A 72089-nucleotide genomic window follows, 5' to 3' on the forward strand; every position below is an offset into this window, starting at 1 on the left:
TATTCATATATATGTATTGACCCCCTTCTTCAAATTAGATATATCGGATGCGGAATGAACTCCTACCAGCAGATCGTATGCGAGGAATTCAAGAGGAATTGGCGGCATTCTTTCTTGACCACGTGATCGCTGAAGACGGAGAATACCATGTGAACCGTAATTAGTTGAATTTTAATTAGGAGATTATATTGTAAGAGATAATTATATTGCATATATGTAGCGAGTAGCGTAGGATAGATATACGAGAACTTGTTGTTCGACCAATCTCTCAGAGAAGGAGAGGTGGTCGATATCACTTCTCTTTGTATGCATATGTTCATGACGATCTTCTGTTTCCTTCATTTGCTTAGTAGCTAGCGTGTCTAGTCCTCTCTATACGTATAGTATGTAGCGTCGACCAAGCACGGAGATAAGAGAGCACACTTCTCTCTATTCATTAGCTAGCTAACACAATATATGAAACACCTAAATTAACCCCCCAAAACCCCCTACCCCCCCCTTTCAAAAAAAACGCAGCACCTGAAATGCTGACGCGTGGATGCCTTTTGGTCCCGGTTGGTGTCACCAACCGGGACTAAAGGCCCCCCCCTGCGTGGGCTCACCGCACCGGCCACGTGGAGGCCCATCTGTCCCGGTTCGTGTAAGAACCGGGACTAAAGGTCAAGGGCATTAGTAACGACCTTTTAGTCTCGGTTCCGAAACCGGGACAGAAGGCCCTTACGAACCGGGACAAAAGACCCTTTTTCTACTAGTGAGTTCCTTGGGTCATCTGCAAAGTCCGGCCACTCCCTCTCAAATTTTCTCCACTGCGACCCATCTGCGAGGTGTCTCAATTGTTTCCCGTCTTTCTTACGCTCGTCTTTGTGCCATCGCATCAACTTGGCATGCTCATTGTTTCTGAACAGACGTTTCAACCGTGGTATTATAGGAGCATACCACATAACCTTAGCAGGAACCTTCTTCCTAGGGGGCTCGTCATCGCCCTCAACATCACCAGGGTCATCCTATGTAAAACATTTAAAATACATAAAGTTCTCTCACAAAACAACATAAAACTATGAAAACATTTAAATGCAACAACAAATGCGATCAAAATCGCAACTAAGGTAACAATTGACCCAATAGCATAATGATACCAAGCCTCTTTATCTATGGCATATTTTCTAATATTCCTAATCTTCAAGCGTATTTCATCCATCTTCAACCACATTGCATCCATCTTCATCTTGCGATCATCGACGACATCGTCAACATGCAACTCCAGTTCCATATTCTTCTCCTCAATTATTTTTACTTTTTTCTTCAAGTAATTGTATTATTTTTCAACCAAATTTAACTTCTCGACTAGAATTTCTATGTGAATTGGAATTTCCGGTTCACATACCTCCTAGATTAAAAAATATATGTCATGTTGGTCGTCATAATTGTCGTAAACACTAAATAAAACAAATAGTTATAAAAGATAATATATACCACATCCGAATCATAGACAGTACGAGGACCGACGGAGGCGGATACCAAAACCATCGCACTATATAATAACAAAAAATAATGAAAGTAAGTAATAAATACAAGTATCTATCTAAATCATACAAGTAAGTTTTTTTAAAAAGAAGACAAGAACAAGAGGCTCACCATGGTGGTGCTCGCAACGAGATCGGCGCGGGGGATCGACAAAGGTGAGGACGGGCACGTGACACTTGTGTAGTTGGTGCACGACCAAACCTAGACAAATATTGAGGAAAATGGAGCTTGAAGGTCCAGCTTGAAGAGGAGAAAACTTAAGTAGTGTGGCTCGGGCATTTCATCGAACACCTCTTATGCATGAACTAGAAGGGTGGCAAGAGCATGGCATGCACACCTCAACAGCCAAAAAACAGTGGAGAGGGTGGCAGGGGCGAGGGTATATATAGGCAACACTTTAGTCCCGGTTTTAAACAAAAACCGTAACTAATAGCCTACCATTTTGTCCCGGTTCTGACCAAAAACCGGGACTAATGCTTCACGGCACGCCACGTGGCAGTCGATGGATCTTTAGTCCCAGTTTTTACACCGAACCGGGACTAATGAGATGAATCGAACCGGGACCAATGCCCTGACAAACTGAACCGGGAGCAATGTCTGGCATTGGTCCTGATTTTAGTTTGAACCAGGGCTAATGTGGTTTTCGGCTTCGCTCGGAAAACCCATTTTCTACTAGTGACTTGATTCAAAGGAACGGGCACCAGCCCAACTTACAATAATAGAATGACACTATGAAATATTCCTTTTTCCTCCTCCCTTTTCATTGGTTGCAGGAGCACCTCGCAGCAGCACTCATGTCTAGCAAAATGAGATTAATTTTCGAAGTTTTAATAAGTATACCTTTCTATTCTCTTAAGATTTACCACGCTTGAACGTGTTGTCATTGGGTTTTAGATCCATGACCACGTCGATGGAACGGGAAAGAGGATAAGCGACAACACATGTGAGATGTATGTTAAAACAAAGAATATACACCTATTTGGTACGGGTCTTGAACCATACTTGTGACACTGAGTCCATATGATATATTAATCTTCTTTTGTTGTAAAGTACGAACATGTTTGCTAGTTTATCATAATATTGGAAATACAATTGTTTGGCAAAACTTAAATACGGTACAGGGTGTTTGAAAGGGAAAGAGCAACTTTCAGTATTACCGGAAAACCCATTGCGCAGACTCGCAGTCGGCTCATGCACTATGTGACGAAAACCTGGTAATGTTTTTTGTATGTACACTAGTAAAAGGCCCGTGCGTTGCAACGGATGAACAACAAAAACTCATAAAAATTATAAAGTCCAACATAAAACAATTAAAGTTCATCAAATTGCATTAATATCATGTAAATACTACAATCAAATCAACAATTAAGGAGTAACTTGTGCAAGAAAGAGGAACCCGAGGTTTATAAAAAGATGAACTTCGCGCACCATCATGCTTGAATGCACACTCGATCTGGCGCTGCTAGTGGCCACCACTGTGTCTCCTTGTGTCCTCATGGAAACATGGGCAGGCGTGGTGAAAGAGCAGATCGTGAGATCAAGGAGACCATGGTGGAGACCAGCCGCTCAATGAAAAGAACCATTCAAAAACATATAATATTGGTACACAAGATGCTACAATCTTTAGAATGCAGGTCATTCCGACATTTTATTGATAGATAAGTCAAACTACTAATAACAACACTTAGGTGCCCGTGCCCCCGTGAAATTCAGATCATGTGTAGAAGCTAGCACTTTGTAGAAAGGTACAACCTTTGAGGTTCACTCTTAAGTAAAATTCAGAGCGATAATCCTACACCTACGGATAATTAACGGAAGGTTACGGACCTCCCTTCTCTTCTAACTAAACTTCCGCGGTGGGCCCGTGCCCCCAAAACAATGAAAAAATGCCTCATCACCATGTTAACCTTTCTTCCCCGTAATACCCTATAGATGTAGCATTGCTCAATTCAGAATGTGTAAACAGACCTGGCAATACAACTCAATAGCATCTGTTTTGTATGGTTCTCATCCCATGGCAAAGGTGGAATGGGAACATGTTTGTTAGTTAGGTCCAGCATGAAAGAACATCAAGTAAAATTTATATTGTTTCTTTTTTTCGTGATGAAAAGTAGCTACTCATTCCTTTACATACTATCATCCGGGTAGAGCAAAAGAACAGAGCACACCCAGCAAATCCAGCTCGGCTCCTCCAGTTAGTTCATGATATGCAATGCACGTATAACCTTAAACCAAAATTTTATTGCTCATCAAGTTAGGACGGGCATATATTTAAATGAATCAACTAATTCTTCCCTTCAGTCTAACCATCGCTCACGTATCGACCAAAATTTAGAAAATTCAATACAACATATAATTCATAATTGAGCATATACATAGCTGGTCTATTTACATATTTTCTGAAATTAATATATATATTTACCAAAATCTCCTAACTTATAGTGCAACGTCGTATGCATTTGTTTCTAATCTAATGCTGGAAGCAATCAATACTCTTGCATGTCAACCATCGCTTGTAGGTCGCTGACCATCCATGTCATTGTCGTTGATGGCAGCTTGTCCTTCGGCACACCCTACAAACTATGGAAATGATGAAGGCGATGAGAAGTTTCACGGCACAGAAGCGCATGTCTACAATAAGACCTGCATAACTGCATAACTTAAAAGCATGTGGTACTTATCAGGACTTGAGGTGTGTTGTCACCTTTTCCGTTCTCTTCTACAGAAGTTCACGAATCATAAAGCAGAGCATGTAGTACTATGATACTTTTCATATGGTATTCTCGACAATGAGAAAAAGCATGAGACTATGTGAGAGAGCAAGTGTATGAGTATGACAAATCAAACTGGGGATCAAACTTAAATAAATTGCTTAAAGATCTCTAAACGTATCTAGTGGAGCTAGCGAGCACAAGTCTGAATTTTAATGTTTTCTATTTTTCACGTCATTTGGTTGATGGAAATCAAAAGGTAGAGATTAAAGAAGCGTTAATCATCTTGCTAGCCAACGGAAATACAGCGAGGCATAGGAGAAATAAGAGAAACAAGAGATGCATTTTGTTTCAGGCAGATAAGTTCTATGATACATCCAACCCACTACAACTACAAGGGCACAAACACATACAGCAAAGACATCTCCTTAACAAAAAGGGAGTCTGGAACCAACCACCAGCAGTTTCTAAAAGAAACACCAACAAATCTTCATTTTACAATGCAAGCTAGGTTAATTAGCTTGTGCAGTACAGTAGTAGATATGTACAATCATCAGGTGATTGGGCATCCTTGTGTTTCAGGTGCATTTGAGCATGTCCAGCTGGTGTTTAACCTGTAGGTTAACCCTGAACGACATCAGAAAACACATATCTTTCATGCAATGCAATGACTGAATCATTAATAAGATGTACATGTGGATGGATGGGGAACACTGACCAAAATGGCATTGAACTCCTCTAGCAGAGGCTGTACAATGGAGCCCAATATCATGACATCTCCTCCAAAATCCTCAGGATCCTGGCAGCTCCCCATCAACAACTGAATAAAGATCTCTCTTTCTGGAATGAGACCCAATGCTACCTGACAATTTGCAACTATGCTCAACAGATTAGGTCAGTGGAAACAACTCAAATCAACTGATGACTGCAACCCAACAAGTTAATCTGCGCGCACGATCGATGAGCTACTACTAATATCGATTTTTTTGAAACATACTACTAATATCGATCACTGGGAGAGAAGCTAGATGATCCGCTGATAGACGCACGCGAGAAGGAAGTCCAAATCAACGAGAAGCAAGCCCAAAGAAGGAAATTTAAGAAGCTTTGCCTTGCACTCCTAGCTGCTGCAGTGATTTGGTTCATACTCCCTGGATCAGCAGCAACATTTCCTTCTTGTGGGAGCCATTGCACTGATGATGTTCTTAGTGTAGGCAATTAGCTAGAGAGAAGCTACTGTGTTCTTAGTAATATATACCCTAGATCAGCAGCAACAGTTCTTACTGTGCAACATTATATTTGATATGTATCCTAGATTAGTTTTTGAATCATATATGTTATGAAAATATATGTCCAAATGAAGTTTGTATGCAATCAGTTGAAAAAAAAGAGCAAAAGAATTTAGATGAATACTCCCCCGGTAAAGTAATATAAGAACGTTTAGATGAATAGCTTTATCCTTGAAACATATATCATGATGCTATCACCTAGCTCCTGCTTTCAGTAATAATGTATGATCCTGACCAGCTTCATGCGTGCTCTTGTAAAATTAAGTATGGCTTTCTGGTAAAAATAAACATAAGTATAGCTTGTCGGCTTTCTGAAGACACACCGCGTTTCGAAAGAAAACAAAAGACTTCTTCTCCATCTAGTTGCTTTTTCCAACAAGGTTTCAGCACCATGTGTGTTCTCAAAAATCAACACGAAACACCTACCATCTGTAGGCAGGAACACCTCAGCTCTTACTACATGATGTCTGGCTGCTCGCCTTATGCTGGTGATGGAAAACAATGGGCAAGTGCAGGGTCAACGCCATACTTTTCTACCCTTGGTTCAGTTTGACTGCAGACAAATACTGACAGACATGTTTGGTTCAGCAGTTTAACTGAAGACAGAGGGTGGGTTAGTTACCTTCTCCAGGCAGGGGCGGGCGTCCTTGAAGTCGAGGACTATGAGCGCGAGGGCGGCGGTAATGGCGCTCGAGGACATGTTGAGGCCGAGCAGCAGCGCGACGAGCATGCCCAAGGTGATGGCATAGACGCACGTCTTCCACAGCCTGTTCTTCCACTTCTCGTCCATGGCCGCCTCCTTCTCCTCCGCCGAGTTGAAGCAGCAGTACTCCTCCTCCTTGGTCGTCACTCTGGCGGCGGAGCCCCTCCTCTGGTTGATCCCGACGCCGTCCAGCGCCTCTTCCTTGGCGGCTTCACCGTTGGGCTTGACCGGCGGCTCACAGCAGTGCGCCTCGCAGCCGGCCGCGTCAGGAGTCCATTGCGTCGCTGCGTCACCGAGGTGGCTTCAAGACTTGGAATCCGGCTCCAACTCGGGCTCCTCGTGGATCGGGGACAGCGACCGGCGGGAGGAGCGGGGCGGCGGCGCGGGGAGCAGATCGGAACCAGCGTGGATCGGGGCCGGCGACCGGCGGAAGGAGCGGGGAGGCGGCGCGGGGAGCAGATCGGATCCGGCGTGGATCGGGGCCGGCGACCGGAGCAGATCAGGGGCTGCTCGTGGGTGCGCGATGCCGCCTAGCGCGCCGGCGCCGCCGCGGCCGCCAACATGGCCCCCGTCGGGTACATGACTCTCAGCTCCGACGAGCTCTTGCCTAGGTTGCCGCTGTTGGAATTATGCCCTAGAGGCAATAATAAACGTATAGTTATTATTATAATTCCTGTATCAAGATAATAGTTTATTATCCATGCTATAATTGTATTGAATGAAGAATCATTTACATGTGTGGATACACAGACAAAACACCGTCCCTAGCATGCCTCTAGTTGGCTAGCCAGTTGATCGATGATAGTCAGTGTCTTCTGATTATGAACAAGGTGTTGTTGCTTGATAACTGGATCACGTCATTGGGAGAATCACGTGATGGACTAGACCCAAACTAATAGACGTAGCATGTTGATCGTGTCATTTTGTTGCTACTGTTTTCTGCGTGTCAAGTATTTATTCCTATGACCATGAGATCATATAACTCACTGACACCGGAGGAATGCTTTGTGTGTATCAAACGTCGCAACGTAACTGGGTGACTATAAAGATGCTCTACAGGTATCTCCGAAGGTGTTAGTTGAGTTAGTATGGATCAAGACTGGGATTTGTCACTCCGTGTGACGGAGAGGTATCTCGGGGCCCACTCGGTAATACAACATCACAACACAAGCCTTGCAAGCAATGTAACTTAGTGTAAGTTGCGGGATCTTGTATTACGGAACGAGTAAAGAGACTTGCTGGTAAACGAGATTGAAATAGGTATGCGGATACAGACGATCGAATCTCGGGCAAGTAACATACCGAAGGACAAAGGGAATGACATACGGGATTATACGAATCCTTGGCACTGAGGTTCAAACGATAAAGATCTTCATAGAATATGTAGGATCCAATATGGGCATCCAGGTCCCGCTGTTGGATATTGACCGAGGAGTCTCTCGGGTCATGTCTACATAGTTCTCGAACCCGCAGGGTCTGGACACTTAAGGTTCGACGTTGTTTTATGCGTATTTGAGTTATATGGTTGGTTACCGAATGTTGTTCGGAGTCCCGGATGAGATCACGGACGTCACGAGGGTTTCCGGAATGGTCCGGAAACGAAGATTGATATATAGGATGACCTCATTTGATTACCGGAAGGTTTTTCGGAGTTACCGGGAATGTACCGGGAATGACGAATGGGTTCCGGGAGTTCACCGGAGGGGGGCAACCCACTCCGGGGAAACCCATAGGTATTTGGGGGGTCACACCAGTCCTTAGTGGGCTGGTGGGACAGCCCACCAATCCCCTATGCGCCAAGAAAGAAAAAATCAAAGGAAAGAAAAAAAAAGGAAGAAGTGGGAAGGGGGAAGGACTCCCTCCCACCAAACCAAGTAGGACTCGGTTTGGGGGGGGAGAGTCCTCCCCCCTGGCTCGGCTGACCCCTTGGGGATCCCTTGGACCCCAAGGCAAGGTCCCCCTCCCTCCTCCTATATATATGGGGCTTTTAGGGCAGATTTGAGACAACTTTCTCACGGCTGCCCGACCACATACCTCCATAGTTTTTCCTCTAGATCGTGTTTCTGTGGAGCTCGGGCGGAGCCCTGCTGAGACAAGATCATCACCAACCTCCGGAGCGCCGTCACGCTGCCGGAGAACTCTTCTACCTCTCCGTCTCTCTTGCTGGATCAAGAAGGCCGAGATCATCGTCGAGCTGTACGTGTGCTGAACGCGGAGGTGCCGTCTGTTCGGTACTAGATCGTGGGACTGATCGCGGGATTGTTCGCGGGGCGGATCGAGGGACGTGAGGACGTTCCACTACATCAACCGCGTTCTCTAACGCTTCTGCTGTACGATCTACAAGGGTACGTAGATCACTCATCCCCTCTCGTAGATGGACATCACCATGATAGGTCTTCGTGCGCGTAGGAAATTTTTTGTTTCCCATGCGGCGTTCCCCAACAGTGGCATCATGAGCTAGGTTCATGCGTAGATGTCTTCTCGAGTAGAACACAAAAGGTTTTGTGGGCGGTGATGTGCGTTTTGCTGCCCTCCTTAGTCTTTTCTTGATTCCGCGGTATTGTTGGATTGAAGCGGCTTGGACCGACATTACTCGTACGCTTACGAGAGACTGGTTTCATCGTTACGAGTAACCCCCTTTGCTCAAAGATGACTGGCAAGTGACGGTTTCTCCAACTTTAGTTGAATCGGATTTTGACCGAGGAGGTCCTTGGATGAGGTTAAATAGCAACTCATATATCTCCGTTGTGGTGTTTGCGTAAGTAAGATGCGATCCTACTAGATACCCTTGGTCACCACGTAAAACATGCAACAACAAAATTAGAGGACGTCTAACTTGTTTTTGCAGGGTATGATTGTGATGTGATATGGCCAACGATGTGATGTGATATATTGGATGTATGAGATGATCATGTTGTAATAGAAATATCGACTTGCATGTCGATGGTACGGCAACCGGCAGGAGCCATAGGGTTGTCTTTATACTAACATATGTGCTTGCAGATGCGTTTACTATTTTGCTAGGATGTAGCTTTAGTAGTGATAGCATAAGTAGCACGACAACCACGATGGCAGCACGTTGATGGATGATCATGGTGTGGCGCCGGTGACAAGAAGATCGTGCCGGTGCTTCGGTGATGGAGATCAAGAAGCACGTGATGATGGCCATATCATGTCACTTATGAATTGCATGTGATGTTAATCCTTTTTGCACCTTATTTTGCTTAGAACGACGGTAGCATTATGAGGTGATCTCTCACTAAAATTTCAAGACGAAATTGTGTTCTCCCCGACTGTGCACCGTTGCTACAGTTCGTCGTTTCGAGACACCACGTGATGATCGGGTGTGATAGACTCAACGTTCACATACAACGGGTGCAAAACAGTTGCGCAAGAGGAACACTCGGGTTAAGCTTGACGAGCCTAGCATGTGCAGACATGGCCTCGGAACACATGAGACCGAAAGGTCGATCATGAATCATATAGTTGATATGATTTGCATAGGGATGCTTACCACTGAAACTATTCTCGACTCACGTGATGATCGGACTTGGGATAGTGTAAGTGGATCATGAACCACTCAAATGACTAGAGAGATGTACTTTTTGAGTGGGAGTTTAGCGTATAATTTGATTAAGTTGAACTCTAATTATCTTGAACATAGTCTAAGTCCACTTTGAATATATTTGTGTTGTAGATCATGGCTCACGCAAGTGTCATCCTGAATTTTAATACGTTCCTAGAGAAAGCTAAGTTGAAAGATGATGGAAGCAACTTTGTAGACTGGGCTCGTAATCTTAAGCTAATCTTACAAGCTGGAAAGAAGGATTATGTCCTTAATGCTGCGCTAGGAGATGAACCACCCGCTACGACTGATCAGGATGTTAAGAACGCTTGGTTAGCGCATAAGGAGGACTACTCAATAGTTCAATGTGCAGTCTTGTATGGCTTAGAACCGGGACTTCAACGTCGCTTTGAGCGTCATGGAGCATTTGAGATGTTCCAGGAGTTGAAGTTTATCTTTCAGAAGAACGCCCGGATCGAGAGGTATGAGACCTCCGATAAATTCTATGCTTGCAAGATGGAGGAAAACTCGTCTGTCAGTGAACATGTGCTCAAAATGTCTGGGTACTCAAACCGTCTAGCTGAACTGGGGATTGAACTCCCGCAAGAAGCTATCACTGACAGAATCCTTCAATCACTGCCGCCAAGCTATAAAGGCTTTGTGTTGAACTACAACATGCAAGGGATGAACAAGTCTCCCGGCGAGTTGTTTGCGATGCTGAAAGTCGCAGAGTCTGAACTCCGTAAAGAGCATCAAGTGTTGATGGTGAGCAAGACCACTAGTTTTAAGAGAAACGGCAAAGGCAAGAAGGGCAATTCGAAGAAGAGCGGCAAGCCTGTTGCCAATCCGCCGAAGAAACCCAAGGCTAGACCTAAGCCTGAAACAGAGTGCTTCTATTGCAAGGGTATGGGTCACTGGAAGCGCAATTGCCCCAAGTATCTGGCAGATAAGAAGGCGGACAAAGAAAAATCAGGTATATTTGATATACATGTTATTGATGTGTACTTAACCGGCTCTCGTAGTAGTGCCTGGGTATTCGATACCGGTTCTGTTGCTCACATTTGCAACTCGAAGCAGGAACTGCGGAATAGACGAAGGCTGGCAAAAGACGAAGTGACGATGCGGGTAGGAAACGGTTCCAAGGTTGATGCAATCGCCGTCGGCACCGTGTCACTTCAACTACCATCGGGATTAGTGATGAACTTAAATCATTGTTATTTAGTGCCTGCGTTGAGCATGAACATTATATCTGGATCTTGTTTATTGCGAGACGGTTACTCTTTTAAGTCTGAGAATAATGGTTGTTCTATTTCTATGAGTAACATCTTTTATGGTCATGCACCGAATGTGAGAGGATTGTTCATATTGAATCTCGATAGCAATACGCATATACATAACATTGAGACCAAAAGAGTTAGAGTAAACAATGACAGCGCCATATTTTTGTGGCACTGCCGCTTGGGTCATATTGGTGTAAAGCGCATGAAGAAACTCCATGCTGATGGACTTTTGGAGTCACTTGACTTTGATTCACTTGACACGTGCGAACCATGCCTCATGGGCAAGATGACTAAAACTCCGTTCTCCGGAACAATGGAGCGTGCAAGTGACTTGTTGGAAATCATACATACCGATGTGTGTGGTCCAATGAGCGTGGAGGCACGCGGCGGATATCGTTATTTTCTCACCTTCACTGACGATTTAAGTAGATATGGTTATGTCTACTTGATGAAGCACAAGTCTAAAACATTTGAAAAGTTCAAGCAATTTCAGAGTGAAGTGGAAAATCATCGTAACAAGAAGATCAAGTTCCTACGGTCTGATCGTGGGGGTGAATATCTAAGTTTCGAGTTTGGTACTCACTTAAGACAATGTGGAATTGTTTCGCAGTTAACACCACCTGGAACACCACAGCATAATGGTGTGTCCGAACGTCGTAATCGTACTTTGTTAGAGATGGTGCGATCTATGATGTCTCTTACTGATTTACCGTTATCATTTTGGGGTTATGCATTAGAAACAGCTGCATTCACTTTAAATAGGGCACCATCAAAATCCGTTGAGACGACACCATACGAACTGTGGTATGGCAAAAGACCAAAGTTGTCGTTTCTTAAAGTTTGGGGATGTGATGCTTATGTCAAAAAGCTTTAGCCTGAAAAGCTGGAACCCAAAGCGGAAAAATGCGTCTTCATAGGTTACCCAAAAGAGACAGTTGGGTACACCTTCTATCTCAAATCCGAAGGCAAAGTGTTTGTTGCTAAGAACGGAACTTTTCTCGAGAAGGAGTTTCTCTCGAGAGAATTGAGTGGGAGGAAGATAGAACTTGACGAGGTTGTCGAACCTCTCATCCCTCTGGATGGTGGCGCAGGGCAAGGGGAAACCTCTGTCATTGCGACGCCGGTTGAGGAGGAAGTTAATGATGATGATCATGAAACTCCAGTTCAAGTTTCTGTTGAACCACGCAGGTCGACGAGATCATGCGCTGCTCCAGAGTGGTACGGTAATCCCGTCTTATCAATCATGTTGTTAGACAACAATGAACCTGCAAATTATGAAGAAGCAATGGTGGGCCCAGATTCCAACAAATGGCTAGAAGCCATGAAATCCGAGATAGGATCCATGTATGAGAACAAAGTGTGGACTTTGGAGATACTGCCTGAGGGCCGCAAGGCTATTCAGAACAAATGGATCTTTAAGAAGAAGACGGACGCTGACGGTAATGTGACCGTTTATAAAGCTCGACTTGTGGCAAAGGGTTTTTCACAAGTTCCAGGAATTGACTACGATGAGACTTTCTCTCCCGTAGCGATGCTTAAGTCCGTCAGAATCATGTTAGCAATAGCTGCATTTTTCGATTATGAAATCTGGCAGATGGATGTCAAAACGGCGTTCCTTAACGGTTTCCTTAAGGAAGAGTTGTATATGATGCAACCCGAAGGTTTTGTCGATCCTAAAAATGCTGACAAGGTATGCAAGCTCCAACGATCCATTTATGGACTGGTGCAAGCATCTCGGAGTTGGAACAAGCGCTTTGATGAGGTGATCAAAGCATTTGGGTTTATACAAGTGGTTGGAGAATCTTGTATTTACAAGAAAGTGAGTGGGAGATCTGTGGCGTTTCTAATATTATATGTGGATGACATATTACTGATTGGAAACAACGTAGAGCTTTTGGAGAGCATAAAAGGTTACTTGAATAAAAGTTTCTCTATGAAGGACCTAGGAGAAGCTGCTTACATTCTAGGCATTAAGATCTATAGGGATAGATCAAAACGCGTGATAGGACTTTCACAAAGCACATACCTTGATAAAGTTTTGAAGAGGTTCAAAATGGAACAGTCCAAGAAAGGGTTCTTGCCAGTGTTACAAGGTACGAGATTGAGTAAGACTCAGTGCCCAGCAACTGATGAAGATAGAGAGCATATGCGCTCCGTCCCCTATGCTTCGGCCATAGGCTCAATCATGTATGCAATGCTGTGCACTAGACCGGATGTTAGCCTGGCCATAAGTATGGCAGGTAGGTTCCAGAGTAATCCAGGAGTGGATCACTGGACGGCGGTCAAGAATATCCTGAAGTACCTGAAAAGGACTAAGGAGATGTTTCTCGTGTATGGAGGTGACGAAGAGCTCGCCGTAAAAGGTTACGTCGATGCAAGCTTTGACACAGATCCGGACGACTCTAAGTCGCAAACCGGATACGTATTTATTCTTAATGGGGGTGCAGTAAGCTGGTGCAGTTCCAAGCAAAGCGTCGTAGCAGATTCTACATGTGAAGCGGAGTACATGGCTGCCTCAGAGGCGGCTAAGGAGGGTGTCTGGATGAAGCAGTTCATGACGGATCTTGGAGTGGTGCCAAGTGCACTGGATCCAATAACCTTGTTCTGTGACAACACTAGTGCCATTGCCTTAGCAAAGGAACCAAGGTTTCACAAGAAGACCAGACACATCAAACGACGCTTCAACCTCATCCGCGACTACATCGAGGAGGAGGACGTAAATATATGCAAAGTGCACACGGATCTGAATGTAGCAGACCCGCTGACTAAACCTCTTCCACGGCCAAAACATGATCAACACCAGAACTGTATGGGTGTTAGATTTATTACAATGTAATTCACATGGTGATGTGAGGGCTAGATTATTGACTCTAGTGCAAGTGGGAGACTGTTGGAATTATGCCCTAGAGGCAATAATAAACGTATAGTTATTATTATAATTCCTGTATCAAGATAATAGTTTATTATCCATGCTATAATTGTATTGAATGAAGACTCATTTACATGTGTGGATACATAGACAAAACACCGTCCCTAGCATGCCTCTAGTTGGCTAGCCAGTTGATCGATGATAGTCAGTGTCTTCTGATTATGAACAAGGTGTTGTTGCTTGATAACTGGATCACGTCATTGGAAGAATCACGTGATGGACTAGACCCAAACTAATAGACGTAGCATGTTGATCGTGTCATTTTGTTGCTACTGTTTTCTGCGTGTCAAGTATTTATTCCTATGACCATGAGATCATATAACTCACTGACACCGGAGGAATGCTTTGTGTGTATCAAACGTCGCAACGTAACTGGGTGACTATAAAGATGCTCTACGGGTATCTCCGAAGGTGTTAGTTGAGTTAGTATGGATCAAGACTGGGATTTGTCACTCCATGTGACGGAGAGGTATCTCGGGGCCCACTCGGTAATACAACATCACAACACAAGCCTTGCAAGCAATGTAACTTAGTGTAAGTTGCGGGATCTTGTATTACGGAACGAGTAAAGAGACTTGCCGGTAAACGAGATTGAAATAGGTATGCGGATACTGACGATCGAATCTCGGGCAAGTAACATATCGAAGGACAAAGGGAATGACATACGGGATTATACGAATCCTTGGCACTGAGGTTCAAACGATAAAGATCTTCGTAGAATATGTAGGATCCAATATGGGCATCCAGGTCCCGCTGTTGGATATTGACCGAGGAGTCTCTCGGGTCATGTCTACATAGTTCTCGAACCCGCAGGGTCTGGACACTTAAGGTTCGACGTTGTTTTATGCGTATTTGAGTTATATGGTTGGTTACCGAATGTTGTTCGGAGTCCCGGATGAGATCACGGACGTCACGAGGGTTTCCGGAATGGTCCGGAAACGAAGATTGATATATAGGATGACCTCATTTGATTACCGGAAGGTTTTTCGGAGTTACCGGGAATGTACCGGGAATGACGAATGGGTTCCGGGAGTTCACCGGAGGGGGGCAACCCACTCCGGGGAAGCCCATAGGTATTTGGGGGGTCACACCAGTCCTTAGTGGGCTGGTGGGACAGCCCACCAATCCCCTATGCGCCAAGAAAGAAAAAATCAAAGGAAAGAAAAAAAAAGGAAGAAGTGGGAAGGGGGAAGGACTCCCTCCCACCAAACCAAGTAGGACTCGGTTTGGGGGGGAGAGTCCTCCCCCCTCGCTCGGCCGACCCCTTGGGGATCCCTTGGACCCCAAGGCAAGGTCCCCCTCCCTCCTCCTATATATATGGGGCTTTTAGGGCAGATTTGAGACGACTTTCTCACGGCTGCCCGACCACATACCTCCATAGTTTTTCCTCTAGATCGTGTTTCTGCGGAGCTCGGGCGGAGCCCTGCTGAGACAAGATCATCACCAACCTCCGGAGCGCCGTCACGCTGCCGGAGAACTCTTCTACCTCTCCGTCTCTCTTGCTGGATCAAGAAGGCCGAGATCATCGTCGAGCTGTACGTGTGCTGAACGCGGAGGTGCCGTCCGTTCGGTACTAGATCGTGGGACTGATCGCGGGATTGTTCGCGGGGCGGATCGAGGGACGTGAGGACGTTCCACTACATCAACCGCGTTCTCTAACGCTTCTGCTGTACGATCTACAAGGGTACGTAGATCACTCATCCCCTCTCGTAGATGGACATCACCATGATAGGTCTTCGTGCGCGTAGGAAAATTTTTGTTTCCCATGCGGCGTTCCCCAACAGCCGCACCATCCCTCCTTTCTCCCTTCTTCTCTCCCTCACCTCCGTGTCATCTCTCTGCCCAGGAGCCGCGGATGCCATGGACGCGCACGGGAAGCAGCGCTCCGGCCTTCCTCGTCATCATCGGTGACTCCCACCTCGCCGCCCACCTCTGGATCCATCTCCCGAGCACCTGCCACAGATGGATCTGACCCCTTCAACTCCAGCCGCCGCCGCCCTTCTGCATCGAGCCACTTTGCTGCTCCGCCGCCCCCAGCAGCGGAGAGCAGGGTGAGGTGAGGCGGTGACGGCGAGCGGGGTGAGGGGCGGCGGCGAGCGGGGTGAGGGGAGGTGTTGGCGGCCAGCGGGATGAGGTGTGGCGGCGGCGAGGGAAAGGCTCGGGATGGGGTTCGCTCTGGCTCGGGTGTGGGTCGGGGACCGCGAAATGTTTTTCTTTTTAGCAAACGTTATCCCAAATCCACTTATGTAGGGATTGCGGGTTCAAATATCAGAAATAGCAGGGACGTTTTTGCAAAAACACCTCGACGGGTTTTCCGACAGAAGCGATAGCCGCTTTATTATTAGGTAAAGATACACTTTTCAGCATGATTGTATCATCTCGATGCAATGATTTGGAGCGAGTTTAATAAAAGTTTTTACCGGTGAACCATAGAAATAAACAAGTTCTGTATATTGATCTGAGGATTCACGGTCTTTGCTGGCTCCACATATATATATATGTCCATCGATGGACGAATCCTCTAGACCTCTACGACCGACTGATGACATATGCAAGTCCAGATGAAGGATACATAGATGGATAGGTCGATCAGGAGGATGCCCTGCCGACGTACTCGACGTCGAAGAGGAGCGTGGAGTTGGGCGGGATGACGCAGGACGTGGGCTCCCACCCCCTGCACCCGGCCCCCTTCTCCCCGTAGGCCAGCTCCGGCGGCAGCCTCAGGCTCCGCTTCCCACCTGAAAAACACACCAGAGCACCGACTCACACCGGGGAATTCAGTTCAGAGCAGAACGACGTGAGCTCGGCTGACGCGTCGCGTACCGACTCTCATCGGCGGGATCCCTTCGCCGCCGGCGATGCACAGGTCCCACCCCTTGATCACCTCCCCCACGCCCACCATGATGGTCAGCGGCCTCCCGCGGCCGTAGCTGCTGTCGAACACCGTGCCGTCCTCCAGCATCCCCCGGTAGTGCGCCTGCAGTGCCACGGCCAAACCGCGAAGCCGGTCAGCGTGCAGCCCGCGACCACTATCGGAACTACGCTAAGCCTACGCTTGCATCAAGAACTTAGTTAGTTATACTGTGACGGAGGTCGGAGGCGAATTCGACTGACCTTGATGAGCTGGCCCTTGACGGCCTCGGCGCCGGTGCCGACGACGCGGTCGCAGAAGGCGAGGCCGGAGGGGGTAGCCTCGAGCGCGCACTCGTCTGAGGCGGCCGCTGCGGGGACGACGCGTGAGATGAGAGCGGCGGACAGGACGGCTGCCGCGGCCTCGCGCCGGCGGAGGACGAGGCTCTTGCTGCTGGCGCCAGCGCCGGAGTCCGCGCTCGGGGCCTGGGCGCAGAGGGGCGGCTGGGGGTTGGGCTTGGGGAGGCTGAGCAGGAGGCGGGAGAGCGGGGAGGTGGAAGTGGCGGGAGCCATGGCTGCTGTGGCTCCTTGCCTCCTCTCGGTCACGGCAGCTCACTCGAACCAGAAGGCTCCGCGTCACTAATGGATAAGGAGGGTCACGTGTTTCTCAACTCCGCTCTGCCGTGTGATTTTCGGACGATGCGCATCTGGGCCGTCCGTTCTGGATCCAGCGGTCGGGAATCCTATCCTATATATCTAATACACTATGCTCTCTAATTTTCAACGGATTTGCTTGAACTCAGCTAGCTGAGTTTTATCTATGGTCTCATTCACGTCAACAACCGTTCGATAGGGGAGCAAGCCAAGATTCATGCTTTTGTAGAGATACGTAGGGAGCAGGTTGTTATCTTTTTTTTTTTAGGGGTAAATGCTTTGCTTTATTGATCAACAATGCGGATTTCAGGAATTACATGTAAATTAAAGGGTTGTAGGAGCCACATATGGGGTCCTTCCCCCAAGTGTAAAGCATGCTTAGCTAAGAGATGAGCTTCCCTATTAGATACTCTCCCTTCATGAACAAAAAAGATATGTTGAAAGTTTGAAATGCCATCATTTACTTCTTGAACTATATGGCCTGTAATCCCCTGTGTGCCCGAGTTGATCTCCCGTACTGCTGTAAGACAGTCCGAGGCCACGACGATATGTTGTAGGAGAAGATCTTGTGCTAGAGCCTGTGCTTCCCGGCATGCCAATGTTTCCAATGTGTGAGGGTCGGTAAGTCCATGAAATACCACTGCCGAGGCACCCAGGTACTTGTCGTGGTCGTCGTGACAAACTGCGCTCACCGCACCAATAGGGGGAGTTTTGTAGACTGCCCCATCGACGTTAATCTTGGCAAAACCCGCCGGTGGTGGTCTCCAACCTGCTGCTGCTGTCTGTGTCATTTCCGCATGTGATAATGGCCTCTCCGGTCTTGTCCCCTTCAGCTCCTGGATGAACCTTGTGACAAAAGAAAAGGTTGCCGCAGGACTCTGGTGTTCTCCCTCATGGATGAGCTTTCTCCGTGCATACCATATAGCCCACAAAGTGACTGTCATGCGGGTTAGTTCGTCCTGAGAGACAGATGCAAACATGCTGAATAGCCAGGAGCGTGCAGATGGCTCGGTAGTAGCCAGCATATGTTCAACCAGTTGTTGATCATGTAATTCCCATACACAGCGAGCCATCGTACATGTAACCAGCGAATGGAACCAAGAATCTGCGGCGCCACATACAGCACAGGACGGTGTCGATGCCATGTGCCGGTGGTGGCACACATCTGCTGTAGGGAGGGAAGAACATGCAAGTCTCCACAGAAACACCTTTATCTTCGACGGTACTGCTATGTGCCATAGTTTGTCCCAACACTTCCTCTCCCTAGTAGTGTCGGCAGGACCTCCGCGTCCTTCGAGCCATGCTTCTCTTCGCAATTTCGTCGTAATGAGCATGTGGTAACACGAGCGAACAGTGAACTGGCCATTCTTTTCTTGTGACCAAGCCCAATAGTCCGAGCTTTGTCTGGTAGGAAGTGGTATATTTAAGATCACCTCCGCATCAATGGGAAGAAAAGTTGCGCTTATCACCTCATGTTTCCACTTAGCAGCCGTGTTATCAATTAACTCGGACACCATCAGAGGTCTGTGGGTTGCCATACATGTTATTGGACGCATCGACGCCTCCTTAGGCAACCAGTTCTGGTTCCATATGTTAGTTTCTGTGCCATCTCCAATTCGCCTGATCAAACCAACCGTGAGGGCTTCCCTCCCTTCCATAATTGCCCGCCAGATCTGTGAAGGGTTGTTTCCCAGTGCTGCCTCCAAAATTCCAGTGGAAGGAAAATACCGAGCTTTAAGGATCTTTGCACTGAGTGTGTTCGGAGAAGTAAGAAGCCGCCATGCTTGTCTTGCCAGGAGAGCGATATTAAAGAGTTCTATATCCCTAAACCCGAGTTCACCTCCATACTTTGAGCGAGTCATTACTTCCCAAGATACCCAGCAGGTTTTCCTCTCTCCATTCTTACTTCCCCACCAGAACTTACGGATCACCGAATTGATATGTAGACAAAGACCCCTCGGTAGTTTGAAACATGCCATCGAAAAAACAGGGATTGCTTGTGCAATAGATTTAATGAGTACCTCCTTCCGTGCAGATGATAACATCTTCTCCATCCACGCTCGGAGCTGATATTTCTTTTTTTGCTCGATGCACGCTTGGCTGTTGGGCCTGTTTGTATCAGGGGCGGAGAGCTGGTTGTGTTATGCCTTTGTCGTTGCTTGGTGGTGGAAATGGTAGCTATCTTGACTGGACGAGTCTTGTTTCACATTAGTACACTCTCTATAACACGAGAGATTCAAGGCAAGTATGTGAGCTTTTTTCTCCTATTCCTCACCCACTCACTCAAATCTGATTTTAACTTTTTACTCACCACTCTCTAGTATCTGAATGTATTATTTTTTATTAAACTTTTTTCCTTGTTTCATTTTTTTCTAAACTTTATTTTCTTGGTTTTGTTAAAACTCACCTAATTGAGTTTTAACAACGGTTTGGTTACTTTTCTAGCCCTCCTATCATCACATTAAGATTTGTGATGGCTTTTGAATGATCGATGTGTTGTTCATCTATACGAGGGGCAATCCATGTCCGTTACAATTACATGTTTTTAAGGCGGGGTTGTAACTGCATATTATTTAAGAGGGGCCGCAACTTCATGTTTTTAAGAGGGCTCGCAGTTGCATGATGTGATCCCGTTATCAAGTGACAACACTTGTCTATGGCCAGGAAATCTTGACCATCTTCGATCAACGAGCTAGTCAACTAGAGGCTCAGTAGGAACAGCGTGTTGTCTATATGTATCCACACATGTATTTGAGTTTCCAATCAATACAATTCTAGCATGGATAATAAGTGATTATCATGAACAACGAAACATAATAATAACCAATTTATTATTGCCTCTAGGGCATATTTCAAACAGTCTCCCATTTGCACTAGAGTCAATAATCTAGTTCACATCACTATGTGATTGTAATGAATCTAACACCCATATAGTTCTGGGGTTCGATCATGTTTTGCTTGTGAGAGAGGCTTTTAGTCAACGGGTGTGAACCTTTCAGACCCGTGTGTGCTTTACAAATCTCTATGTCATTCTATAGATGTTGCTACCACGCGCCATTTGGAAATATTCCAAATGACTGATCTACTACACGAATCCGGTTTATTACTCAAAGTTATTCGAATTAGTGTCAAAGCTTGCATCGACGTAACCCTTTACGACGAACACTTTTATCACCTCCATAATCGAGAAAAATTCCTTAGTCCACAAGTTACTAAGGATAACCTTTGACCGTTGTCCAGTAATCCACTCCTGGATCACTTTCGTACCCCTTGACAGATTCATGGCAAGACACACATCAGGTGTGGTACACAGCATATCATACTATAGAGCCTACGGCTAAAGCATAGGGGACCACCTTCATCCTTTCTCTTTCTTCTTTCGTGGTCGGGCTTTGAGTCTTACTCAAATTCACACCTTACAACACAGCAAGAACTTCTTCTTTGTTGATCTATTTTGAACTCCTTCAAAAACTTGTCAAGGCATGCATTTCATTGAAAGTTCTATTAAGCATTTTGATCTATCTCTATAGATCTTCATGCTCAATGTTCAAGTAGCTCTATCCAGGTTTTCCTTTGAAAAACTCCTTTCAAACAATCATTTATGCTTTCCAGAAATTCTACATTATTTAGGATCAACAATATGTCAATCACATATTCTAACCAGAAAGTCTATAGTGCTCCCACTCACTTATTTGGAAATACAAGTTTTTCACAAACCTTGTATAGACCCAAAGTCTTTGATCATCTCATCAAAGCGTATATTCCAACTCCGAGATGCTTGCTCGAGTCCATAGAAGGATCGCTGGAGCTTGCATACTTGTTAGCATCCTTCGAATAGATAAAACCTTCTGGTTGTATCACATACAACCTTTCCTCAAGGAAACCGTCGAGGAAACAATGTTTTGACATCCTATCTACAAGATTTCATAACTAATGCAACAAATGTTAACATAATTCCAACAGACTTTTAGCATCGCTATGAGTGAGAAAGTCTCATCATAGTCAAGTCTTTGAACTTGTCGGTAACATCTTTGCGACAAGTCGAGCTTTCTTAATGGTGACTTTTCACCATCATCGTCTGCCTTCCTTTTAAAGATCCATCTGTACTTACCAATCTTACGACCATCAAGTAGTTCTTCCAAAGTCTACACTTCGTTTTCATATATGGATCCTCTCTCGGATTACACGGCCTCCAACCATTTGTTGGAATCTGGGCCCACCATCGCTTCTCCATAGTTCGTAGGTTAATTGTTGTCCAACAACATGACCTCCAAGACAGGGTTACCGTACCACTCTAGAGCAGTACGTGACCTTGTCGACGTACGCGGTTTGTAGTAACTTGATCAGAAGCTTCATGATCACTATCATCAACTTCCACTTCAATCGGCGTAGGCACCACATTAACAACTTCATGCGCCCTGCTACACACTGGTTCAAGTGACGGTTCAATAACCTTATCATGTTTCCACCATCCTTCCACTCAATTCTCCCGAGAGAAACAATTTGTCGAGAAAGGATCCGTTTCTAGAAACAAACATTTTGCTTCCGGATCTGAGATAGGATATGTACTCAACTGTTTTGGGTATCCTATGAAGATTCATTTATCCGCTTTGGGTTCGAGCTTATCAGGCTAAAACTTTTCACATAAGTGTGGCAGCTCCAAACTTTTAAGAAACGACGGCTTAGGTTTCTCCAAACCATAGTTCATAGGGCGTCATCTCAACGGAATGACGTGGTGCCCTATTTAAAGTGAATGTGGTTGTCTCTAATGCCTAACCCAAAAACGATAGTGATAATTTGATAAGAGACATCGTAGTATGCACCATACCCAATAGTGGGTGGCTATGACGTTTGGACACACCATCACACTATGGTGTTCCAGGCGGCATGAGTTGTGAGAAACAATTTTCACATTGTCTTAATTATGTACCAAACTCGCAACTCAGATATTCATCCATATGATCACATCGTAGACATTTTATCCTCTTGTCATGATGATCTTCAACTTCACTCTCAATTTACTTGAACCTTTCAATAATTCAGAAATGCGTTTTATCAAGCAAATACACTAGTATCTACTCAAGTCATGTGTGAAGTTAGAACATAATGACACTACTAGAAAAAAGGCTATTAGTGGCGCACCTATTTTGCCTATTAATGGCGCACTATAGGTGCGCCACTATTATCACGTCACTACTAATAAATAGTAATGGTGCACCCTGGTGCGTCACTGTTAATATACATAACAGTGGCGCACCGCCTGGTGCGCCATTAGTAGGCCCAGAAGTGCGCCACTGCTGTGGGTTTACTAATGGCGCACTTTTAGATGGTGCGCCACTACTATGAATATTAGGAATTTTTTTTTGCTTTTCTGATATTTGCACAGGTTACAAAATACATTACAACACAGAATATAAGTGATGTAGAAGTAAGTGATACATATTCTATACAATAGTTTCATAAAATATCATCACATCATCTCAAAAATAGCGATACATAGTGATGTAGAAGTAATCATCATAGTCAATGAGACATCATATAACAAAAGTTGGTCAATAGTCATAATCACAACTCCTCATCATCATCGTCAGCTCTAACACATTGTAGCACATCATCACATCATCTCAGAAATAGCTGATAATCATCATAGTCATTACCACCAATACTATTTAATACATTGTAGAACATCATCACATTAACACATTGTAGCACATCGTCACATTGTAGCACATAATAACACATTGAACCTAGGACCTACTCCTCTGCTTAGGTAGAATATCAAAAAACAAGATAGGCCCTGACTCTCCATTATGGAGAATGGAGATCATCTTGTCTCCAATTCTTGGCCTACGCACAATGTTGCTTCCAAGTAGCTCTCTAGGATAGACCATACATTTTTCCAATCTTTGATTGTCATGACTTGATCGGTTTTAGAAATCCGGTATGGACAGGAGTAAATCAGATACCTAGGCTGACCTGGCCGTGCTGGTCGTATCATCATAACATTAACGCGACCTCTTGGTAACATCAGATGAGGCACACAATCTTCCGGGATTTTCTGTTGAAAAACATAGTATTAGATTTGTAGCTAGCAATGTAGTTTAGTTTTACAAGAATTTATGTAAAAGATGCATGGATGTCGTAATAGTAGAAAATCTCACCATGCAATCTCCATGCATGTTACCGTAGTTCACCATGTGCGCTAGTGGCACATATTGACCATAATGTTGGGAAGTTTGCTGATTGGTATTGTAATTCTCAAGATCAATGATAAATTGGACAAGATGATGTATCTCCTCACAAGTTAATTCTGATCATTGTAGTAATAGGTTTTGTCTACCATTTTTCGTACATTTTTTAAAGAATGAAAATAAGCTGTCAATGGAAATAAGTTGTCAACTATTTTTAAATAAACAATATAAATTACTTACTAAATGTGGTTGAGAAACTCACATAATGGTAGAACTGGAGGCGTCTGCACATTGACCCAGATGTCGATATTACCTTCAGTTTCATCTTTCGGACGAATATCAAAGGTGATAAGCATATAAGCATATTAGGCAAAACAAGCAAAGCTACCAAACATGAAGAGCACTCTTTCGGTGCAATATATTACAGGTATACCTCTCTCGGTAACATGGTTCATGGCAAGTAAAAGTAAGATGAATGATACCTCTCTCGGTACAATGGCACAATAGTAATATTAGCATGTAAAATTTAAAAGTAAGATGAATGATACCTCTCTCGGTACCTTGGTTCATGGCAAGTCAAGCAATGCATAAAGGAAAACTAATTTATTTCACCCTGCATTGTACAAGGCCTTTAGAAGCTCTCATGTTGATGGAAGAATCTACTATGGACATAAACCCATTTTACTGGAAAATGGATAGAAGTAAACAATAATATTCTTCTATGTTTCACTGGAAGGGGTCGGCCTCTTTATTGTAGACAATACTTGATCACAAGCCGGTGATTCATTCAAACTCTAATACGATCTTTAAACTGACTGGATACACCATGTTTGATTGGTTGTCCCACATACATAACTTCTCTCCCTTTTTTTAAAATAGGTTGCCCGCAAGTTGTAACTTGTCAAGTGCACACAAAAGACCGAAAGTGGTCGGACCCTTCCCATGCACAAGCAGGAGCTACAAGCACCAGGCTGCCCTTTTATTGGAAATGTCTGCTTTTCTGAGATCCGCCTTTCTACTTTTCAACGCAACTTTCAAGTAAATGGCATTCAGCTAATGCCCGCGTGCTTCATATTATATTAATTAACTAGGACCATTTGGTGTTTATTAGGGAGTGGGGTGGTGTTGATTAGGGACCGTTTGGTGTTGATTATATTAATTAGGACCGTTTGGTGCCTTATATGAAATTGACCATTTGCTTGAAATATGCACTAGTACTAGCCGGGACAACAACACACACATATACAGATAGCAACGCACACGAACAATTGAATTCATTTGGATGGCCACAACACATGGCTCCGGTAGAACCTGCTATTTTTTTTAAAAAAAATTCTAAAAAGGAAAAAACCTTCGCCGCATTCATTAATTAAGAGAGAGTATTGAATTTTTTGCATGGTTGGATATTACAAAAGCTTGGGCACATGTATATGTATCAAAGTTTCGAATGTCGCTGTAGCTTTTGAAGAGCTCTGTCATTTACATGTGCATGTATAGGTTGAAAAGTTTCAAATGTCGTTGTACCTTTTGAAGAACTCTGTCATTTAAATGTGCATGTATAGTTTGAATCAACCGACAGAAATAGAGAACTTTCACATTATTATTGATCTGATTATTGACTTGTGCATGGGTCAAATCAACAAACATAGATATAGATATATGACCTTGACATTGTTACTGGTCTGACATATGACCTTGACCTTGACATGTGCATTAGCTCTACCGTTTCTCTCTTCGTTTGGACTAACCACTTTTTTCTCGCAACTGTTCTCTAGTTTCTTTTGATTGGAGGAGATCTTTTCTTCTTCTTATATTTTTTAGACATGGTGTAGATGCACAATTTATGACTTTAGATTTTCATAGCCTCCCTCTTGATATGCTCTATAGTTGCTTCTGATTGGAGATCTTCTTTTTCCCTCTTTCTCGTCATTTGCGATTAATACTAAAAAGGGCAGCCTCGTTATGGCAAGTCAAGCCTAAGCATTGGAAATGCTCTAAGAATTGTAGAAACTATCTGCTCCTTCTTATCTTAGAGGGTTCTATACGGGGGAGGGAGGGGGCGAACCTCGCTGTCGAAGGAGGGGAGCACGGCGGAGGCGGAGGGGGAAGCGGCGGCGCCCTTGTCGTCGCCCATCGTCGGGGGTTCCTGGCGGCGGTGGGGAGAGGCAGGGAGCGGGGAGGGCGCGGTGCGAGGCGGACCGTGGCGCAGTGGCGAGGGGGAGCAGGAGGTTCAGTCAGCGTCGGCAGGTGCGGTGGGGGAGGCGGCCGGAGGGCCAGCCGGCGACGGCAGGTGCAGTGGGAGGGGCGGCCGGAGGGCTCGCGCGAGAGCGGAAGTTCCGCTGGATTGGATCGGGAGGAGAGCCACGAGGGAAGGGGAGCGGGAGTCTTTTTTCACTTCTGGTTATCAATGGCGCACCCACCTAAGAATACGCCATTGGTAACCAGGGTTACTAATGACGCACCTGGTAAGAATGCGCCATTAGTAGTTTTGAAAAAAAAACTGAAAAAACAATTGTTAGTTCTGGCGCACCGTGGATGTGGTGCGCCATTACTAGTTAAAACTAGTAATGGCGCACTTCCCTTGGTGCGCCACTGATATGTCTAGGAAAGGGTGTGGGGCCAGGACAAAGATAGTAATGGCGCACCACACACAAGGTGCGCCATTAGTAATATGAACACTAATGGCGCACCAGTCTCTGGTGCGCCACTGCTATATAGCTGTGGCGCACCATATACATGGTGCGCAATTAATGTCCATATTAGCTATAGCCCTTTTTTGGTAGTGTGATATCCATTGTGTGTCTCAGTACTCATTGGACTGCATACATCAAAATGTATTACTTTCAATAAGTTACTTTCTTGTTTCATCTGACTAAAAAACGAGGCCTTCACTCATCTTGCCCGAGTGGCATGATTTGCATGTCCCAAGTGATTCAAAATCAAGTGAGCCTAAACAATCCATCTTCATGGAGTTTCTTCATGGTTTACACCAATAGGCATGGTTTGCATGTCTCAAACGATTCAAAAATGAGTGAGTCCAAAGATCCATCAGTATGGAGCTTCTTCATGCGTTTTACACCAATATGACTCAAGCGGCAATGCCATAAGTAAGTGGTACTATCATTACTACTTTGTATGTTTTGACAAAAATATTATGAACATGTGTATGACTACGATCGAGATTCAATAAATCATTCATTTTAGGTGCAAGACCATTGAAGGTATTATTCAAATAAACAGAGTAACCATTATTCTCTTTAAATGAATAACCATGTTGCAATAAACACAATCTAATCATGTCTATGCTCAACGCAAACACCAAATAACAATTATTTAGGTTTAACACTAATCCCAATGATAGAGGGAGCGTGCGATGTTTGATCACATCAACCTTGGAAACACTTCCAACACATATCGTCACCTCGCCTTTAGCTAGTCTTCTTTTATTCCGTAGCTTTTATTTCGAGTTACTAACACTTAGCAACCAAACCGGTATCTAATACCATGGTGCTACTAGGAGTACTAGTAAAGTACACATCAATATCGTGTATATCCAATATAAATTTGCCGACTTTGCCAGCATTCTCATCTACCAAGTATCTATAGTAGTTCCTCTTTAGTGACCGTTCCCCTCATTACAGAAGCACTTATTCTCGGGTTTGGGTTCAACCTTGGGTCTCTTCACTAGAGCAGCAACTGGTTTGTCGTTTCATGATGTATCCCTTCTTGTCCTTTCCCTTCTTGAAACTAGTGGTTTTACTAACCATCAACAATTGATGCTCCTTTTTGATTTCTACTTTCGCGGTGTCAAACATCAGGAATAGCTCAAGGATCATCATATCTCTCCCTGATATGTTATAGTTTATCTTGAAGCTCTAGTAGCTTGGTGGCAGTGACTTTGGAGAACCATCACTATATCATCTTAAAGCTCCCACTCGATTCAAGCGATTGTAGCACTCTGACAATCTCAGCACATGCTCAACGATTGAGTTTTTCTACCTTACTTTGTAGACAAAGAATCTTGTCAGAGGTCTCATAACTCTCAACAAGGGCACGAGCATGAAATCCCTATTTCATCTCTTGGAACATCTCATATGTTCCGTGATGTTCAAAACGTCTTTGACGCCTCAACTCTAAGTCGTTAAGCATTACGCACTGAACTATCACGTAGTCATATAAAACGTGTATGTGAGATGCTCGCAACATCTACAGACGACGCTCGAAGTTCAGCACACCGAGCGGTGCATTAAGGACATAAGCCTTCTGTGCAGCAATAAGAACAATCCTCAGTTTACGGACCCAGTCAACATAATTGCTATTATCAACTATCAACTAAATTTTCACTAGGAACATATCTAAAACAATAGAGCTACAGTGCAAGCTACAACATAATTTGCAAAGACCTTTTGACTATGTTCATGATAATGAGTTCAATTAAAAATATTACTTAAGAACTCCCACTCAAATAGACATCCCTCTAGTCATTCGAGTGTCGTATGATCCAAATCCACTAACTCAAGTCTTATCATCACGTGAGTTGAGATTAGTTTCAATGGTGAACATCTCCATGTTGATCATATCAACTATATGATTCATGCTCGACCTTTCGGTCTCTTGTGTCCTGAGGCTATGTCTGTACATGCTAGGCTCATCAAGTTTAACCCGAGTGTTCCACGTGTGCAACTGTTCTGCACCCGTTGTATGTGAACGTTGAGTCTATCACACCCAATCATCACGTGGTGTCTCGAAACGACGAATTGTCGCAACGGTGCACAGTCGAAGAGAACACAATTTTATCTTAAAAATTTAGTAGGGATCACCTTATAATGCTACCGTCATCTTAAGCAAAATAAGGTGCATAAAAGGATTAAAATCACATGATATGGACATCAACTTGTGCTTCTTGATCTCCATCACCAAAGCACCGACATGATCTCCATCGTCACCAACGCCGCACCATGATCTCCATCATCGTGCTGCCATCGAGGTTGTCGCACTATCTATGCTGTTACTACTAAAGCTACTGCCTAGCGATATAGAAAGAGCATCTGCAAGCGCAAAATAAATTTAAGGACAACCCTATGGCTCCTGCCGATTGCCGTAGCATCGGCGTGCAAGTCGACATTTAACTATTACAACATGATCATCTCATACATCCAATATATCATATCATGTCATTGGCCATATCACATCACAAGCATACCCTGGAAAAACAAGTTAGACGCCCTCTAATTTGTTGTTGCATGTTTTACTTGGCTGATATGGGTATCAAGTATGATCGCATCTTACTTATGCAAATCCACAACGGTGATATGCAAATTGCTATTTAACCTTCTCCAAGGACCGCCTTGGTCAAATCCGATTCAACTAAAGTTGAAGAAACAAACACCCGCCAGTCAAGTTTATGCAACAAGTTGCATGTCAGTCGATGAAACCGGTCTCTCATAAGCGTACGAGTAAAACTGGTCCGGGCCGCTTCAATCCAACAATGCCGCCGAATCAAGAAAAGACTAAGGAGGGCAGAAAATTGAACATCAACGCCCACAAACTCTTTTGTGTTCTACTCAAGAGATCATTTATGCATGAACCTAGCTCATGATGCCACTATTGGGGAACGTTGCATGGGAAACAAAAAAATTTCCTACGCACACGAAGACCTATCATGGTGATTGATATGTCTCAAACGTATCTATAATTTTTGATGGTTTCACGCTGTTATCTTGTCTTCTTTGTGTTGGGGAGCGTCGCATGGGAAACAAAAATTTTCCTACACGCACGAAGACCTATCATGGTGATGTCCATCTACGAGAGGGGATTTCCGATCTACGTACCCTTGTAGATCGCACAACAGAAGCGTTAGTGAACGCGGTTGATGTAGTGGAACGTCCTCACGTCCCTCGATCCGCCCCGCGAACCGTCCCACGAACCGTCCCGTGATCCGTTCCGATCTAGTGCCGAACGGACGGCACCTTCGCGTTCAGCACACGTACAGCTCGACGATGATCTCGGCCTTCTTGATCCAGCAAGAGAGACGGAGAGGTAGATGAGTTCTCCGGCAGCGTGATGGCGCTCCGGAGGTTGGTGGTGATCTAATCTCAGCAGGGCTCCGCCCGAGCTCCGCAGAAACACGATCTAGAGGAAAAACCGTGGAGGTATGTGGTCGGGCTGCCGTGGAAAAGTCGTCTCAAATCAGCCCTAAAACCTCCGTATATATAGGTGGGAGAGGGGGGGCCTTGCCTTGGGGCTCAAGGAGCCCCAAGAGCCCCAAGGGGGTCGGCCGAGCCAAGGGGGGAAGGTCTCCCCCCCCAAACCGAGTTGGACTTGGTTTGGTGGGTGGGAGTCCTTCCTTCCATTCCCACCTCCTCCTTTTTTTTCTTTCTCTTTGATTTTTCTTCCAATGCGCATAGGGCCCTTTTGGGCTGTCCCACCAGCCCACTAAGGGCTGGTGCGCCACCCTCAAGGCCTATGGGCATCCCCGGGGTGGGTTGCCCCCCCCGGTGAACTCCCGGAACCCATTCGTCATTCCCGGTACATTCCCGGTAACTCCGAAAACCTTCCGGTAATCAAATGAGGTCATCCTATATATCAATCTTCGTTTCCGGACCATTCCGGAAACCCTCGTGACGTCCGTGATCTCATCCGGGACTCCGAACAACATTCGGTAACCAACCATATAACTCAAATACGCATAAAACAACGTCGAACCTTAAGTGTGCAGACCCTGCGGGTTCGAGAACTATGTAGACATGACCCGAGAGACTCCTAGGTCAATATACAATAGCGGGACCTGGATGCCCATATTGGATCCTACATATTCTACGAAGATCTTATCGTTTGAACCTCAGTGCCAAGGATTCATATAATCCCGTATGTCATTCCCTTTGTCCTTCGGTATGTTACTTGCCCCAGATTCGATCGTCAGTATCCGCATACCTATTTCAATTTCATTTACCGGCAAGTCTCTTTACTCGTTCCGTAATACAAGATCCCGCAACTTACACTAAGTCACATTGCTTGCAAGGCTTGTGTGTGATGTTGTATTACCGAGTGGGCCCCGAGATACCTCTCCGTCACACGGAGTGACAAATCCCAGTCTTGATCCATACTAACTCAACTAACACCTTCGGAGATACCTGTAGAGCATCTTTATAGTCACCCAGTTACGTTGCGACGTTTGATACACACAAAGCATTCCTCCGGTGTTAGTGAGTTATATGATCTCATGGTCATAGGAACAAATACTTGACACGCAGAAAACAGTAGCAACAAAATGACACGATCAACATGCTACGTCTATTAGTTTGGGTCTAGTCCATCACATGATTCTCCTAATGATGTGATCCCGTTATCAAGTGACAACACTTGCCTATGGTCAGGAAACCTTGACCATCTTTGATCAACGAGCTAGTCAACTAGAGGCTTACTAGGGACAGTGTTTTGTCTATGTATCCACACATGCACTGTGTTTCCAATCAATACAATTATAGCATGGATAATAAACGATTATCATGAACAAAGAAATATAATAATAACTAATTTATTATTGCCTCTAGGGCATATTTCCAACAGTCTCCCACTTGCACTAGAGTCAATAATCTAGTTCACATCACCATGTGATTCCAACGAATCCAACACCCATATAGTTATGGGGTCTGATCACGTCTTGCTCGTGAGAGAGGTTTTAGTCAACGGTTCTGAAACTTTCAGATACGTGTGTTCTTTACAAATCTTTAGATCATCTTATAGATGCTGCTAATACGTGCTATTCGGAAATGCTCCAAATATCTACTGTACTATACGAATCTGTTTCACTACTCATAGTTATTCGGATTAGTGTCAAAGCTTGCATCGACGTAACCCTTTACGACGAACTCTTTAACCACCTCCATAATCGAGAAAAATTCCTTAGTCTATTTAGTTACTAAGGATAACTTTGATCGCTGATCAGTGATTCAATCCTGGATCACTCTGTGTACCTCTTAACAAACTTGCTGCACGGCACACATCAGGTGCGTTACTCAGCATGGCATACTTTAGAGTCTATGGCTAAGGCATAGAAGACGATCTTCGTCTATTCTCTTTATTCTGTCGTGGTCGTGTTTGAGTCTTACTCAAATTCACACCTTACAACGCAACCAAGAACTCCTTCTTTGCTGATCTATTTTGAAATCCTTCAAAAACTTGTCAAGGCATGCATCTTGTTGAAACTTCTATTAAGCGCTTTCGATCTATCTCCATAGATCTTTGATGCTCAACGTTCAAGTAGCGCAATCCAGGTATTCCTTTAAAAAACTCCTTTCAAACAACCTTGTATGCTTTACAGAAATTCTACATTACTTCTGATCCACAATATGTCAACCACATATACTTATCAGAAATTCTATAGTGCTCCCACTCACTTCTTTTGGAATTACAAGTTTCTCATAAACCTTGTACAAACCAAATCTTTGATCATCTCATCAAAGTGTATATTCCAACTCCGAGATGCTTGCACCAGTCCATTGAAGGATCGTTGGAGCTTGCATACTTGCCAGTTTCTTTAGGATCGACAAAACCTCCTAGTTGTATCACATACAATGTTTGCTCAAGGAAACCGTCGAGGAAACAATGTTTTGACATCCTATGTGAAATATTTCATAAATAATGCAGCAACTACTAACATAATTCTAACAGACTTTTAGCATCGCTATGAGTGAGAAAGTCTCATCATAGTCAACTGTTTGATCTTGTCGGAAACATCTTTGCGACAAGTCGAGATTTTCTTAATAGTGACATATCACCATCATCGTCTGTCTTCCTTTTAAAGATCCATCTTTACTCAATAGTCCTATGACCATCAAGTAGTTCTTCCAAAGGCTACACTTTGTTTTCAGACATGGATCCTCTCTCGGATTTCATGGCCACCAGCCATTTGTCGGAATCCGGGCCCACCATTGCTTTCTTCATAACTCGTAGGTTCACTGTTGCTCAACAACATGACCTCCAAGACAGGGTTACCGTACCACTCTGCAGTAGTACGCGACCTTGTCAACCTACGAGGCTTGTAGTAACTTGATCTGATGCTCGATGATCACCATCATCAGCTTCCACTTCAATTGGTGTAGGCGCCACAGGAACAACTTCCTGCGCCCTGCTACACACTCGTTGAAGTGATGGTTTGATAACCTCATCAAGTTCTACCACCCTCCCACTCAATTCTTTCGAGAGAAACCTTTCCTTGAGAAAGGATCCGTTTCTAGAAACAAACACTTTGCTTTCGGATCTGAGATAGGAGATGTACCCAACTGTTTTGGATATCTTATGAAGATGCATTTATCCGCTTTGGGTTTGAGCTTATCAGACTGAAACTTTTTCACATAAGTGTCGAAACCCCAAACTTTCAAGAAACGACAGTTTAGATTTCTCTAAACCTTAGTCTATACTGTGTCATCTCAACGGAAATACGTGGTGCCCTTTTTAAAGTGAATGCGGTTGTCTCTAATGCTTAACTCATAAACGATAGTGGTAATTTGATAAGAGACATCATAGCATGCACCATACCAAATAGTGTGTGGCTATGACGTTCAGACACATCATCACACTATGATGTTCTAGGTGGCATGAACTGCGAAACAATTTCCACATTGTCTTAACTGCGTACCAAAACTCGTAACTCAGATATTCATTTCTATGATCATATCGTAGACAGTTTATCCTCTTGTTACGACGAACTTCACTCCGAAACAGAATTGAACTTTTCAATATTTCAGACTTGTGATTCATTAAGCAAATACTCTAGTATCTACTCAAATCGTCATTGAAGTAAGAACATAATGATATCCACTGCGTGCCTCAGCACCCATTGGACTGCATACATCAGAATGTATCACTTCCAACAAGTTACTATCTTGTTTCATCTCAATGAAAAACAAGGCCCAGCTCATGTGGTATGATTTGCATGTCACTAGTGATTCAAAATCAAGTGAGTATAAAGATCCATCAGCATGGAGCCTCTTCATGCAATTTATACCAACATGACTCAAGCGGCAGTGCCACAAGTAAGTGGTACTATCATCATTACCTCGTGTCTTTTGGCACCAATATCATGAACATGTGTAACACTACGATCGAGATTCAATAAACCATTGAAGGTGATTATTCAAGCAAATAGAGTAACCATTATTCTCTTTAAATGAATAATCGTATTCCAATAAACACGATCTAATCATGTTCATGCTTAACGCAAGCACCAAATAACAATTATTTAGGTTTAACACCAATCCCGATGGTAGAGGGAGCGTGCGACGTTTTGATCATATCAACCTTGGAAACACTTCCAATACGTATCGTCACCTCGCCTTTAGCTAGTCTCCGTTTATGCCGTAGCTTTCATTTCGTGTTACAAATCACTTAGCAACCGAACCGGTATCCAATACCCTCATGCTACTAGGAGTACTAGTAAAGTACACATCAACATCATGTATATCAAATATACTTCTTTCGACTTTTGCCAGCCTTCTTATCTACCAAGTATCTAGAGTTGCTCCGCCTCAGTGACTGTTCCCCTCATTACAGAAGCACTTAGTCTCGGGTTTGGGTTTAATCTTGGGTCTCTTCATTAGTGCAGCAACTGTTTTGCCGTTTCACGAAGTATCCCTTCTAGCCCTTGCCTTTCTTGAAACTTAGTGGTTTTACAAACCATCAACTATTGGTGCTCCTTGTTGATTTCTACTTTCGCAGTGTCAAACATCGCGAATCACTCAAGGATCATTGTATCTATCCTTGATATGTTATAGTTCATCACGAAGCTCTCACAGCTTGGTGGCAGTGACTTTGGAGAACCATCACTATCTCATCTGGAAGATTAACTCCCACTTGATTCAAGTGCTTGTCGTACTCAGACTATCTGAGCTCACGCTCAATGATTGAGCTTTTCTCCTTTACTTTGTGGACAAAGAATCTTGTCGGAGGTCTCGTACCTCTCAACAAGGGCACGAGCATGAAATCACATTTCATCTCTTTAGAACATTACTTATGTTCCGTGACGTTTCAAAACGTCTTCGGTGCCTTGCTTCTAAGCCATTAAGTATTTTGCACTGAACTATCGTGTAGTCATCAGAAACGTGTATGTCAGATGTTCACAGCATCCACAGACGACGCTCGAGGTGCAGCACACCGAGTGGTGCATTAAGGACATAAGCCTTCTGCGCAGCAACGAGGACAATCCTCTTCAAAGTTTGCTACTATCAACTTTTAACTAAATTTTCTCTAGGAACATATAAAAACAGTAGAGCTATAGCGCAAGCTACATCGTAATTCGCAAAGACCATTAGACTATGTTCATGACAATTAGTTCAATTAATCATATTACTTAAGAACTCCCACTCAAAAAGTACATCTCTCTAGTCATTTGAGTGGTACATGATCCAAATCCACTATCTCAAGTCCGATCATCACGTGAGTCAAGAATAGTTTCAGTGGTAAGCATCTCTATGCTAATCATATCAACTATACGATTCATGCTCGACCTTTCGGTCTCATGTGTTCCGAGGCCATGTCTGCACATGCTAGGCTCGTCAAGCTTAACCCGAGTGTTCTGCGTGTGCAACTGTTTTGCACCCGTTGTATGTGAATGTTGAGTCTATCACACCCGATCATCACGTGGTGTCTTGAAACGACGAACTGTAGCAACGGTGCACAGTCGGGGAGAACACAATTTCATCTTGAAATTTTAGTGAGAGACCACCTCATAATGCTACCGTCGTTCTAAGCAAAATAAGGTGCATAAAAGGATTAACATCACATGCAATTCATAAGTGACATGATATGGCCATCATCTCGTGCTCCTTGATCTCCATCACCAAAGCACCGGCACGATCTTCTTGTCACCGGCACCACACCATGATCTCCATCAACGTGTTGCCATCGAGGTTGTCGTGCTACTCATGCTATTACTACTAAAGCTACATCCTAGCAAAATAGTAAACGCATCTGCAGGCACAAATATTAGTATAAAGACAACCCTATGGCTCCTGCCGGTTGCCGTACCATCGACGTGCAAGTCGATATTATCTATTACAACATGATCATATCATACATCCAATATATCACATCACATCGTTGGCCATATCACATCACAAGCATACCCTGCAAAAACAAGTTAGACGTCCTCTAATTTTGTTGTTGCATGTTTTACGTGGTGACCACGGGTATCTAGTAGGATCGCATCTTACTTACCCAAACACCACAACGGAGAAATATGAGTTGCTATTTAACCTCATCCAAGGACCTCCTCGGTCAAATCCGATTCAACTAAAGTTGGAGAAACCAACACTTGCCAGTCATCTTTGAGCAACGGGGTTACTCGTAGCGATGAAACCAGTCTCTCTTAAGCGTACGAGTAATGTCGGTCCAAGCCGCTTCAATCCAACAATACCACGGAATCAAGAAAAGACTAAGGAGGGCAGCAAAACGCACATCACCGACCACAAAAACTTTTGTGTTCTACTCGAGAAGACATCTACTCATGAACCTAGCTCATGATGCCACTGTTGGGGAACGTCGCATGGGAAACAAAAAATTTCCTACGCGCACGAAGACCAATCATGGTGATGTCCATCTACGAGAGGGGATTTCCGATCTACGTACCCTTGTAGATCGCACAACAGAAGCGTTAGTGAACGTGGTTGATGTAGTGGAACGTCCTCACGTCCCTCGATCCGCCCCGCGAACCGTCCCGCGATCCGTTCCGATCTAGTGCCGAACGGATGGCACCTCCGCGTTGAGCACACGTACAGCTCGACGATGATCTCGGCCTTCTTAATCCAGCAAGAGAGACGGAGAGGTAGATGCGTTCTCCGGCAGTGTGACGGTGCTCCAGAGGTTGGTGGTGATCTAATCTCAGCAGGGCTCCGCCCGAGCTCCGCAGAAACGCGATCTAGAGGAAACACCGTGGAGGTATGTGGTCGGGCTGCCGTGGAAAAGTCGTCTCAAATCAGCCCTAAAACCTCCGTATATATAGGTGGGAGAGGGGGGGCCTTGCCTTGGGGCTCAAGGAGCCCCAAGGGGGTCAGCCGAGCCAAGGGGGGAAGGTCTCCCCCCCCAAACCGAGTTGGACTTGGTTTCGTGGGTGGGAGTCCTTCCTTCCCTTCCACCTCCTCCTTTTTTTTTCTTTCTCTTTGATTTTTCTTCCAATGCGCATAGGGCCCTTTTGGGCTATCCCACCAGCCCACTAAGGGCTGGTGCGCCACCCTCAAGGCCTATGGGCTTCCCCGGGGTGGGTTGCCCCCCCCGGTGAACTCCCGGAACCCATTCGTCATTCCCGGTACATTCCCGGTAACTCCGAAAACCTTCCGGTAATCAAATGAGGTCATCCTATATATCAATCTTCGTTTCCGGACCATTCCGGAAACCCTCGTGACGTCCGTGATCTCATCCGGGACTCCGAACAACATTCGATAACCAACCATATAACTCAAATACGCATAAAACAACGTCGAACCTTAAGTGTGCAGACCCTGCGGGTTCGAGAACTATGTAGACATGACCCGACAGACTCCTCGGTCAATATCCAATAGCGGGACCTGGATGCCTATATTGGATCCTACATATTCTACGAAGATCTTATCGTTTAGACCTCAGTGCCTAGGATTCATATAATCCCGTATGTCATTCCCTTTGTCCTTCGGTATGTTACTTGCCCGAGATTCGATCGTCAGTATCAGCATACCTATTTCAATCTCGTTTACCGGCAAGTCTCTTTACTCATTTCTTAATACAAGATCCCACAACTTACACTAAGTCACATTGCTTGCAAGGCTTGTGTGTGATGTTGTATTACCGAGTGGGCCCCGAGATACCTCTCCGTCACACGGAGTGACAAATCCCAGTCTTGATCCATACTAACTCAACTAACACCTTCGGAGATACCTGTAGAGCATCTTTATAGTCACTCAGTTACGTTGCGACGTTTGATACACACAAAGCATTCCTCCGGTGTTAGTGAGTTATATGATCTCATGGTCATAGGAACAAATACTTCACACGCAGAAAACAGTAGCAACAAAATGACACGATCAACATGCTATGTCTATTAGTTTGGGTCTAGTCCATCACATGATTCTCCTAATGATGTGATCCCGTTATCAAGTGACAACACTTGCCTATGGTCAGGAAACCTTGACCATCTTTGATCAACGAGCTAGTCAACTAGAGGCTTACTAGGGACAGTGTTTTGTCTATGTATCCACACATGCACTGTGTTTCCAATCAATACAATTATAGCATGGATAATAAACGATTATCATGAACAAAGAAATATAATAATAACTAATTTATTATTGCCTCTAGGGCATATTTCCAACACTTTGTATGTTTTATGTACCTTTTTATATCTTTTTGGGACTAACTTATTAATTTAGTGCCAAGTGCGAGTTCCTCTTTTTTCCGTGTTTTTGATTCTTTTCAGATCTGATTTTGGAACGGAGTCCAAACGGAATAAAAAACCCCGAAATGATTTTTTCCCGAACGGAAGAAGTCCAGGGGGCTTTTGGGCCAAGCCAGGTGGGCTCCAGGGAGCCCACAAGCCCCCACTCCACCACCAGGGGGAGGCAGTGGTGGGCAGGCTTGTGGCCTCCCTGGCCGCCCCCTGACCTAGATCTTTGGCCTATAAATTCCCAAATATTCCGCAAAAAATCAGGGGAGCCTCGAAAATACTTTTCCGCCACCGCAGGCTTCCGTTTCCGCGAGATCTCATCTGGAGACCCTTCCCAGCACCCTGCCGGAGGGGACTTTGGAGTTGGAGGGCTTCTTCATCATCATCATCGCCCCTCCAATGACTCGTGAGTAGTTCACTTCAGACCTGTGGATCCATAGTTAGTAGCTAGATGGCTTCTTCTCTCTCTTGGATCTTCAATACAAAGTTCTCCATGATCTTCATGGAGATATATCCGATGTAATTTTCTTTGGAGGTGTGTTTGTCGAGATCCGATGAATTGTGGACTTGTGATCAGATTATCTATGATATATATTTGAGTCTTTGTTGATTTCTTATATGCATGATTTGATATCCTTGTAAGTCTCTCCGAGTCTTGGGTTTTGTTTGGCCAACTAGATCTATGATTCTTGCAATGGGAGAAGTGCTTGGTTTTGGGTTCTGCCATGTGGTGACCTTTCGAGTGATGGTAGGGGCAGCAAGGCACACATCAAGCAGTTGCCATCGAGGGTAAAAGGATGGGGTTTTTTATCATTGGTTTGAGATTATCCCTCTACATCATGTCATATTGCTTAAGGCGTTACTCTGTTCTTATGGACTTAATACACTAGATGCATGCTGGATAGCGGTCGACGTGTGGAGTAATAGTAGTAGATGTAGAAAGTATCGGTCTACTTGTTTCTGACGTGATGCCTATAGAAATAATCATTGCATAGATACCTTCACGACTCTGCATAGTTCTATCAATTGCTCGACAGTAATTTGTTCACCCACCGTCTACTTGCTTTCATGAGAGAAGCCACTATTAAACACTATGGCCCCCGGGTCTATTCACATCCATCGTTTACAACTCCACTTTTACTTTGCTTTGTTACTTTGTTTCTTTCAGTTCTCACTTGCCAAACAATCTATAAGGGATTGACAACCCCTTCATAGCGTTGGTGTCAAGCCCAAGATGCGACCCTATCCTCAATTTGGCACGAAGGCCTCGTCAGGGATAGACGCGCATCTCGTCGTGTCGCAAGAAGGGATATCGTTACAAGTACATGTACTGAAAAGATGAGATATATATAGAATTGGCTTACACTCGCCACAAGCTACATCAGAGTCACATTAGTACATCACATATACATCAAGAGTAAGATCAGGGTCCGACTACGGACGAAAACAAACGACAAAGATAAGAACAACGTCCATCCTTGCTATCCCAGGCTGCCAGCCTGGAACCCATCCATATCGATGAAGGAGAAGAAGAAGAAGAAGAAGCAACTCCAAATGAACAATCAACGCGCTCGCTCATGTAATCTTTACCTGTACCTGCAACTGGTGTTGTAGTAATCTGTGAGCCACAGGGGACTCAGCAATCTCATTTCCAAAGGTATCAAGACTAGCAAAGCTTAATGGGTGAGGTATGGTTAAGTGGTGAGGTTGCAGCAGCGGCTAAGCATATATTTGGTGGCTAAACTTACGAGTACAAGAAATAAGAGGGGGGAAGATCTACGCATAGCGGACGTGACTACTGATGATCAAATGAATGATCCTGAACACCTACCTACTTCAGACATAACCCCACCGTGTCCTCGATCAGAGAAAGAACTCACAAAAGAGACAGTCACGGTTACGCACACAGTTGGCAAGTTTTAGTTAAGTTAACTTCAAGTTATCTAGAACCAGTGTTAAACAAAGTTTCCACGTTGCCACATAACCGCGGGCACGGCTTTCCGAAAGATTTAACCCTGCAGGGGTTCTCCAACTAGTCCATCACAAATTACCACAAGTCGCATAGAAATCCTCGATCACGACACTCGCGATCTCGTCGGATTCCTTAGTGGAAAACCTCAACTCTGAGATTACCCAAAGCATCACCGGAATCCCGATGCACAAGATATCTCGTCAAAGGTAAAACTAATCCAGCAAGGCCGCCCGACGTGTTGACGTACCCGATAGGAGCCGCGTATCTCATTCTCAGGACATGACGGATGGAACTAGCTACGAGTGCCAAACCTCGAGTTTCCTCGCGATGGCCCCGCAGGCAGACCGTTTGGGACCAACACCATCAGCACTGGCCCCTCCTGTTTATGTAAAATTACTCCTCGGGTAGCGCTAACTCCCTATGCATTTCAGTATTATCAAATTATTATGTTGGGCAAATGTAAAACCAATGTTGGGCCTTGCCAGACCAGCTTTAATCTAAAACGAATTATCAAAGGGGTCCCCATAACAACCTCGATCGTGTTAGGAGCGCTCAATTATGGAACATAACACCGGTAGCCGAAACTAAGGGGGCAAAGATGGAACAAAACACCAGGCTAGAAAGGCCGAGCCTTCCACCTTTTACCAAGTATATAGGTGCATTAAAATTAAATAGCATTAATATGGTGATATGACAAGGAACCCATGTTTTCACATGGAAGCAACTGCACCTGCAACTAGCCACGCTAACAACAAGGTTAAGCAAGCGGTAACATAGCCAATCAGTGGTTTGCTAGGTTGAACAATTGAAGGTTTTCATGGCATTGTTGAGAGGCTGATATTTAACATGTGGTAGGCAACGAGACATAAACGATAGAAGCGGTAAAACTAGCATGGCAATGATAGTAATGGTATCTGGGGGAAATTGTCATCTTGCCTGAGATCCCGCTTGGAAGAAGAATGACTCCGTGAAGCACACGAACCGACGTAGTCGAACGGGTCCTCACTATCCGGCACGCTGCGGAGCTCTATCGAGACGAAGCAAACCGGAAACACAAATCAACACATGGAATTCACCACACGATGCACAACACATATGATGCATGAGCAGCTGAATATATGCAAGTCACGGCATGACAATTCACAACAACCAAATACTACACATTAAGTGAAGTTCAATATGCAACGAGTTGCATATTGACGAAACTCCACATTAATTATTTACTTCTATCCTGATTAGATACACGGCAATATTAAATGTGGTTAAACATGGCAAGGGGGTGAAGCACAAATTAAAATACCTAGCTAGGCATTTTAAATAAGGCCGAAAACGACATATAGCATCTCCGAAATGACCCCACGTGTTAAATTCTAATTCTGTCCAGATTTGTTCTAATCACATGTTAGGTTTGTTAAACGAAAAAACAAAGTGGTTCATGTGATTGTACTCGTTGTTCTGCACCATTTACATATATGGCACATCTCCAACGGAGCTACGGATAAATAGTTACGAACTAAACCATTTTCAACACGGCGACACGCAAACCGATGCAAACAACACACTAAACAGATCTAAGTATGCATGAGAGTTGAAAAATATTACTCTACGCAAAATTCTAGCCAAGTTACATATATAACTCATCGCAATCTGAAGCACAGATTAGAAACTACGGGCATTTGAAAATATGTTGATTTTTCTAAAAATCCCTGGAGTTGGAAAATCGCAGGACGCTTTAAAAAAATTACACGGACCGAATCTGCTACTACTGGGCCCAACAGGCATGGCGCAACTTAACTAAACGAAGCGCATGGCAGTACTTAGCGGAGTGGTGGCTCCGTGTGCAAAGGGAAAGAATTGACAAAAATATGGGGTGTCTGGGATTCGAACCCGTGACCCCATGGTTCATGGCGAGGATCGGCTACCAACTCGGCTCCACATGTGCTTGCGAATAGAAACATCAAGAGTTGATTGTAATAAACTCTAAGCCCAGCGGCTGCAATGCAGACAAAAATGCAAGAAAAATATATGCACCCGTGGGGACTCGATCCCGGGATCTCCTTAGCAGGTGCAGTGACTTCTACTCGTGCTCGTGCTAAAGTGAGGGCGCTGCGTTATTAAAGTAGATCAACGGCGAGGCCTGCCTTTCTCAGCACGAACTCGCGAAGAACATGGCCGTGACGGAAGTCAACAGCAGCAGTTGCTGCAGTTGTGGAGGCCGGCGGGTTGCAGAGCGGGCCTGGGAAGAAGGGATCCATGCGAGGCTGCTTGGGGACGAACGGATCCGGTCTTTGGGGCACCAAATCGCCCGGTGGCGGAGCTCCATGGGATGCTGTCTCCCGATCGATCCTGACAGGAAAAAATGAAACAGAGAGGAGAGGGTGAGATTCAGAGGGAGGGAGAGAGGAGGAGGAAGGAAGAAGGGGTTCTCTGCAGGTCACCGACGAGTGGTGCACCAACGGAGTTGGGTGGATCTGGCCCAGATCGAAGCTGCGGAGGCGTTGGTCACTTGATGTAGCTGCAGCTTCAGGCACTATGGGTCTCCCTGCAGAAAAACGAGAGGAAGGGAGAGAGATGAGAGGAAGCAAAGAGAAACAGGGGAGGAGAAGAAGAGGCGCGACGGCCTGGCCTGGTTGCTGGCTGCGAGGCTGATTGCTCCGATGGCTTCAGCGCCAGAGGAGAGGTTGCGGGGCCAGCGGGCAGCTTCGGGCGAGGAGGTAGGAGCCCCGATCCAAACTAGATCGAACGCTCTCTATAGCTGGCTTCAGACGTGCGGACGCGGGGCCTGCGGCGGTTGGACGCGTCCAGGGAACAAGGGAACGAGTGGAAGGGATGGAATCGCGAGGAAGCTTGCTGGTTGGGCTCGGGATGAAACCGAGGTGGGGGGAGACCAGGTGGTGTGCGGCGGCGGCAGATGGGACTGATTGGACTAGGGTTAGGGTAGGTCCTCATTTGCATATAAATATCATGCTTGGCTAGGTCTGGACTCTTTGAACTAAATCGAACGGTCGCGGTTAAATAAGTTAGGGTCCTATTGAAAAACCCATGACGTCTTAGGGTATTACGGGGTTGATCCGGACCCAACGGCCACGATCGCCCGGTTCGGGTCCAGGGAAGTTTACGGACTAGGTTGCGGGCAGATCGGTGCATTGTGTAGAGAGGCTACGCAGAGATGAGAGGGAAAACGGGCAGCCCGGCATCGGGGTTTAAAACAACGAAAACGTCCGACGTTGGACCGGCTATAGTGTCGTTATAGGTTTAACGGTTCGGGTATCAAACGAACTCTGATTGCGACAAAATTCGGTAGGCGGTCTACCTACAATAAAATAAGACCGCACACCAAGTTTCAACCCAATCAGAGAAAGTTTTACACACACTTTTAAAAACAAGGATTTGACGATGCCGCGGGCGCGTGCGAGTGTGGTCGGGCTCAGAGCGGGCAACGATGAACACGGAGAACCGGCAACTAATAACGGATGCAAGTTATTTGAAAACTGGCAGCAATGGAGATGCCGATGCAATGCTGATGATGCGCATGACGCGATGATGATGCGACAAATAAAAATAATCACACAACGCAAAGGGAATAAAGGGGAATCTTCTGGGGCATCGGTCTCGGGCTGTCACAGTTGGGTGCAAGCTTTTGTGTTTGTGCAGGATCTTGAGATACTCTTCCGCCGGATTGATACCTTGGTTCTCAAACTGAGGGAAATACTTACCGTCGCTGTGCTACATCACCCTTTCCGCTTCAAAGGAACACCAACGCAAGGCTCCAAGGCCACGGGGGAAATCCTTTGCATACTTGCCTAGGAAGTCCCTTAAGGCTTAGCCGTAGTTGAAGGATTCCTGGTGCCGTCTACACAACTATTTCTCGTGCCGTTGCAAGGGATACACAACAAACATCAGAAGTATTTCTGGCGCCGTTGCCGGGGAGGAGAAATCAAGATCTATCCAAGTAGGTCTCAGAAACTCTTCTCTTGCATTTACTTTTGTTGCCAGTTGCCTCTCGTTTTCCTCTCCCCAACTTCACATTTGCCGTTTTCATTCACTTTTCTCCTTCGCCGTTCTCTTTTGCCCTTGCCGTTTTCCTTTGCCGGTTTCTTGCTTGCTTGTGTGCTTGTTTGTTTGTTGAATACATCATGTCTGAAAACACCAAACTTTGTGACTTCTTGAGCACTAATAATAATGATTTTATTAGAACTCCGATTGCTCCCGCCACTAGTGCGGAATCGTATGAAATCAACGCAGCTTTGCTGAATCTTGTTATGAAAGAGCAATTTTCTGGCCTTCCTAGTGAAGATGCCGCATCCCATCTCAGTACCTTCATTGAGCTTTGTGATATGCAAAAGAAAAGAGATGTCGATAATGACGTGATTAAGTTGAAACTTTTTCCTTTCTTGTTGCGAGATCACGCAAAAACTTGGTTTTCTTCTTTGCCTAAAAATAGTATCGATTCTTGGGATAGATGCAAAGATGCTTACATATCCAAGTATTTTCCACAGGCTAAGATCATCTCCTTACGTAATGATATCATGGATTTCAAGCAACTTGATCATGAACACGTTGCACAATCTTGGGAGAGGATGAATCTTATGATTAGAAATTGTCCTGCTCAGGGCTTGAGTTTGTGGATGATTATACAAATCTTTTATGCTGGCTTGAATTTCGCTTCTCGCAATATCTTGGACTCCGCCTCAGGTGGAACGTTAATGGAAATCACGCTAGGAGACGCTACAAAACTCCTAGACAATATCATGACCAACTACTCTCAGTGGCACACTGAAAGGTCGCCTGCTAGCAAAAAGGTGCACGCTATAGAAGAGATTAACTCGCTTAGTGCTAAGATGGACGAGTTGATGAATTTGGTTGCAAGTAGAAACGCTACCGTAGATCCTAATGACATGCCACTATCTTCTTTGACTGAGAGTAGCAACGCTAGTTTGGACGTGAATTTTGTTGGTAGGAACAATTTTGGCAACAACAATGCTTTTAGAGGAAACTATGTTCCTAGGCCTTTTCCTAGTAACTCCTCTAACAATTATGGCAATTCCTATGGCAACACTTATGGAAATCATAACAAATTACCCTCTGATCTAGCGAGTAATATCAAAGAGTTCATCAACTCTCAAAAGATTTTCAATGCGTCCATAGAGGAAAAACTACTCAAAATAGACGATTTGGCTAAGAGCGTTGATAGGATGTCTTGTGATTTTGATGCTTTGAAAGTTAGATGCGCTCCTCCCAAGATCAACTTGGATGAAACTTTCAAAGCTATGCGTATCTCCATGAATGAGAGCAAAGAAAGAATCGCCCAAATTCGCGCTAGACATGAATGGTTTAAAAGGGTGCATTCTAGTGATGCAAATCACGAAGATCTTAAAGTGCTTGGTGTGTCTCCTCTTGAATCTTTTTTTTCGCGTGTCAAACCTACTTATGGAGGGGCTGGATATGAATCCACTTTGGTTGAAAAACGCCCCAATGATTCGGAGTCCACCTATCTTGATGATAAAGGTGTGGAGACTGGAGTAGAAGAAGTCAAAAATTTGGGCAGTAATGAAACTCCCACTTTGGATTTAAAGGAATTCAATTATGATAATTGCTCCTTGTTTGAATGCATTTCTTTGATGCAATCCATTGCAAACTCTCCACATGCTTATAGCCAAAGCAAAGCCTTTACCGCGCATATCGTAGATGCTATGATGAAATCTCTTGAAGAGAAGCTCAAACTAGAAGTCTCTATACCTAGAAAACTTCATGATGAGTGGGAACCTACTCTCAAAATCAAGATCAAAAACTATGAGTGCAATGCTTTGTGTGATTTGGGTGCTAGTGTTTCCGCGATTCCAAAGTCTTTATGTGATATTCTTGGTTTTCATGAGATTGAAGAGTATTCTCTTAATTTGCATCTTGCGGATTCTACCATCAAGAAGCCCATGGGGAGGATTGATGATGTTCTTATTGTTGCAAATAATAACTATGTACCCGTGGATTTCATTGTACTTGACATAGATCGCAACCCTTCATGTCCCATTATTCTTGGTAGACCTTTCCTAAGGACTATTGGTGCTATCATCGATATGAAGGAAGGGAATATTAGATTTCAATTTCCCTTAAAGAAGGGCATGGAGCACTTTCCTAGAAATAAAATAAGATTGCCTTATGAATCTATGATGAGGGCTACTTATGGTTTGAGTACCAAAGATGACTATACGTGATTCCATCACTTTCGCCTAGCTAAGGGCGTTAAACAAAAGCGCTTGTTGGGAGGCAACCCAACGAATCTATCATTTTTCTTTCTGTTTTGTGTTTTCCACACTTTTATAATTCTGCTATGATTGTGTTTTTTGTGTTTCTTTTTGTGTTTGTGCCAAGCAAAACCGTTATGATTAGTCTTGAGGTTGATCGTTTGGTCACGCTGGAAAAGACGAAAACTTTCTGCTCACGAAAAGAATATTCGTTTTTATTTCTGTAAGAGCTTTTAAGTTGATTGTTTTTGCTGATGATTGCGACGCAAATTCTTCAGACTGTGTAATTTATCAGAATTTTTGAAGTTCCAGAGGTATACGAAACATACAGATTGCTACAGACTGGTCTGCTGTTAACAGATTCTGTTTTTGTTGTGTTGGTTGGTTATTTTGATGAAACTATGGATAGTATCGGGGGGCATTAGCCATGGAAGATTGAAAGTACAGTAACCCAATATCAGCACAAGTAGAATTTAAGTTCGCTACAGTACCTAAGGAAGTGGTGGTTTGCTTTCTTGTACTAATGTTATCATGAGTTTCTGTTTAAGTTTCGTGGTGTGAAGTTTTCAAGTTTTGGGTGAAGTTCTTATGGACAAAATGATAAAGAGTGGCAAGAGATCAAGCTTGGTGATGCCCAAGGCACCCCAAGAGATTCAAGGATGCCGTAAAATCCTAAGCTTGGGGATGCCCCGGGAAGGCATCCCCTCTTTCGTCTTCAATCCATCGGTAACGTTACTTGGGGCTATATTTTGTTCACCACATGTTATGTGTTTTTGCTTGGAGCGTCTTGTATCGTAGGAGTCTTTTTTTTGTGTCACAATCATCCTTGCTGCACACCTAGAGAGAGCTACATGCACTCACCATGATTTTGTCGAGCTTCACTTATATCTTTTGGTAGACAATTCAGCTCACATGTGCTTCACTTATATCTTTTGAGCTAGATACTTTTGCTCTATGTGCTTCACTTATACCTTTTAGAGCACAGCAGTGCGTGGCTTGGTAGTTTATCTATGCTTTGAAAGTAGTCTCAAGGGGTAGTTATCCAAAGGGATACGAAAACTTCCACCTTCATGTGCATTGAATAGTTAGTGAAGTTTGATTCATCTCAATTAGTTTTGAGTTGTGGTTATGGTAATATTGAAGTCATGCTAGTAAGGTGTTGTGGATCTAGAAATACTTGTGTTGAAGTTAGTGATTCCCATAGCATGCTCGTATGGTGAACCGCTATGTGATGAAATCTGAGCATGATTAGTATATTGATTGTCATCCTTTGCGTGGCGGTCAGGATCGCGCGATGGTTTATACCTACCAACCCTTCCCCTAGGAGTATGCGTTGAATGCTTTGTTTCGATTACTAATAAAACTTTTGCAACAAGTATATCAGTTCTTCATGACTAATGTTGATTCCATGGTTTAGATGCACTTTCACCTTCCACCATCACTATCTTCTTAGTGTCGCGCAACTTTCGCCGGTACACAAAACCCACCATTAGCCTCCCTCGAAACAGCCACCATACCTACCTACTATGGCTTTTTCAAAGTCATTCCGAGATATATTGCCATGCAACTACCACCATGATATGTGCCACCACGTCTACATTGCCTTTGCACGATCGTAAGATAGCTAGCATGATGTTTCCATTGATGTCTATGCCATGCTAGATCATTGCCACGGTACACTACCGAAGGCATTCCATATAGAGTCATAGTTGCTCTAAGTTTTGAGTTGAAAGTGTGATGATCATCATTATTGGAGCATTGTCCCATGTGAGGAAATAAAAGAGGCCAAATAAGCCCATAAAAAAAAGAGGCCAAAGAGCCCACCAAAATAATAAAAAATGAGAGAAAAAGAGAGAAGGGACAATGCTACCACTTTTTCCACACTTGTGCATTTTGAGCACCATGATCTTCATGATTGAGAGTCTCTCGTTTTGTCACCACCATATAGCTAGTGGAAAATTCTCATTATATAACTTGGCTTGTATATTCCAATGATAGGCTTCCTCAAAATTGCCTTAGGTCTTCGTGAGCAAGCAAGTTGGATGCACACCCACTAGTTTTCTTAAAGAGCTTTCACATACTTGTAGCTTAGTGCATCATTTGTATGGCAATTCCTACTCATTCACATTCATATCTATTTATGAGCATCTCCACAGTTCATTTATATGCCTAGTTAATGTGACTATCTTCTCCTTTTTTGTCTTGCAACCTCCACCACATTCCACACCATCTATAGTGCTATAACCATGGCTCACGCTAATGTATTGCGTGAGAGTTGAAAATGTTTGAGAAAGTAAAGGTGTGAAACAAGTACTTGGCCAATACCGGGGTTGTGCATGATTTAAACTCGTTGTGCAATGATGGTAGAGCATAGCCAGACTATATGCTTTTGTAGGGATAACTTTCTTTTGGCCTTGTTATTTTGAAAGTTCATGATTACTTTGCTAGTTTGCTTGAATTATTATTGTTTCCATGTCAATAGCAAACTATTGTTCATTCACGTCATAAGAGGAATTACAAAGGACACCTATGCTAGGTAGCATGAAAGCATCAAAAATTCATTCTCATCACTTCCCTACTCGAGGACGAGGAGGAGTTAAGCATGGGGATGCTTGATACGTCTCAAACGTATCTATAATTTTGATGGTTTCACGCTGTTATCTTGTCTTCTTTGTATGTTTTATGTACCTTTTTATATCTTTTTGGGACTAACTTATTAATTTAGTGCCAAGTGCCAGTTCCTGTTTTTTTCCGTGTTTTTGACTCTTTTCAGATCTGATTTTGAAACGGAGTCCAAACGGACGAAAACCCAGAAATGATTTTTTTTTCCCGAATGGAAGAAGTCCAGGGGGCTTTTGGGCCAAGCCAGGTGGGCTCCAAGGAGCCCACAAGCCCCCACTCCGCCACCAGGGGGAGGCGGCGGTGGGCAGGCTTGTGGCCTCCCTGGCCGCCCCCTGACCTAGATCTTTGGCCTATAAATTCCCAAATATTCCGCAAAAAATCAGGGGAGCCTCGAAAATACTTTTTCGCCGCCGCAAGCTTCCATTTCCGCGAAATCTCATCTGGAGACCCGACTTTGGAGTTGGAGGGCCTCTTCATCATCATCATCGCCCCTCCAATGACTTGTGAGTAGTTCACTTCAGACCTACGGGTCCGTAGTTAGTAGCTAGATGGCTTCTTCTCTCTCTTGGATCTTCAATACAAAGTTCTCCATGATCTTCATGGAGATCTATCCGATGTAATCTTCTTTGGCCGTGTGTTTGTCGAGATCCGATGAATTGTGGACTTGTGATCAGATTATCTATGATATATATTTGAGTCTTTGCTGATTTCTTATATGCATGATTTGATATCCTTGTAAGTCTCTCCGAGTCTTGGGTTTTGTTTGGCCAACTAGATCTATGATTCTTGCAATGGGAGAAGTGCTTGGTTTTGGGTTCTACCATGTGGTGACCTTTCCCAGTGACAGTAGGGGCAGCAAGGCACACATCAAGCAGTTGCCATCAAGGGTAAAAAGATGGGGTTTTTATCACTGGTTTGAGATTATCCCTCTACATCATGTCATCTTGCTTAAGGCGTTACTCTGTTCTTATGGACTTAATACACTAGATGCATGCTGGATAGCGGTCGAAGTGTGGAGTAATAGTAGTAGATGCAGAAAGTATCGGTCTACTTGTTTCGGACGTGATGCCTATAGAAATAATCATTGCATAGATATCGTCACGACTCTGCACAGTTCTATCAATTGCTCGACAGTAATTTGTTCACCCACCGTCTACTTGCTTTCATGAGAGAAGCCACTAGTAAACACTACGGCCCCCGGGTCTATTCACATCCATCGTTTACAACTCCGCTTTTACTTTGCTTTGTTAGTTTGTTGCTTTCAGTTCTCACTTGGCAAACAATCTATAAGGGATTGACAACCCCTTCATAGCGTTGGGTGCAAGCTTTTGTGTTTGTGCAGGATCTTGAGATACTCTTCCGCCGGATTGATACCTTGGTTCTCAAACTGAGGGAAATACTTACCGTCACTATGCTACATCACCCTTTCCGCTTCGAGGGAACACCAACGCAAGGCTCCAAGGCCACGGGGGAAATCCTTTGCATACTTGCCTAGGAAGTCCCTTAAGGCGTAGCCGTAGCTGAAGGATTCCTGGTGCCGTCTACACAACTATTTCTGGCGCCGTTGCAAGGGATACACAACAAACATCAGTGATGATCATCTACAAGAGGGAGATCGGATCCACATACGCTTGTAGATCGCTAAGCGAGAAGTGTTAAGAAACGCGGTTGATGTAGTGGAACGTCTTCGTGATCCAAATCGCCGCCATCCCACGATCCGTCCCGATCTAGCACCGAACGGACGACACCTCCGCGTTCAACACACGTACAACTCTATGATGATTGCCTTCTTGATTGCCTTCTTGATCCAGCAAGAGGAGGCGGAGAGGTAGATGAGTTCTCTGGCAGTGCTACGGCGTGACGGGGAGGGTGGTGGAGCTAGTCGAGTAGGGCTTCGCCTAAGCATCGTGAAAACTCGACTAGAGGAGAAACAGATCTAGAGAGAGGGCACCACATGGCTGATTGTTGTGTCCAAAACCCTCAAAAACCACTAGTATATATAGGAGGAGAGGACAGGAGGCAGCCTTGCCCCCCACTCCAAGGAGAAGGGGTCGGCCGAACCAAGGAATAGTCCACCTTCCCTTGTGGGTAGGTGGACTACATTGGGACGACTCCTCCTTCCCTTCCTATTAAAGGTCGTTTACCTTTTATCTCTTCTCCTAGCCGCATGGTCCTTTGAGAGAGGCTTCGGCCAGCCCTCCAGGGGATGGTCCACATTTTCTCACAGCACACAAGGCTCTTGGGTAGTCACACCCCTCCCGGTGGTCCTCGGTACCCTCCCGGTACACTATCGATGAGTCCGAAACTTTTCCGGTGACCAAAACAGGACTTCCTATATATCAATCTTTACCTCCAGACCATTCCGGAGCTCCCCTTGATGTCGAAGATCGCATCCGGGACTCCGAACAACCTTCGATCACCAACACCTATAACTCAACTATACCGAAACGTCACCGAACATTAAGTGTGCAGACCCTGCGGGTTCGAGAACTATGTAGACATGACCGAGACACTCTCCGGTCAATATCCAATAGTGGGACCTGGACGTCCATATTGGATCCTATATATTCTACGAATATCTTATCAGTTGAACCTCTATGTGAAGGATTCACACAATCCCGTATATCATTTCCTTTGTCCTTCGGTATGTTACTTGCCCGAGATTCGATCGTCGGTATCGACATACCTATTTCAATCTCGTTACCGGAAAGTCTCTTTACTCGTTTCGTAATACAAGATCCCATGGCTAACTCTTTAGTCACATTGCTTGCAAAGCTTGTTTGTGATGTTGTATTACCGAGTGGGCCCCGAGATACCTCTCCTTCACACAGAGTGGCAAATCCCAATCTTGATCCATGATAACTCAATGGACACCTTCGGAGATACCTGTAGAGCACCTTTATAGTCACACAGTAATTTTGCGACATTTGATACACACAAGGCATTCCTCCGGGTCAGTGAGTTACATGATCTCATGGTCATAGGAATGTATACTTGACATGCGGAAAACAATAGCAACAAAATAATATGATCATATGCTACGTTTATAGTTTGGGTCTTGTCCATCACATCATTCTCCTATGTTGTGATCCCGTTATCAAGTCACAACACTTGTCTATGGCCTGGAAACCTTGACCATCTTTGATCAACGAGCTAGTAAACTAGAGGCTCACTAGGGATAGTGTGTTGTCTATGTATCCACACATGTATTTGAGTTTCCAATCAATACAAGTCTAGCATGGATAATAAACGATTATCATGAACAAGGAATATAATAATAACCAATTTATTATTGCCTCTAGGGCATATTTCCAACAAATGTATGGCGTCGAGTTCTTCTACGAGCCTCTTTAGAACATAGAAGGCTCTGTCATATTGTTGTTCACATCTCATTGCTTTCTTCTTAACCGTCAAATTTAGTTGCAGCAAGGTATCTTGCTTGGAGATTTTAGAGCTTCCATGGAACGCTATTGTGTTGTAGTCCCTGGTATCAATTGTTGGCTGCGATTTAGCAGTCTTGGTGTATCGTTTAAGGATATATTTGTCCGTAAACTCGTCAGCCTCAGGTAGTCCAGAATGTTCATGATGTAAAGTCAAAACAGCCCTGCAATGATACAAGTGCATAAATCATTGTTATTGTGAGTCAGTATTGAGTTACCATACATAATGATATCATAATAGTAGTTTAGGTCGTTATTTATCTATTTTGTTCCTGCATTCACCTGTGTGGTTCCAAAGATTGCATTCACACTCATATATTTTTCGATCTGGGTCGGCTACGACGTTAATTCATGCTTTGACAATGCAAATACTCTCTCCTCATGGTTCCCTTTGTTATAGTAGTACACAAGGTACTTATTTTCCTCTCTTGTTCTTTTTGCACGGAATAGTATGATCTTTCTCATCATGTCCCTCATCTCGTTGTATACGGCTCTCGTGTACTTGATAGCCACGTCTTCTTCATAATTGTGATTTGTTTTTGTCACTCGATTGTTCAACATATGTCAAAAAAATATTAGTTGAGCAGCCAAGTAACATGCTGATAGGAAGTGCTCATGTTGAAAGTTTTGAATAAGAGGTTGTTTTTTTGTCTTAATACCATGCTAGCCATCGTTTGCTCGTTCTCTAGGTGCACTCGAGTTTGAATGCATGCATTTTCCCGCCTAGCAAACTTGTGTAGGTTCTGGGTCCCTTTGATAAACCCTCTCTTGACCACGTGATTCATGCTCTCGCTTTGTTGCGTGCAAGTCATTCTAGCACAGAAAATGTTCTTGTACTATGCTGATATCCACATTTTTCTATCACTCCACAGTTGCATCATCATCTGGTCATTCTGCGGGTTGTACTTCTGCATGAGTGCAACCCAGGCAGCTTCAAATTCTGTTGGCATTAGCGACCAGTTTAAGATAGATGTAAACTCCTCTTTGAATGTTGGATACTTGTTGTACAGGCACGCGAGGTGCACCTTGAACATCTTGAGGATGTGGTAACGACATAGCTTGTGGACTATATTTGGGAATGCTAGTGGTATAGCTTTCGCCATTGACAGACACTTGTCTGCATGGATATAAAATGTAATACGTAGTGTTATTGAACTTCATTGATTTAACATGCATTGTTTTCAAATGTATGTTTCTTCTAACACTACTGATGAACTTCTACGTTTATATTACTTGAACTTCATAGCCTACAGTAGTTTATCTAACCTTTTTTGTCGCATGCATTATGTTTCTTGTTTGAAGTGTAGGTGGACTTATATGCTAAGAGTATTTGAACTTCACAGCCAACTATAGTTCTCTTAACCTTGTCACGTCCATTCTGCTTCCACCTACACCACTGGTGAACTTCTATGCTAAGAGTATTTGAACTTCACACCCAACAGTAGTTCTCTGTAACATTGTCTCATACATTTTTGTTTCTTGTTGCAGTGTTGGGGGTGGACTTCTATGCTATATGGGTTTGAACTGCATGGTTTATTTTATTTTTTGCATTATCACTAAAGCACGCAACAGAGTCAGAATTAAATTAATGATAAAACTTGCAATTTTTTTACGTGTGAGAATACAAGTTGGGTGCTTGTTGTTCATGCATCGTACGAATGTATCGAATATCCACCTGAATGATTTTGCGTCTTCGTCTCTAATGAGTGCAACGGCAAATATCGTTGATTGCAAGTGGTGGTTGGTTCCAACACTCCGGGAGGTATGTGAAATTTGTTTGTTTTGTCAGTTGTGTCGAATGTTACGCAATCGCCAAAGTCTTGATAAGCCCCCCCCCCCCCCCGACAGCTTGCGTTGGCCCAAAAAATATTCTTTATTGCACCGTCAGTGTCTACTTGTATGTCAAAGAAGAACTCATCATTGATTGCCTTCATGTCTTTAAACAAAGACACAAGTTTTAACACATCATACAAGTTATCTTTCCTTGCATTCATAGCTTTCCTGGCAAACATATACAAATATGTTATTTTTGTTATTTTTTAATGAAGCTGATCAGTTAGTATGCTTTTGTACGTTCTTGTATGTGCATTTTTCAGTACTTACTTGCTTAGTAGGTCTCGTCCGGTCATGCTCAAGAAGAAGCTTCCATCTTCATTTTCTGATAGCATGGACATAATCATAGTGTGTTTGACATCATGGTACTGCAAGAGCTTTACGTACTGCAAAATAGTGGGGTCATAATTCTTGTGTGAGTGTAAGAATACCAGCATGTCAGCAGTTTGGATGAGGTGGTGATTATGATTGTATTGAATGTCCACCACAACACACGTGTTATCATCTTGCACCTTCATCCTCATTCTAGCTTTGCAGCCTGTCATGTGTGAGGTTTTGTTTCGCTGCTTGTCTGCTTCAGAAACGGTAGTGTTGTGTTTCCCATGGCATGCGTTGACAAATTACTTGTTACTACCACTTCCTCTCGTCTTCTTGACGGCAAAACAAGCGTGCCTGGCGTATCGGATGTAAAGTTCCCATTCTTTATCTATATTCTTGGATGTCATCATGAATCTTGGTATTAGATAATCTAGGAGGTCCTGCTTGTGCAAGAAAAAACATCTCATGATGTTAAATTGCACCTTAGAATTATTTTAATCCTGCTGCAAAAAATTGACAAATCAGGCCACATGCATACAAAGTACTCACGTGTTTGTATGATCGCAGCTCCACCAGTGTCTCATGCTGCCCCGTTGGAATGGGACAGGGCGGAGTTACAATAGCAAGGTGCAGGAGTGGATCATGAGGAGGTAAGAAGGTTGAAGATGACCTCTCTCTTGGCTGTGTCCTTTTCGCTTGTGGTGGTTGTGGGGGCATGTCAATCCTCGTGTTGGTTTGCACTTTCCTTCTAGGAAACAATCCACCAGTCCCATGTGCAGTACACTCATTAATTATTTTTAGCAGCAGCATGAGCATCCCATGACGACAGTGTGCATAGCACTTTCCTCCGTGCGTGTGTTTCTTGTGGTATTGAATCCACACCAGTATATGTAGAGCCTGAGCTAACATCCTCCTCCATCGGTGTGCTTGGCAGTCTGCTGGTGAATACAAAGAACCCGTTGGGGATTTCCGGTGTTACCAAATTAGGGGGATGTCCGCACAGGTGAGTTTGGCATTGTAGGTTTTCTGGCGTCACCCATTTGGGGTGTGGATTGGATTGGAATTGCTAATGGTTATTATTTCAGGTGTTACCCACTGAGGGGTTGGGACGCTGCGCACAAGCTGGGGGTTGTATACTTGCTGGCTTGAAAGTTTACATCTTTTTCTGCGTCTCTCATCCTGAAAATATTACATTCGCATTATAATTTCGTTAGCACTAGTTTGCACCTACCTACACTTGTGTAGCTGAACTGAGCATTCTACATAGCCTAAACTTCCCAACTTTTTTCATATCTAATTGAAATAAAAATATATTACAATAGTATCATGTATCTAACACTTCATCTTTTTATTGTAGTTGAACTGAGCATTCTGCATAGGAGAGTGGAAGGATAACTAATTGCTTTTCTAGGATTCCATTGTTGAACTTCTAGATATGGAGCAGTAATAACATGTATACTCCAGTTTATAGTAATAACATGTATACTCCAGTTTATAGGAAAAATGGACTATTGGTGAATGCATGGTTGAACTTACATGTAGTGTCACAACCCTATGTAGTTGTGCTCAAGTACTAGTACCAACTTGAACTGATGCTCAAGTACTATTTGAACTTCATATGGTGATTTATATCTCTCAATTATTATTATTGTTATAAATACAAACAAGCAGATTTTTCTAGCGAAGCCTAAACTGAAACTCAGTTATTGATAAAACTTCTCATGGTGCAAAGATACATAGTACTTTATCATGTCAAAAAAATGTCGTTCGACCATGCATTGGCCAGAAGTTAGACCACAACTAGGCTAGAAGTTCAACCATAGCTTGAAGGAACCTGCAATGAATATAGAGAGGGAAGTTCAACCGTACCTTCGCTAAAAGTTTGGCCAGTCTTTTTCCTGTAGTAGACAGGCCACCTTGAGAGTAAAGCATCGACTTTTTGGAAGAGGGGTCCCATTACATTGGATGAAGGCTGGCTGAAGACACCAAGTTCATCTGGTTCCAGCAAGAAGTTCACGTACAACAAGAATTTATCAATGTTGGAGGAGTGCCACGTCGATAGAAACCTTCTGTCGTCTCTTGAGCTTGCGTTGGTTTTTCCCTTGAAGAGGAAAGGGCGATACAACACAGGAGCAGTAAGTATTTCCCTCAGTTTGAGAACCAAGGTATCAATCCAGTAGGAGAATCGCGTCATGTCCAAAGTACGTGCACAAACACAAAAAAGCTTGCACCAAATGCTATAAAGGGGTTGTCAATCCCTTCAAGATTGATTGCAAAGTCAGATCTGAAGGCGGAAAGTGCAACGAAGTAAAAGAGTAAGGCTGAAAATATGGTGTGAAGTAGACCCGGGGGCCATAGTGTTCACTAGAGACTTCTCTCAAAATACCAAATATTACGGTGGGTGAACAAATTACTGTCGAGCAATTGATAGAACCGCGCAAAGTCATGACGATATCTAAGGCAATGAACATACATATAGGCATCACGTCCAAGACAAGTAGACCGATACTTTCTGCATCTACTACTATTACTCCACACATCGACCGCTATCTAGCATGCATCTAGTGTATTGAGTTCATGACGAACAGAGTAACGCCTTAAGCAAGATGACATGATGTAGAGGGATAAACTCAAACCAATGATGAAAACCCCATCTTTTTACCCTTGATGGCAACAACACGATGCGTGCCTCGCTACCCCTTCTGTCACTGGGTGAGGTCACCGCACGGTATGAACCCAAAACCAAGCACTTCTCCCATTGCAAGAATCATATATCAAGTTGGCCAAACAACACCCACAACTCAAAGAGAATTACAAGGATATGAAATCATGCATATAAGAGATCAGAAGAAACTCAAATAAGATTCATAGATAATCTAATCATAAATCCGCAATTCATCGGATCTCGACAAACACAACGCAAAAAAAGATTACATCGGATAGGTCTCCATGAAGATCATGGATAACTTTGTATTGAAGATCCAAGAGAGAGAAGAAGCCATCTAGCTATTAGCTATGGACCCGTAGTCTATGGTGAACTACTCACACATCATCGGAGAGGTCATGGTGTCGATGAAGAAGCCCTCCGTATCTGAATCCCCCCTCGGGCAGGGCACCAGAACGTGCCCCAGATGGGATCTTGCGGAGACAGAAGGTTGCGGCAGCGAAAAAGTACTTTCGATGATCTCCTGATTTTTTCTGGGATTTTAGGGAATATATAGGCGAAGGAGCTAGGGCAGAGGAGGCCCAGGGAGCCTACAAGCCTGGGAGGGCCCCCCCCCCCCGACCGGGCCATGAGGGCTTGTGGGGTCCCTGGTGACCCTCTGCCTTAGTTCTCAAGTCTCCCGGTTGTCTTCTGTTTTGGAAAAAATCTTTTCGGAAGTTTTATTCCGTTTGGACTCCGTTAAAAATCCTCATATGAAAAGGGTCAAAACACTACTGGAATTCATATATTTGCCATCTGCCACATCTTTGTCGTCAGCCAGCGGACGGCAAAGAACCTAGTTGCCATCAGCTTTGAGAAAACAGACGGTAAAGATATGGCTGATGGCAAAAAACCTATTTGCCATCAGCCACCTCTTTTTCGTCCTTCAACAGACGGCAAAGGTAGTGAATGGAGACGGCTAACCTATCCCACCCCACCTCTCCTCTCTCCCCACCCCACCCCGCCCCACCCCACCCCTTTGCTGACTGCCTAACTAACTTTGCGTATGCGGTAGACGGTAAAGGGGATGGACCCCTAATGTTAACGGTCGTCCTGCCCACCCGCTCCCCCACTCTCTCTCACTATCTCTCCCCTCTCTCTCCACCGCAACCTCCACCCCCCAGCGCCGCCGATGCCACCCCACCCCAGCACCGCCGCCCCACCCCACCCCAGCGCCGCCACCCCACCGCAGCGCCGCCGCCGCCACGCCACCCCACGCCCTCCTCGCGCCCCTCACCCTGCGGCCTTCCTCCTCCCCCACGCCTCTCCTCCTCGTGCCCCTCCCCCCCTACGGCCCTCCTCCCCACGCCCTCCTCGCGCCCCTCCCCCCTGCGGCCCTCCTTCCCTTGCCTGTCCTCCCTGCGCCACCGGATTGAGGTGAGTTTCTTTAGTTTTTTTTTGTAATAGTTTTGTTTAATTAGTTATAGGTTTTAGGCTTGTTTTGGCTTAGTTTTAGTTTTAGTTTTAGTTTAGTTTAGGTTTATGTTTATTCATAGGTTAGTTTCCTGTTTAGTAGAAGAAAATAAGAAAAGGTAGAAGAAGAAGAATAAGTAGAAGAAGAATAAAGGAGAAGAAGAAGAAGAAGAGCTAGAGGAGGAGGAGAAGAAGAAGAAAAGAAGAAGAAGAAGAAGAAGAAGAAGGAGAAGAAGAATAAGAGGAAAAAGGAAAAAAGAAAATAAGAAGAAGAAGAAGAAGAAGAAGAAGAAGAAGAAGAAGAAGAAGAAAAATAGGAGAGGAAGAGAAGAATGAGAGGAAAAAATAAAAAAGAAAATAAGAAGAAGAAGAAGAAGAAGAAGAAGAAGAAGAAGAAGAAGAGAAATAGGAGAGGAAGAGAAGAAGAAGAAAAGAAGAAGAAGGAGAATAAGAATTAGAAGGAGGGGAAGAAGAAGAAGAAGAGGAAGTGGCCAAAGAGGAAGAGGAAGAAAATAAGAAGAGAAGAAGGAGAAAAGAAGAAGAAGAAGAAGAAGAAGAAGAAGAAGAAGAATAAGAGTTAGGTCACATATTTTCTGATTATCTTATAAAAACATCATATTTGTGTTGATCGGGTGAATTTCAATGTGCAGTTGTCCGACGACCTCCACGTGCGTTAGACGAGCTCCGCCCCTACGTTTCTTGGTGACCAAAAGTGACTTCTCCTCCTACCCCCTTAATTTGCTCTGTCCCGGTCTTCGTGCCGATGAAACTTGCTAGCTATATATAGGTTTCTTCAATCATGAGTATGCGTGACCAGTATGCGTCTCCCGTTCTAAAGGGCGACATCTATAAATATGCATGTCTTTGCATATTTATAACCGCCATCCTTTCGAATTGTCCAACATTATCCATGGACAGCCCGAGTATGTGTAGATTGGGTTCATTTTCCCGTATGCTGTGCTCTGGATCCGATGCGGAATTTCGTTAGTGCCTCCCTGTTGTTCTCCGGATGCACATCCTCTTTGTTTATTGCGGAGACGTGTATCAGGAAAACAGCGGGGAGGTGCTGCCGAAATTTTGCGTTGGATCCGGAGCAGAGCATGGGAAAACGAACCCAATCTACACATACTCGGGTAGGACTAGGACCTATCTTTAGCTATTAGTGTGTAGGTTGCCTGGACGTAATAAAAATGGCGAACCTTACTAACCGATGAATATAAATGCTAAATTATATATAAATATATTTCTTCTGTCTTTAGTAGCTAGGCAAGATGAGTGATCGTGCGTGGATGTATACCGGTCACCCTAGTCAGAAAGAGATGACGAAAGAATGGTTTGTAAAAACAAAGGAATTTGTGAAAGCCGCATTCGCAAATGGCCAGGAAAGAAACTATTGCCCCTGTCCTGGATGCGACAACTATAGAACGACGTAAGAGGCTGTAATGATTAAACACCTACAGAGGAGGGGTTTTAAGCCTAATTATACGGTGTGGACATTTCATGGTGAGTCTATACAATGCACAAGAGCTGAGGTGGTCCGTCGTTGCACCGACGAGCATGGTACCGGGATCGAAGACATGGTGCAAGACTTTGATGATGCTCGGGATTCGGAAGATGAGATGGAGGAATCTGCAAAGGCCTTTTACGAAATGTTGGAGTCTTCAAAACGTCCTCTCCATGAGCACACTCAGCTCTGTCAGCTGGATGCAATTGCACAAGTAATGGCTCTGAAGGCTCAATTCAACTTGGGAAGAGAATGCTACGACGCGATGATGACACTATTTGGACGCTTCCTACCCAAAGGCCATGTCATGCCTGCAAACCTGTACCAGTCAGACAAAATACTTCATGTACTTAAGATGCCCTATGAAAGATAGATGCATGTGAGAAAGGATGTGTCTTATTTAGGAAGGAGTATGCACACTTGGACTATTGTCCCAATTGCGAGTCTTGCAGGTATCTTGTGGTAGACAACGGTATGGGTGAGAAGAGGCAGACCAAAATTGCAGTTAGTGTTCTTCGGTATATGCCAATCGTACCAAGACTTCAACGTCTTTTCATGGTCGAAGAGACAGCCAGACAGATGACATGGCACAAATTGGGCAAAAGAACCGAACTAGATGCGGATGGGAATAAGATGATGGTACACACATCGGATGGGGAAGCGTGGAAACATTTCGATGGATTGCATCAGGATAAAGCGGCAGATCCAAGGAATCCTCGATTTTGCATCGCTACGGATGGCTTTAATCCCTTCAGCATGACGACAACCAAATATAGTTGTTGGCCTGTATTTGTCATTCCACTCAATCTCCCCCCCCCCCGGACAGATTATGCAAAGAAAGAACATATTTCTAAGTTGATAATTCCAGGGCCCAATTATCCGGGGAAGAATAAGAATGTGTACCTGCAGCCGCTTAAGGATGAATTGGAAGAAGCTTGGGATAATGGGGTCAAGACATATGATGCCGCTAGAAAACAAAACTTCAAAATGCATGTGTGGTACATGTACTCTATGCATGACTTGTCGGCGTATGCACTATTCTCTGGATGGTGTGTACATGGAAGGTTCCCATGCTCTTTAGTTTCGTTGGTTGCAGGAGGGTTGGAAGTATTCTTGCTTTGACTTGCATAGACAGTTCCTGGATCCTGACCATCAGTTCAGAAAAGACAAGAAGAACTTTACCAAAGTTAAACTTGTCAAAAACTTGGCACCACCTGCGTTGACAGGCCAACAGATCCTGGATCACTTAAACGCCCTCGAGCCTAATCCAGAGCGTCCAAGGTATTTCAAGGGGTATAATTCAAAACACGCCTGGACTCACAAGCCAAGCTTCTGGGATCTGCCTTAGTTCAAAAGACCTCCTTCTTCCACACAATATCGACATGATGCACACTGAAAAGAATATCGGAGAGGCTATTTTTGGTACATTGTTCGACATAGATGGGAAGACAAAGGATAATACTAAGGCTAGAGTCGTTCAAGAGACACTATGTCATAGACCGTTACAAAACATGCGAGAAGGCAAAGGAAAGCAGAAGTGGTCGAAGCCAAAGGCCTGGTTCAATCTTGCAAGGCCAGCTATGAGGAAAATTATCTTGTGGGTCAAAATGCACTTGATGTTCCCCGATGGGTATGCAGTGAATCTAAAGAGGGGAGCGAGTCTTGAAACAATAAAAATCTTTGGTCTCAAGAGTCATGATTGGCACATATGGCTAGAGCGGGTAATGCCGGTGATGTTACGTGGCTTTATTCCTGAGGATGAATGGCTAGTACTGGGGGAGCTGAGCTATTTCTTCCATGTTCTTTGTGCGAAAGAATTGTCGCCTGGCGTGGTAGAAGACATGGAGGAGTTTGCACCGGAGTTGTTGTGCAAGTTAGAGAAGATCTTTCCACCGGGCTTCTTTAATCCAATGCAGCATTTGATTTTACATCTACCGACTGAGGCAAGATTGGGTGGGCCCATGCAAAATCGTTGGTGCTATGAAACTGAGAGGATGCAGAAGACCCTTCGAGCTAAATGTAAAAATAAGCGTAGAATTGAAGCATCGATGGCTGAGGCATTCATTACTGAGGAGGTGGCAAACTTTGTGACAACACACTACGAAGCCAAAAATCATCATTTGCATAATCCGAAGCCTCGGCACAATGATGCAGACCCTAAAAAAGGTGGGTCCAACCTCAGCCTATTCAAAGGGAAGCTCGCACCAGCCGGTGCTTTGAAACCAATAACGTTGGATGTTGAAGAATGGCGGAACATTTCGTTGTATATCTTCAACAACCTAACAGAAGTGCGACCGTACACCGAGTGAGTTCTCGGCACATTTTCCCGTAACTTCTAATTCCTTTGAACTGCTCTTATTCCCGGATATTTCAAACAGCCGTTACGTCGCCAAATTCTCGGATGGAGCGGTGATCGAAAATGATTCCGTCGAAGAGTATGAGCTTCTGTCAAAGACAGGAGGCGGCTATCCCGGTTTCATCTCTTGGTTCAAACAAACGGTAATTATCAATAATGGACCATTTCATTTCTTGGTCTAACTTGCGGCTAATGCAACAATCATTTCGTATTAAACTTGTAGGCTAATTCAGAGTCTATGGACGCCGAATTGAGACAAATCGCTAATGGTTTTGACTATAAGGTCCGTTCATTTGAGAAATACAACATCAACGGGTATCTCTTTCGTACCTTTGGCAAAGAGCTATCTATGCCCGACCGGAAATCTACAAATTGTGGTGTCTGTGCTATCTGCGAAGGTGTTATCGAGTATTATGGAAGAGTTGAAGCAATTTATGAACTTCAATTTTATGGTGAAAACCCACCGAACGTCGTAGTCTTCATATGTTATTGGTTCCAGCTGAAGGAGACTAGAAGGACTCATGAACATATAGGACTAGTCGAAATCAATCCAAACACCCATTTAGATGTTCCCAATGTCTATATTACGGCTCAACAGGCGACCCAAGTTTTCTATCTACCGTGGGAATGCCAAATGGATAAGAATGTGGAAGGTTGGTATGTTGTTTATGAAGTGCCGCCACATGTCAGACCACCTCTCCCAAATGAACAGGATTATGAACCTCACATTAACCCACACACATATGATGGAGAATTCTTCCAAGAAACACGTCTTTCCAAGAAACGTTTCAAGAACCGCCGTGCTTCACCCAAGAACATGGAAGTAGACAGCTACAATGAATCCGACTCCACCCCTGAGCCGGAACCAGAAGACCTGGAACTCGTAGAGGTTACTGATGCGGATGACCTGTCAATGCTTCACCGATTACAGAAAGGCCTTTCACAACTTCACGCCGTTGAACCCGACGAGCATGTCATTCATGAAGACATGCGTGATAGTGATGATGATGATGCATTTATTGATGATGATTATTAGTTTGTAAGATTCACAACTTAAATTATATATATATATTAATCTTTATTATTCATGTACATATTATTATTCATGTCAGTTATTCAATTTTTTATGTTGTACTAATTTCTTTTAATCTTTATCATGGCAGGTCACCAAGTGTTGAAAGATGGTGGGCGCTGGTCCAGATCGCTCGACGGGTTCTTCCCAGGCGCCCCGCACGAGGGGTGGTACTTCCCTTCCACCCCTATCTCTTCGTAGAGCCTTGGCAGACACTCTGTCGACACCACCCGTGGGTTCTTCTTCGTCGGCGGCATTGCCCACTGGGCGAGGTGCTGGTTAGGTAGGGAAGAAGGGGAAGGGTACAGGGAGAGGTGGTGGCCGCGGAAGATCCAGGAGGACTGTTGAGCCATCCTCGCCACCACCACCAGCTCATTCCCCCGGGCATAGGACTACTATGGTCGACCCGTTTGCGGAGGAGGCTACGAGGACTCTGGTCCAGGAGCCTGGTGTTGACGGGCATTCGTCCCATGAGACTCCGGTCCAGGATTAGCCTCGGCTCGAGGTGCATTCGGCCCACGAGACTACGATTCCGGAAACTTCACACGACGTGGAGAGGTCCGGATGGGATGCCTGGCCGGATCACACCGAGTTGCCGAATTGGACCGAGGGTCCGGGTGGCTCAGGGGGCGGGGATGGCGGGGATGAGTTTACAGATAGTGAGGGCGATGTGCAATTGGACGGGGCCACCATGTACAAGCGGGGTAGTACACGTCTCCCGGTCGTGCCGGCTACCCGCGAGCAGAGGCCGGTGATTAAACCTCAAGGAGATAGGTAAGTACATTTACTCTTTTTTTAGCTTTTGCCTTCAAGTTTGTTCAAATATCTAATGCGTTGACCTTATCATAATGCAGGGGATGGGCACACCCTCGTGGAGTCCGCAAGCCGAACTCCGTCCTTGGTGTGCTTTTCCGGACAAATTTCCCGGGGTTTGTCACGTTGCCTGGTGAGGGTCAGGTTCCTACACTAGGATTTTCCTGGGAGCACTACCAGGCTGCGCAGGCCCCGCCGGAGGAGATTATAGATGGTGTCTTGTGCCACACGAGGGCTGAGATGGTGATCTAGAGCTTTTGGGTAAATTATCCTTTTACACAATCTAAAATTAACAATATAGCTAATTATTGTACTAATCGGTGTTTTCACGTTTGATTGCAGACCTTCTATAGGTGTGAGGATGGATATGAGGAGGAGGCGGCCAAGGTTCTTGAGGCCGGGTGTAGGCGGTTACTACAGAACTTACGCCACGAGGCTCGGCCGCAGGCTATTCGAGACTACTACGCCACGCGTGGTATTAAGAAGCAGAAGAAGGATTGCCGCGGAAAGTTTCTGAAGAAGGAGAAATACATGAAGGTAATTACCTATTCTTAAGTCCTTCTACGTAGTTTTCTTGATTTCATTCATAGGCGTAGCGCTCAAAATTCTTTCTAATAACTTACAGGTGCCCCCGAGATGGTTTGCGGATAAGATGGATTGTTGGGAGGCGTTGATTGATGAGTGGTGCACACGCAACTGGCGAGCCGTCCACGACAATGCGAAGGATCGGCGTAGCCAAATGGTTGGTGTGCCACACCATCAAGGCAGCGCCAACTTACTTCAGTTCGGACGAAACTGGGTATGTGATTTGCTTCATGATTCATGCAATTCATTCTTCATGCTAATATTTTGTTCCTCTCTTTTAGGCGCATCACAATAAGACGGAGATGCCACACTTGTACGACCTTTATGGCATGGCCCATACTGTCTCGTACAAGAAGGCGAAGGCATTCTCTGAGTCTGACCTGGATGATCCAAATAACTTTACCAACATATCATCCCACCACAAGCTCGTGACATACAGGGACACGGGGAAGGCTACGAAAGGGGATGACTTTAACCCGAGCCAGGAACCTTTGGATCCAGAGCTGGTGATGATATCTGGTGGCAGGAGGCCTCATGGCTCGATAGCCATTGGAGATGGGATAATACGTTGTCCACTCACTCTCCCGGAGATCAAGGCGCGCCAGTTGAGCAGCTGTCCTGAGATAACGCGTCGTCCACGGCCAGTCGATCTTGCCATCGAGGTTAGTTGTATGGACACCGAAAACTTTCATCCATTTCATTATGTGTGTCACCATAGATCATTACTGTGGTAACGAGGAATGGTGTTTCAGGCTGCTCTTCAGAAAGAGAGAGCGGAAACCAGGCTGCTCTTGAGAAAGAAAATTGGCAAGCCAGGCTGCTCTTCAGGCTGCTCTTGATGAGAGGGACCAGACCACGGCACGATTGCTTGAGGAGGAGAGGGCCCGGAATGAGGCGGGTCAACGGGCCCTGTACGAGCTTTTTGTGGTAAAATTTTTTCACATTATCCAAATCATGTGTGTAATGTCTGTTTCATTACTAACTAATACGACCCGCTCTTCAGGGTTTGTGCGAGAAGAGCGGTCAAGTCCCTCCGCCGATGCCCGTCTTCTCATTGATTTGCACGGTGAGTTTCATTATAAACTAGTATTAATAATTGAGTGTCATCATGCTAACTGAGACATTGCAAAATATATTTTCTGTAGAATAATCCCCGAGCGGCATCGCACGACCCTTCTCCACGGCAACCGTCTCCAAACGAAGCCACCGCGAGCAACCATGGTGTTTCTCCTCCTTGATGACCACTACGGTAAGTTTCTCTTCTCCTCTTTCATATTATCCTTGCCTTAATTTCCCCAACAATGACATAATTAGCCCATTTAGCTCCAAAATGCCATAATAACCTGAAAATGGCATAAGAACCTTGGTTAACTCATGAATATTATATTCTTAGCTTGTTTTCCACTAAAATGGCATAATTAGCCCATATAGCTCCAAAAAGACATAGTTAGCTAATTGAGCTTCAACAAGAGGAGAAGAGGAGAAGAAATAGGAAAAAAGAAAAGAATGAAGAAGAAGAAGAAGAAGAGAAGGAGGAGGAGGAGGAGGAGGAGGAGGAGAAGGAGGAGAAGGCCAAGGACCTTCTAGTCCTTCTCCTCCTTCTTCTTGATTTCTTCTTCTTCTTCTCCTCCTCCTATTTCTTCTCCTCTTTCATATTCTCCTTGCCTTAATTTCCCCAACAATGACATTATTAGCCCATTTATCTCCAAAAAGACATTATAAGCTCAAAATGGCATAAGAACCCTGGTTAGCTCATGAATATTATATTCTTAGCTTGTTTTCCTCTAAAATGGCATAATTAGCCCATATAGCTCCAAAAAGACATAGTTAGCTAATTGAGCTCCAACAAGAGGAGAGGAGGAGAAGAAATAGGAAAAATGAAAAGAAAGAAAGAAGAAGAAGAAGAAGAAGAAGAAGAAGAAGAAGAAGAAGAAGAAGAAGAAGAAGAAGAAGAAGAAGAAGAAGAGAAGGAGAAGGAGGAGGAGGAGGAGGAGGCGAGGAGAAGGAGAAGGCCAAGGACCTTCTAGTCCTTCTCCTCCTCCTCATCCTTCTTCTTTATTTCTTCTTCTTCTCCTCCTCCTCCTCTTTCTTCTCCTCTTTCATATTCTCCTTGCCTTAATTTCCCCAACAATGACATAATTACCCCATTTAGCTCCAAAAAGACATTATAAGCTCAAAATGGCATAAGAACCTTGGTTAGCTCATTAATATTACATACTTAGCTTGTTTTCCTCTAAAATGGGATAATTAGCCCATATAGCTCCAAAAAGACATAGTTAGCTAATTGAGCTCCAAGAAGAGGAGAAGAGGAGAAGAAATAAGGAAAATGAAAATAAAGAAGAAGAAGAAGAAGAAGAAGAAGAAGAAGAAGAAGAAGAGAAGAAGGAGAAGGAGGAGGAGGAGGAGGAGAAGGCCAAGGACCTTCTGGTCCTTCTCCTCCTCCTCCTTATCCTCCTTCTTATTTATTTCTTCTTCCTCTTCTCCTCCTCCTCTTTCTTCTCCTCTTTCATATTCTCCTTGCCTTAATTTCCCAAACAATGACATAATTAGCCCATTTAGCTCCAAAAAGACATTATAGGCTCAAAATGGCATAAGAACCTTGGTTAGCTCATTAATATTATATACTTAGCCTGTTTTCCTCTATAATGACATAATTAGCCCATTTAGCTCCAAAAAGACATAGTTAGCTAATTTAGCTCCAAGAAGAGGAGAAGAGGAGAAATGAAAAGGAAGAACAAAAAGAAGAAGAGAAAGAGAAGAGAAGGAGAAGGAGAAGACGGAGGAGGAGAAGAAGAAGAGAAGAAGGAGAAGGAGGAGAAGGAGCCCTCCTTATTCCCGTTCATCTTCCCTCCTTCTTCTCCTCTTCTTCTCCTTCTTCTTCTCCTATTCTCCTCCTCCTTCTCCTTGTCCTTCTCCTCATCCTCCTCCTCCTCCTCCTCCTTATTCTTGTTTTTTCTTCTCCTTCTTCTCTTCTTGCTTCTTCTCTTTTTTCTTAAATTTAGCTTATTTGTCATATATATGTTGTTGTTCTTCTTCTTTTGACTTTCTTATTCCCATTTTGTAGATTAGATGTACTACATGCATGGAAGCTGGCATTGGAGTGCTCTAGTTCTCGTTTTTATTTGAGTTGATGAACAATGTGGAACTATATGTATATGTATATATGGATGAACAATATATGTGCAACTATATGTATGTATATATGGATGAAACTTTGTATGTGTTGGTTCTTTTGATATATGGGATGTACGTTGATGAACAAATGGCATTGATGAGCTTTATATGTATATCATATATGTGTTGTGACCTATTTATCATATATGTGCTATGCATTATATATATATATATGTGCTGTGAAATAGAAAAAATAAAAAAAATGTGACAATATAGGCTCTTTGCCGTCTGCCAGCTGATGGCAAAGGCCTTTGCCATCAGCTTATCGACGGCAAAGGTGCCACATGGCACCCAGCTGTGCTCCCTGGGTGTCCATATAGTCTCTTTGTCGTCTGCTTCCTGGGGGCAGACGTCAAAGAAGAGGGCACAGAGGAGGGGGGAGGAGGGGTAGGCAGACGGCAAAGAGTGGAGGCGGGGGAGGAGGTGGAGGCAGACGACAAAGAGTGAAGGTGGAGGCAGACGACAAAGAAGAGGGCGAGGCAGACGGCAAAGAGTGGAGGGGGGGAGGAGGTGTAGGCAGACGACAAAGAAGAGGTCGAGGCAGACGGGAAAGAAGACAGGAGGCAGACGACAAAGCCTCTGTTAGCCCCTAACAGAGGCAACGGCTGTCGGCTGTCGTCTCGACCTCTTTGCCGACTGCTCTTATGAAAAGCTGACGACAAAGCTCTTTGTCGTCCGCTTCGGTGAGGCTGACGGCAAAGAAGCTACAATGTCGTCGTAGGCTGACGCAGAATTTTTGCCGACATGTGGCGGACGGCAAAGACCTTTGCCGTCGATGGAGTCCTCTTTGCCGTCTGTGATGGCAGACGGCAAAGAAGCTGATTCCTGTAGTGAAAACACGGAAAAAACAGGAACTGGCACTTGGCACTGAGTTAATAAGTTAGTCCCAAAAAGGATGAAAAAGGCATACAAAACATCCAAAGTTTGACAAGATAATAGCATGAAACCATCAAAAATTATAGATACATTGGAGACGTATGAAGGAGGCATGCGGTGATTTTAGTACTTGTGGTGCCGCGTGTCATGTTTGGTCTGAAGGCTCCACCACTGATCCAAAGGATTCACCAACCTTGCTCCGGCCTTTGTCGTTGCTTTGTTGGCCGCATCGTAGGTAGGAAGCGAGGAGGGAAGGGGTAAGGCTCCGGTGATCCATGGCGCCCAGAAAAACTACGGTGGTCTGGGGGCATCACCGTCTCTATTCGCTGGATCTCTAGCGCCGGCGTGCGGCAGCGCTCCCTTCACGCTGTCGGTCGGACGGGGGGTGTTGACGGAGGGGATGAGGATGGATCCGGTCGGTGGCGAAGGTAGGTGATATCCTGGCGGTGAAGATTGGTCGGAGTGGAGGCTTGTGCTCGAGGGGGGCAGGGGTGGTGTGGATCGCGGTGGGGATCGGGCGGAGCAAGGGGGTGGGCAGACGTCTGGTTTGTTTTTGCAAGACCCGGGCCGTTCATGGGGGATTGCGGCGAGATCGGGCGGAGCAAGGGCCCTTTATGTGTCCTCAACAAAAAGAATAAGCCGGTAAGTGCATATTTTCACTATATTTTATGTCTGCGCAGGCTAAAATACTTGTTTTTGGCCGAGGACACATAAATGCATATTTTCACTATCCCTCCGTTGGATCAACTTGTTACATTAGAGAGATGCCATAATATTTATTTCATATTTTTTCATAACTTTTAAACCGTTAAAAGCTTAGCGAGCCTAAACTAGTTTTGTAAAAAAGCTATGGTAGACACAATTTTGCATGTGTGTGTGCGCCGTGCGCGTGCGTGCGTGTGTGTGTTTTATGCAAGAAGCACACCTTAAAGCAGAGTTGGCTTAACAATGAAGGGTAGTTGTGCTTTCGCAAGAAGCCTATTTTGACCATTTTTTATTAGTTCTACTGACATTTATAAAAATAATAACTCTTTTCAAACTAATGATTAAGGCTCATTTTTAGGAATATCTATTTGTTTACTATAAAGTGCATGTTAGTAGCAGAATAACTAGATAACACGCCCTCTTTTGTTGTTGCAAGGTAAACAAGACAAGGTAACTGTTGTAAGTTCTTTGGGACAACCAACCAATTGTCCACGCTGGTTTTTCTTCCTTAGCTCATTAATATAATTTTGTAAAACAGAACACTTTTATCTCTCGCTTTAAAACATTAGCAAAGACTCTTAATGAAAAAGATGACATCCACCAAATTGGAAATTTAATGTAGGAAATTTTGTAACCACAAACTACGAGGCCAAACATCAGATAAGATTAATGTGCACGGCTCACCCACCCGGCTGGTCTTCTAAAATAAAAGAAGATATAAAAAAAGCTGAACACGCCATGTCGATGTGCTATCTGCTGTGGTTTTACCGAGAAAAAATAGTTACATTCACAAAATTGAAAACTTAAAGTAGAAATTTTGGTAACCACAAACTACAAGGCCAAACATCAAACACGGTTCATATGTGTGGTTCACCCGTCCGGCTACCTTCTAAAAGAAAGGAAACCAAATTTAAAACTTACTGAAGAATTTTTGTAACCACAAATGACAAGCCAAGCATCAGACAAGCTTCATGTGCATGGTTCACCTACCCGGCTGGCCTTCTAAAAGAAGGATACAAAAAAAGCTGAACACAACAATGTCGTTGTGCTAAGAGAGGTTATGAGTATCACAACCCGAAATCATTTAACATTGATTGCAATTTTTTGTTGGTAGCTTACCAAGGTGATCGTTTGGTGTCAACTAAACTAAGAATCAGCATTATAAATATCTGTGACCAGGTTTGCATTAGCGGTATGGGACTAATTCAGAAGCACCAAACATCTGTGGCGCGAGTACGCTGGGCCTGGGCCTCCGAACCTAGGATTCGGCATCAGGCTGTACTCCCAGCTCTGCATAGTAACTTTCCGCCAGGCCATCATCGTCACTTGCTGGAATCCATTGAGTCGTATGTGTAGTAGTACTGCGTCAATGGATACTCAGGGAACTGTGGGCTGGAGTGTCATGTTCCCAGTCATGACGTGGTGCATTTAGGTGCGCGGCCTGCTCTTCGTCTTTTTATTTTATAAACAGGGTACACTCATTTCTATAAACATAAGCATGCACACCCTACTTCTATGAGCATCTTTAAGAGACTGAGCCGGCATATCATCTTGAGATTGACGAAGTCGTCACTGACGGTTTCGTTGTCGACGGGAACGTCTACTCCCACTGAAAGCACATCGCCGAAAGACCTGAAATAAATCCAAAAAAATGCAAGCACCAACGTCAAGTCTGAGACATGAACTCTGGTGGGCAGGGGATAACACAGTCTTCCTAACCATCCAATCATGGGTTTGTTTGCGGCCTGCTCTTCGTCTTGATGTTCAGCCTGCTAGTGCTCATAGTTGTCGCCATGCTCGGGTGGGCCGTTCTCAGCGAGCAGCTCCTGACGCAAGGTATACAAATTGTTCAGCATTGTCCTAATTTTTCTCTAGTTTTTTTTGATATATTAAACTTTTTTTTGACGTCGTATGTAAAAGTTATGGCCGTTTTATATATTTTTTTTCCTTTTTTGTAAAAACGATCAAAATTCATATCTCAAATTTTGTATACCAACTAGACACTAAAATCTAACTACATCTCAAAGAATTCTATTTTTTGAAGATTTTATCATTTTTATTTTTATTCTACAAAAGTAAAAAAGATGGTCCACAAGGGGGTAGAGTTTGGAAATTTCAGAAATCCCCTTTAGCCAAGAGACCAATCATACCAGTCGACTACATCTGCTAACATCGTCCCCGCCAGAGTCACAACTAAGGTTAACCAAGCTAGAGTTAACCCTTTCTAACTTCATTTTCTATTTTTCATGCATTTAATGATTTTTTTAAGCTAAATGACTCTGAAATTGAAAAGCACTATAATTAACTTTAAAAATGTTGAAACTTGGCATGGTATCATCATTTCACCCACA

The 72089-nt window shown here is 44.3% G+C and overlaps 1 protein-coding gene and 1 long non-coding RNA gene across 3 annotated transcripts; both read right to left on the reverse strand.

The window, feature by feature from the left end:
* Positions 1–4560: 4560 nt before the first annotated feature.
* LOC123407469 lies at positions 4561–6237 on the reverse strand. Of its 2 annotated transcripts, XR_006612619.1 has the most exons (4): positions 6147–6237; positions 5951–6090; positions 4954–5111; positions 4561–4849 (listed from the first exon to the last, which is right to left on the reverse strand). It is a non-coding gene; the product is annotated as an uncharacterized LOC123407469 (long non-coding RNA). The 2 variants fall into 2 exon arrangements; XR_006612618.1 differs by lacking the exon at positions 6147–6237 and having other exon boundaries at positions 5951–6120.
* Positions 6238–16437: 10200 nt separating this feature from the next.
* LOC123409040 (peptidyl-prolyl cis-trans isomerase FKBP13, chloroplastic-like) lies at positions 16438–17500 on the reverse strand. The gene is made up of 3 exons (XM_045102037.1): positions 17116–17500; positions 16825–16978; positions 16438–16739 (listed from the first exon to the last, which is right to left on the reverse strand). The coding sequence occupies exons 1-3, from the start codon at positions 17422–17424 to the stop codon at positions 16591–16593; spliced, it is 612 nt and encodes a 203-aa protein (XP_044957972.1). The 5' UTR covers positions 17425–17500; the 3' UTR covers positions 16438–16590.
* Positions 17501–72089: the final 54589 nt, after the last annotated feature.

The sequence above is a fragment of the Hordeum vulgare genome, chromosome 7H, assembly GCF_904849725.1.
Source record: "Hordeum vulgare subsp. vulgare chromosome 7H, MorexV3_pseudomolecules_assembly, whole genome shotgun sequence".
NCBI lineage: Eukaryota > Viridiplantae > Streptophyta > Magnoliopsida > Poales > Poaceae > Hordeum > Hordeum vulgare.

Coding starts and splice junctions, on each gene's coding strand:
- LOC123409040 (XM_045102037.1), bottom strand. CDS start 17,424: ATGGCTCCCGCCACTTCCACCTCCCCGCTCTCCCGCCTCCTGCTCAGC. Junction 16,979..17,115: donor TCAAGGGCCAGCTCATCAAG/GTCAGTCGAATT, acceptor GTGGCACTGCAG/GCGCACTACCGGGGGATGCT. Junction 16,740..16,824: donor GATCCCGCCGATGAGAGTCG/GTACGCGACGCG, acceptor TGTGTTTTTCAG/GTGGGAAGCGGAGCCTGAGG.